Source organism: Diadema setosum, chromosome 18 (assembly GCF_964275005.1).
Source record: "Diadema setosum chromosome 18, eeDiaSeto1, whole genome shotgun sequence".
In the NCBI taxonomy this organism is placed as follows: Eukaryota; Metazoa; Echinodermata; class Echinoidea; order Diadematoida; family Diadematidae; genus Diadema; species Diadema setosum.
In genome coordinates this window covers 16,021,392-16,093,480 of record NC_092702.1, presented here as the reverse complement: position 1 = coordinate 16,093,480, position 72,089 = coordinate 16,021,392, and the positions used below count along the sequence as shown (strand labels likewise).

At 39.1% G+C, this 72,089-nt stretch overlaps 3 protein-coding genes and 1 long non-coding RNA gene across 5 annotated transcripts in view; 3 read left to right on the top strand and 1 right to left on the bottom strand.

Annotated features, from left to right (window-relative positions):
- The window catches only part of LOC140241765 (uncharacterized), a 2,232-nt gene extending 1,790 nt beyond the window's left edge, over positions 1-442 (top strand). The window contains exon 3 of the long non-coding RNA XR_011902104.1: positions 380-442. This is a non-coding gene — a long non-coding RNA (uncharacterized lncRNA). The remainder of the gene's footprint in view (positions 1-379) is intronic.
- Positions 443-22,771: 22,329 nt separating this feature from the next.
- On the top strand, positions 22,772-27,727 carry LOC140241358 (pancreatic lipase-related protein 2-like). Its single transcript, XM_072321092.1, has 4 exons — positions 22,772-23,068; positions 24,498-24,726; positions 25,675-25,826; positions 27,422-27,727. Exons 1-4 carry the CDS (start codon positions 22,772-22,774, stop codon positions 27,725-27,727), a joined length of 984 nt encoding a protein of 327 aa, XP_072177193.1.
- A 5,064-nt stretch (positions 27,728-32,791) lies between these two features.
- Positions 32,792-38,150, top strand: LOC140241357 (pancreatic lipase-related protein 2-like). Its single transcript, XM_072321091.1, has 6 exons — positions 32,792-32,837; positions 33,241-33,527; positions 34,303-34,531; positions 35,000-35,124; positions 36,532-36,695; positions 37,972-38,150. The coding sequence occupies exons 1-6, from the start codon at positions 32,792-32,794 to the stop codon at positions 38,102-38,104; spliced, it is 984 nt and encodes a 327-aa protein (XP_072177192.1). The 3' UTR covers positions 38,105-38,150.
- Positions 38,151-45,583: 7,433 nt separating this feature from the next.
- LOC140242043 (sideroflexin-1-like) lies at positions 45,584-67,506 on the bottom strand. Of its 2 annotated transcripts, none has more exons than XM_072321794.1 (9): positions 67,408-67,506; positions 64,944-65,184; positions 64,041-64,211; positions 54,998-55,096; positions 53,357-53,432; positions 52,270-52,483; positions 48,288-48,387; positions 46,659-46,706; positions 45,584-46,240 (listed from the first exon to the last, which is right to left on the bottom strand). In XM_072321794.1, exons 2-9 carry the CDS (start codon positions 65,153-65,155, stop codon positions 46,144-46,146), a joined length of 1,017 nt encoding a protein of 338 aa, XP_072177895.1. In that variant the 5' UTR covers positions 65,156-65,184; positions 67,408-67,506; the 3' UTR covers positions 45,584-46,143. The 2 variants fall into 2 exon arrangements, with proteins under 2 accessions (XP_072177895.1, XP_072177896.1); XM_072321795.1 differs by lacking the exon at positions 67,408-67,506 and adding an exon at positions 67,113-67,162.
- Positions 67,507-72,089: the final 4,583 nt, after the last annotated feature.

Below are 72,089 nucleotides of genomic sequence, written 5' to 3'. Positions count from 1 at the left end.
GAATCAACGAGAGAACATTTTTGTTGACTTCGAGTACGAGGCTCAAAGAATTACCTTTGACGCTTTGATAGCAGTTGATTGCTCAAGAGTTACCATACTTGGGACCTGAAGAGCTAAAATTTCGTCAGTAAACTATATCCAGTGTTAATATATGATGAGTTAACACTCTCTCATTGTAGCTATGACTTAAAGCGCACATCTGTTGACAATATTGTTACTATTTCACACTGTTATGCATGTAATACGTCAATGAAGCAGAAATGCCAGTCTAAGGCCCGTATAACAAATTTTTCTCCCTTTTCCTCTCATTCATTCATTCATTCATTCTTTCTTTCTTCTTTTTTGTTCGGCTCCTGGTTGGCTGCTGCTTTACCACCAGAAATTAAGCAAGGAACAAGCCCAAAGTGACGACCTAACCTACATCGTTTATCTCGACTCTCGGACTTGGGAGACCAATCAAACTGAAATTCGCATCACAGGTACTGTAGCTGCATTCAGAGGGCGGATGCATTTGTGGCAAGATGGGGCGGGGGGGGGGAGGGGGCGTTGTATAGGTTATGTTGGGAGTGTGGGTGAGAAGAGGTGTGAAACTCGTAGAAAGATGAGACATTTCAAAGGAATTCCACTGGAGTAAAGTGAAATCCAATCATACTGATCAGGGAAATCGTTAATCAAGTGAACTTTACATGTTGCTTCTTTCTCTCCGTCTCTCTCTCTCTATCTCTCTCTCTCTCTGTGTGCTGCAGGACTCTCGCGTACTGCCGAGTATGAGGGAAAAATTACCTGTCGGAATGAACAAGGACCGAGTGGTAGAAACTCAAGCTTTTACATACCGCAGGCTAAAATGTGTAAGTTTTCTTCCTACTTTGATTAGAGATGTTGATAATGATGGCGATGCTATTGATAATAATACTATGATGATAATTATGATGAAAAATCGTCATCATAATGATGACAAGAATAAATGTATTGATTTACACAGCGTAGAGAAAAATCAAAATAATGTGACCACTGGCAAGGATTCAAACCAAGGACTGCCACTGAAAGGGGGAAATCCAGCCTGAACATTAGTTCGTGTTAATGGAAGTAGGAAAATGAGAGGAAAAAGACGGTAAAAGTTTGAGCAAATTCATGTATATATATATATATATATATATATATATATATATATATATATATATAATACAAACACACATCAAAATGTATTCCACAGTAAAAAGGTACATTTCAGGGATGTCGCTTTGTTTTCTGTTTCCAGTGTGCAATACCCTCAATACAATAATATCATTTTTTTTTCTGTAAGAAAAGCTTAATTACAGATAACCTTGCCCCAAAATTGCGTCCCAGAAGCAAGTTATTAGAATTTTGGCCCAGATAAACAATTTTGGGGTAACTTAGAAAATGTATTAAACGCTGCACAAATCTATGTAGGCCTACGTGTACTAACATAATGATTATGAAGGTCAAATAATGAATGCTCACTGAAAATTTGTTGTTTTTCAACTGAATAGCCTCATATGGATTAGGAAAGGTTAATAACAGCCCTAAAATTCTGTTGAACATTGTGTTTTATACCATTTCTAGACTTAGTGGGGAACGTACGTAACATACCACTAAGTGGAAAAATGGTATAAAACACAGTGTCTGACAGACTTTTAGGGCTGTTAATATCTTTCCTAAGCAATATTAGGCTATACATTTGAAAAACAACACAACAACCTTCATTTACCAACAAAAAGCTTGCCACTATAGTATGAAGTCTTTATACTGGTCCCTTTGCTCTCTCCGTCCTTCGCCAGTCATGCCAGTGATCGTTCTTGCACTGGGTCAAGATTATGATATAATAGGGCTGACCATCTTCCACCACCTACGTCATATTGATCAAAGAATAGAGATTATCCTCTTATGACGCATTTGAACAACATCCACTTCATGCGCGTCATGGTTAATTCATGACCATTCGATGCCTTTAGAACGTGTGAACAGGGGGAAGGTATGAACATTTTTAGAAGATCTTTTTAAAATCAAGACGTCTGTTTATATTTTCTTTTCATCTTCAATCCCTCCAATACTCTCTCTCTCTCTCTCCCTCCCTTCCTCCATCCATCTATCAATCAAAATGATGATAGCGATCGGAAGCTACAACTTAAGGTTCTCCATGCAGAACTCTACGGCGATTAATGTTTTCATCCAAAAGCCCACTCGAAATATTGATTGCATTCGACAGTGGATTATAAAATGGCGTAAATCTGGCTTTGACAAATGGTGAGTAGAAACGTTTCCATAATTGACTTGTGGTTTATAACCCCCTGACTTGCAGTGCCGGTCATGTGCTTTAAGGTTATTGTGATAAAGTAGTTCCAGAATTTGCGATATGTGGAAGACGTCAGGCATAGGCGCCGGAAGTGGGGGGGCAGGGGGGGGGGGGGCGGCCGCCCCCCCAATCCAAAAAGTTGGGGGGCAAAACGCATTTTAGCCCCCCCAAAAAGCCCCCCCCCCCCAAAAAAAAAAAAATAATAATAATAATAATATAATAATAATAATAATAATGATAATAAAAATAAATGAATAAACAAAGAAAATGAAATAATAAAATAATAAAAGGGACAAAATATGGCTACAAACGGCAGCTTTTGGACTGTAAAATGTCAAAATTTTCAAGCTCGCTCGCTTCGCTCGCTCGCATCCAGCAGTTGAGCCCGGTGCGCCTCCCCCTTAATTTCTAAAGCGAAAAACATAGCTACAACGGCAGTTGTTGGACTCTAGAATGTCAAAATTTTAGCTCGCTCGCTTCGCTCCCTCGCATTGAATCGTTATGCCATTTTCCTAATGTTGCTGACAGTAATTGCCAGTAGTTGCGCCCGATGCCCCCACCCCTTAATTTCCAAAGCGAAAGATAAATACAGCTACAAACGGGAGTTTGGGGACTGTAAAATGTCAAAATTTTCAAGCTCGCTCGCTTCGCTCGCTCGCATTTTATCGTTATGCCACTCTCCTAATGTTGCTGCCAGTAATTGCCAGCATGCAGTTGCGTCCGATGCCCCCCCCCCCTTAATTTCCAAAGCGAAAGATATAGCTACAAACGGGAGTTTGGAGACTGTAGAATGTCAAAATTCTCAAGCTCGCTCGCTTTGCTCGCTCGCATTGAATCGTTATGCCATTCTCCTAATGTTGCTGCCAGTAATTGCCAGCAGTTGCGCCCGATGCGCCGCCCCATTAATTTCCAAAGTGAAAGATAAAGCTACAAACCCCAGTTTTGGGACTGTAGAATGTCAAAATTTTCAAGCTTGCTCGCTTCGCTTGCTCGCATTGAATCGTTATGCCATTCTCCTAATGTAGCTGCCAATAATTGCCAGCAGTTGTGCCCGATGCGCCCCCATTTATTTCAAAGCGAAATATGTAGCTACAATTAAAAGTCCTGTTTTGGAACTGTAGAATATCAAAATTTTCAAGCTCGCTCGCTTCGCTCGCTCGCATTTTATTGTTATGCCATTCACCTTATGTGGCTGACAGTATATAATTTGTCGATCGTTTCACACCGTCATTCCATAAATCCATGTAAGGAAAACTTACAATGTTCCTCAATGACTGCGTTGTTGAATGTATCACATTCCGTAATGTATTGTAGTCCCATTATTGCTCACGCACACACGCACAAGCATACAGACCGTCAAATATGGTTCCCCCCATGTTTCGACCCACTGTACGCCACTTTACACACACACACACACACACACACATATATATATATATATATATATATATATATATATATATATATAGATGTGTGTGCGTGTGTGTGTGTGTGTGTGTGTGTGTGTATTGTGTAACATATGCATGGTCTAATCTTGAGCCCCCTCCAATGTTTGCCCCCCCCCCCCCCCCAATCCAAAACTGCTTCCGGCGCGCCTGACGTCAGGTGATTATCGTTATTCCGAAACACACATTCCGTATACCTGGATGTCCATAAATTCGAAAAGGAAATAGGATTAGTTAATTCCTATTTCTTTCCCTTTTTTCCGGATTAGCAAACACTCTCTCATTTTCGGACTGCTATTTTTTTTTTCGTTTCTTTTTGCACGTTTGGATAAATGAATCATTTTCAGTTTCGGATTGACGAACCTTTTTTCAGAATAATTTTTTCGGATAATGAACTCGTATATTTTGGAATTAAGGGACCCTTTTTCATTGTCGGACGAATGGATCCTTGTAAAGAATGATCGGTATAACGCAAGTTCGGAATAACGAACCTTCGGATTAACGAACCATCGGAATAACGAACGGTAACCCAGAATTCGAGAGGTATTGTATTCCTCTTAGCATGTGTCATAAACAACTTCAGAGGATTCATATAAAAAAAAAACACAAATATTTGCTATCTTGACACGAAATAAATCCACATGGCCTGTACACCCACATGGATTTCACCAAAATGTTTACAGTTCATCATTTTAAGCCCGTTTCCGATTTTCTTCAAATTTCACTGATGTGTTCTTCTAAATCCCAGCTTCTAAACCGGTAGGCCGCAAGGCTCTCTTAGGTTGCCACAATGTCGGCAAAAAAAAAAAAAAAATAGATAAAAAGAATATTTGCATTCCATATATCTGGGCCTCGAAAAAAAAAAAGGCTTATTCGAGCCAAAGTGAGCTTCAGGATAAAAAAAGGAAAAAAAAAGGAAAGAAAGGTTATGAAGCCATGTTCTATACCATTGCTTCACTGGTCCACATAGGGTAAATTATTCCTTGACGCGCGCATTAACTCTCAGTCTGTTGCCGCGTCGCTTCAGGAACAGTCAGCTGGAGCTCACAGCAACGGACCGGGTAATTATCCAGCCACTCACTCCGGGTATTCTATACGAGGTCAGACTGAACGCGGAGTACTGCAACAATTTGACTGAGAGACTTGCCAAAGGAGAGACCTTCACGGTGCAATTACGTGAGTGTCGACTTCTACAGCGTTGGACCATTTTCAACTTCGTTAGTTACACTAAGAATGGATTATGACGAGTTCTAAAAATTGTGCTAGGGAGGATTGAAGCGAATGAGTCCCTTACGCGATAATTATGGACAAAATCTGCGAAACACTCGGTTGTACGTTATGAAAAATTAAAACATTGTGTGGAAAAGTTAAATTTTGGACGCCTTGTGTCGACGCCTTGTGTCTTTAATTTCTTTTAGTGTTCTATTCATGATGTCAGAATATAAGAAAATAATTTGTACAATGCATATACTCTATAAAGTGTTTTTTTTTTTTATTACTGAGGTATGATGTAATGGCTAATGATTGCATCGTTGTAATGGCTAATGATTGCATCGTTGTAATATTTCGATTTACTCTATTCATCTTGGAACTTCTGCCCTTTCTACTTCTGTTACGTTAATATTGGTAACATTTGCCTCCGGAAACAATCATTAGTGAGGTATTCAGAACCCTACAGCGAGCCGGTTCGAGGACAGCTATGTATGTATACTAGCTATGCTTCATAATCATTATCCGCCCCCACCCCACTCCCCCCCCCCCCCCCCCCCATTTTTCTTTTTATTCCGCCACTGGAAATAGATCGAGCCGTATGCCTTTGTTGTAATTCTGACATCTATGTAATGACAAAAAAAAAATGTTTGCTAACGTAGAATCATGTTTAACAGAATGAGGTATATAGTGATAATAAAAAAGTACATCTATAATGCGCCATATCTATCATTACTGATACTCTCGGCGCATGATAGCCTGTAAGATTCAACACAAAACAAGTCACTTTTTTCGTTCGTTTAATTTGTGTCTCCTCGAATTCAGAACGGTCATCAACGCCAGAGAGCACAAGCATGGATTCAACATCGCCCGGTTGGTAAAATTAACGTTTTATTAATTGATTTCTCATCTAAGTTTTCCTATGTTTTTACAATCATTTGCATGTATTTCGTAAGCATGCAGTATACCACGTATACTGTATTTCATGACTATATTGTTTATCTTTGCATAGTTCTTTGGAATTCGTAGCAACCATTTTTTTTTCTGCTAACGACCGGAGAACAGTGATTTTCCAAATCAGTATAGCAAAAATACAATCCTCCAAAATCTCATGGTCGTCAAGACGAGTGCCTCTCACTTGGATACTTGACTTGGTACTAGGTATTTTAACAGGAAATTAATTTCGACATACTTGCATTTTCTTGAATCAAACTGACATACAGTGTAAATAATGTTATCTTTTACTTTTCCGTCATTGCGTATAGCCTCGACTGAACAAGCACATCTCTCGACTGCGCAAACAGAACTCCGCTGTACAGAACAGAGTGAGTGTGTATTACTTTAGTCTATATTTTCTAGGTCCTTCCATTTCAGTGTGTGTTCTATCGTAATGTGGCGTTCACAAGCCATTTATCTGCAGTTGTTCATGAGGCTAGTATCAATGAAAGACAATCAAACTTCCCAAAAAGAAGGTCCTGACTCTCATGATCAAAACTGCCCTGATTGTAGTGTAACATTGTTCGTTTATGCGTTCACGTTCGGTGTGTCAAACACACAAAAAGAAATAATTGTACAATAACCAAAAGAGATGACACAATGTCATGGGTGAGGTGTACATTTCTGGGAAATAGCAAATTTCTAAACTTCTACTGATTACTTGCGAAATAAGTTCGTGAGGATGATTGATGAATGTGGAATTAAGATAAAGAGTTTTCTAAACACATCGCAGGGCCGGCGCTACGTTTTTAAAAGTGAGGGGGTCCAGTTTATGGGAACATAAATGCCTCATTTTGAGGATGGGGGAGAGATTTTAGATGACAGTTAAATTGTGTCCCTAAATCGGATGACAAGAAAAATAATAATCAGTATCATCATCATCATCGTAAAAATAGGGGGGGGGGGTATCATTTTTTGGTACAACTTTCGGAGTTAATCGGCTGACTATAGCTGGTTGTCAAACAAACAAACAAACAGACCAAAACAACAACAACAACAACAACAGCAACAACAACACTAAAAAAGGCTTAGTGTACAGGAGTCAGCTGACAAGCTTTACGGTTTTTGATGCCACTGCTTCAAAAAAAAAAAAAAAAAAAGAACATCCCCTGCTGACAAGCAACATTTTTTTTTTTTTTTTGCAAAAGAGTGGGGAGGGGGAGATGGGCAACTTTCAGATGATACCCTACTTGCTAATACGTTAGCTTACATTGGAGGTGCAGTGCTATGAAAATTAATGTGGAGTAAGGTCAAAGTTGAAAAGTTGCGAAATGGCCCAATTATGCTAAGTTGCTTCAAGTTCGACTTCCTTCTTTTGCATCCTAGCTGAGAGTCAACCCCATCTCAAACCAGTCGATCGGTCAAAGCAACCGCCTGCGCAACTGCCGGTGTCTCTGGCGCTCGTTATAAGTGGCATGGTATTTGTGATTGCTTGCATCATCGCTTGCGTTGCCTACAAGACCTTTTTGAGACCCTCGATGAAACTCGATTCTGTCGTTTCAGGCGCCTTGGCCAAGGTCAATGTAAGTCGACAGTTCTTTTATTCTCGGTCGTGTTGGAGTGGAGGCGTTTTTAGATGGCTCCCGAAAATTCTGAAAATTCCAAAAGTCCTACAATCAATCACTGATTTTGTAACCTAACCCTGAAAATGACTTTAGTTCGTCTCTATATAGGAGCAGAACACAAGACAAACAAAAAGTGACAGTCGGGGAAATAAAACAAAAAACTGAGAAATGAGAAAGTTATAATTTCTTGAAGTTGTAATCAGTCAAACACAAACAAGGAATATTCGGTGATGTTTCACGCGAGCTCGTCCCCCTATTTGCCTTGTACCTGAGACTACATGTAGAAGTTGTGCTTCTCTTCGTTACTATCAATTCTGATCTATATACAAGTGTACGATTTCTCATTTCATGAGATGGCCGTGAGATCAGGACTGAGTTCAAATTTTTGTAGTTCATATTTATCCACCGTTCTGCATTGTAACAGGGAAGCTGTCAGGGTCAACACTCCTGGAGAAAAATGTTGAAACAAGAACCAGAACACTTCGACCTTATCCGGACGAAGCCCCCTCCCCCAGAATCTGCGAACTTGAGACCGCCAGACACCAAATCCAGCGGGTATATATCCATGTACAGCGTCATAAACACCCGCCCTTGTTGATTGTCACCTCAGTTGACAATACAAGTCCACGAGACCATCAGTTTTATTCCATTATATCAATATTTCGTTGTTACCGCACAAATAAGCAGTTAGAAAGTATGGAGCGGATAATGTTGCGGCCTGAATTTTTACTTCGTTGGAACCGGAATTTGTTATAACCATATTCGTTAGAGCGAGAGTTCAATGGTACCTTCACAATCAGGGTTAAGAGCTGAAATTTGTAAGAACACGGTCATAACTGCGTTTATGTCAGCAAATTGTCATGATTTTGATGTATGAAATTTAATAGAAATGCGAGCGAACGGCATGAGAAGAAATATAGGCCTTTGCAGAGACTCCTGGTAAAGGCATTCTACATGTATTAATGTCAGAAGGTTTTCATTTGGTGGCAGCTGTTTTTCATAGCATTCTGGACAAAATTCATGAGCGAGATTTAAAGTGTTGCTTGTAGGGCTTACGAAATGTTGATTTTTAGGGAGCCCTGAAAAAAACTGTCGCTCCAACATCTCATTGACCAAAGTGGCCAGTTTCTACCCTCTTTCTGTTTTGAATTTAAGAAAGTAAGAAAAGGAATCTGCGGATTACAAAGGCGGTCACTTATTATATGAAGTTGAAATCGATGTGCATAATCTTCAAATTCTGATTGTGCCTTCAATCTGTAAGTATATAGACTTCTTGTGTACTTGTGTTTTATCTGTGGAAAATGGTTGCTTTTTGTTATCTCTCGATAGTTCAAAAGTTGAGCAAATCTAAACGGAGACCAACGCAATAAAAATTTGAAGTGGATCTTTCAAAGGCATGCCAGACCATGTTGTGCCCAGTATCATGTTAGTACAAAGACTTGATACATTTCCATGCTTACACATTCCCTCTGTCATGTAAAACTTGTTTTCAGCGAAAATAAATTGTAAATATTGATGTCATATTATGTAATATGTATGTATATATACCTTAATAAAGATGTTAGCCAAACATGCATGACAAAGTCATGTACATTGAACTGATAGGGACCCCGTTCCCAAGAAATAGGGCGTAGATATGCCAAAAGAGTGAGAGGGAGAGAGAGCAAGGAAAAAACCCACTTCAATAAGAAAGAACAGAGGAAATAGAGAAAGATAGTATAAAGAATGAGATTGAGAGAGAGAGAGAGAGAGAGAGAGAGAATGAGAATCCTCAGCTCATTGAAGGAGGCAGACTTAACCAGAAGAAGAGGAAGAGATATGGAGAGAGAGAGAGAGAGAGAGAGAGATGCTATAGGAGGGATTTCCATTGGCATTGGTCTGTCAAAAGCAAAAAGAATCTAGAGTTTCGATTCAGTTCAGTTCGATTTTATTTCTGCATTTTTTCAAGGAAATCAAATATTGAAAAAAAATGACAACACGTGTATCTGACAACAGAATAGGAAAAAAAAAAGAACATTACATTCATAGTGTCATAATCACAATCTTTAAGGTATAAACATAACAATGAGATCAAAGGAATTGAGGATACACTTGTTTCAGAATAAAGAGAAAGAAAAAAACATGCAGGAGCCTGCCGTCTTTAAGCACATGCTTGATAGTGATGGCAGCCTCAAAATCTAAAAAAAAAAAGGAAATAAACACACAAATATATATACAAAATGGGCAATTTCCCATTGAAATGTCTATGTGCTAATTTTGTAGTTAGTGGGATACAGAAAAAAAGAGAAAGAAAAAAAAACAACATGTGCGGAGTCATGGTTGGAGAGTAATGAATAAATAAGTGCAGTGAAATGTGCTTTTATTTTCACTATAAGTTAATTAAGACAAATTTTATGGATGTGAGTGTGTATTACATGATTGTGGAGATGCATATATTTACGTTAAATGTATTTGTGTGAGTGTGCGTTTGTGTGAGCTTGAATTGTTATAATGAATAACAAATTATAAGCGTGCAAGTCGTTTTGAATTTGATATCATTAGATGTATTGTTTCTTTGTTAGTCACCATGATTATACAGGTATGAAGTGCATTACGGTACTGTACACGTCATAATGTCGATAAGAGAATGCTTACGATTGGACAGTGAAGTACAATGTGATTATAATTTGTTTTGTTTGTTTTTCACAGGAGAGAAAAGGTATTCAGAATGAGTTGTAGGGTCCTTTCTGTCGATACAATTAAAAAAAAAAAGTCATTTTTGTTTGTTTCTAGCTCACCTTATCCAAAGGTTCAAGTGAGCCATTGCGATCTTTAGTGTCCGTCGTGCGTCGTTCGTCGTTCGTCGTTCGTCGTTTCGTCGTGCTTCGTCCACAATATCGTCAGTCGTGCGTCGTTCATCGTGCGTAAACTTTTTACACTGTCATCTTTTTCTTGAGAACCCCATGACGGATTTTCTCCAAACTTAGCCCGCTAATTTGTGGACGTGTGAATCCCCGTATTGTCGTGCTAATGTTGGGCAACGTCGGGTTACTTACCTGAGCTGGCTAGGGTAGAATTGGCAAAAGTTACCGCGGCAACTTTCGAGCAACATTTTTCGGGAACCGTTTTAACAGGCAGGGCAATGAAATATTACTCGGACGCTACCCGAACGTCGTGGCGGTAACTCCGGGTTGACAGACTATTAAAACGGGGCTTGAGGCTTGCCCCGATGTGCCCATAAATGATGCTTGCTGTAAGTGCATGAATTAAGCATTGAAATTTGTGAGGGTGTGCAGGTGGATTTAAGACAATGTCAAGTCAAAATGAGGTTGATTCAGCTGTGACGATTACGTGATATTCATGAACAATGAACATAGTACTTTCGTTTGTTTCCGATCGTAACAGTAACGACTCAATGCAGATTTATTATGACTACTTGTAATTTCTACAACTGAACTTCGAGAATTGTGTTGTTGTCTCTGCTTTTTTACGAATGTTTCTGCGGCAAAAAAAAACAAACAAACAAAAAGCAAAACAAAACTGCATGACAAGCGAAACATAAGTGTATGCACATGTTTTGAAAAGAGAATAGGTGACACCTTACTGTCATGTCAGTCTATGAGTCACTATTCGGTGGTACTTGTGTACAAGACCGTGGCAGACTACTGGAAAGGGATTTCATGTTCATGTATTATACAAACGCTATTTCACACCGTCTATACAATGCGAAGAAAAACGTTGATATAGCCAACACTGTTTGTTTGAAACTTTCAGTCTTGTCTGAACATATAGTAGCATGCTATAAAGTGATGTGTTTACAAATCCGATAAACTGATTTGTGCAAATGAGGCCTTGTATTAAAGCAATGTACCATGTGGCAACCTCTGTGTAAATAATTGATGCTCGAAGTCTCTCATGTACATTCAAAATGGTGCAAGTTAGTAAAATTTGGGGAGGCATTATCGTAGAAACACACAAAAGGGCCGAGCAATAATGTCAAGTGTCCGAGGAAGTTAACAAAATAATCATGCTTTTTCTTTGGCGGATTCCTCTGATTTCTTATCTTTTAGCCTCTTAGTTTCTTTAAAATAAAAGGTATGACCTATGTTTGACCTCAGATATACTACACCGACCCGCACCTATACATTCCAGATGGTTGTTCTTGTCGATCAAATAGGACTGAAAGCATAGAACCAAAGATCGTATTGATCTTTGATAGAACTCTCTTTTATTTTATTTTTTTTTTCAATATGGTTTCAATACATGCAATTAAACAAATGAATTTAAGCATATTTCACGAGTAACATGTCAGGGATTATTTCAGTCATCATAACAAGGTGGTAACATGTCAGATGAAAAAAAAAGACAAGAATTGTAGCGAACTGAAAAAAGGGTCACCCGTAAAAGCTTCGAGGGTTTGCATGCAGTGATGGAAGAAGTTGATTTATACAGGAATGGAACAAAATGCAGCCCTGGGATGTTTAATCACATCAGGCGTTGGATCAAGTGTGAAACAAACTGCGAATTTTATAGGGGGAGGGAGTAGTTCTTACATACGTTCGACGGATTCTTAATTGCCTGGTTCATTTTCTCACGGGTGATACTGACTGTATATCTAACTGAGCAAAAGTACTTCATGCAATGTACATGAGTCATGTGGATTTATTGTGTGGTCCTGCCAGGAGCAAGTCGATGTTCGGATACATGTTTAATGCTTGCAATCCACGCCCTTGTCCGTATCAGTTCCAAGTCGATGTTCGTATCACTCTAAATGCAATTATGTGTATACATGAGTTCATCTCGAAGGGGGATATTATTAAATATGTACACATATTGAACGATTAATTTATCTCTACGAGAAATACACCAAATGAATCTTTTAGCGGTGGGGAAAAAGCAACAAATCAATGTCTAGACTCTTTCGTGTATCTTGACCACAATTTCATTAATACCTCGAACACTTCCATGAATAGTCGTGTTTTGTTTTTTGTTTTTTGTTTTTTTAAGATGGCGCAACAGGATTGTAAATAACTTTGGCACGAAATTTTCCTGCACAATAATAAACAGCGTCGTTCGGTTTAAAACCAGTATTTCACTAAAAAGTCAAGATTGTTGCTTATTGTGTGTATAAGATGCTTTTATGTCTACACTTTTCACTAATTTCCTCTGCGCGATCACGCAAAGCGACGTTCATACCAGTAACCCTACAAGAGCATAATATGGTACCAAAATTGTGTACCTGGCTGGTTCCCTGCAAAATTGTATTCACCTTAAAGTATATTTTTATGGTATCATTTTGGTTGAGATGGGGTTTCAGGTTTTCAACTTCTTTTGTGAGATAATGAAAAACCTCGTATGAAATATTAAAGAGCATACAATTCTAAGAGAAATTGAAAGTTTATTTGATTAAAATTGTTTTTGAAATGGCTGAGATATCCAAAATCATTGAGGTCCTAATGATATAGGTGGGACCTACCTTTTTTTCTACGCTATTTCACACCGTCTATACAATGCGAAGAAAAACGTTGATATAGCCAACACTGTTTGTTTGAAACTTTCAGTCTTGTCTGAACATATAGTAGCATGCTATAAAGTGATGTGTTTACAAATCCGATAAACTGATTTGTGCAAATGAGGCCTTGTATTAAAGCAATGTACCATGTGGCAACCTCTGTGTGAATAATTGATGCTCGAAGTCTCTCATGTACATTCAAAATGGTGCAAGTTAGTAAAATTTGGGGAGGCATTATCGTAGAAACACACAAAAGGGCCGAGCAATAATGTCAAGTGTCCGAGGAAGTTAACAAAATAATCATGCTTTTTCTTTGGCGGATTCCTCTGATTTCTTATCTTTTAGCCTCTTAGTTTCTTTAAAATAAAAGGTATGACCTATGTTTGACCTCAGATATACTACACCGACCCGCACCTATACATTCCAGATGGTTGTTCTTGTCGATCAAATAGGACTGAAAGCATAGAACCAAAGATCGTATTGATCTTTGATAGAACTCTCTTTTATTTTATTTTTTTTCAATATGGTTTCAATACATGCAATTAAACAAATGAATTTAAGCATATTTCACGAGTAACATGTCAGGGATTATTTCAGTCATCATAACAAGGTGGTAACATGTCAGATGAAAAAAAAGACAAGAATTGTAGCGAACTGAAAAAAGGGTCACCCGTAAAAGCTTCGAGGGTTTGCATGCAGTGATGGAAGAAGTTGATTTATACAGGAATGGAACAAAATGCAGCCCTGGGATGTTTAATCACATCAGGCGTTGGATCAAGTGTGAAACAAACTGCGAATTTTATAGGGGGAGGGAGTAGTTCTTACATACGTTCGACGGATTCTTAATTGCCTGGTTCATTTTCTCACGGGTGATACTGACTGTATATCTAACTGAGCAAAAGTACTTCATGCAATGTACATGAGTCATGTGGATTTATTGTGTGGTCCTGCCAGGAGCAAGTCGATGTTCGGATACATGTTTAATGCTTGCAATCCACGCCCTTGTCCGTATCAGTTCCAAGTCGATGTTCGTATCACTCTAAATGCAATTATGTGTATACATGAGTTCATCTCGAAGGGGGATATTATTAAATATGTACACATATTGAACGATTAATTTATCTCTACGAGAAATACACCAAATGAATCTTTTAGCGGTGGGGAAAAAGCAACAAATCAATGTCTAGACTCTTTCGTGTATCTTGACCACAATTTCATTAATACCTCGAACACTTCCATGAATAGTCGTGTTTTGTTTTTTGTTTTTTGTTTTTTTAAGATGGCGCAACAGGATTGTAAATAACTTTGGCACGAATTTTTCCTGCACAATAATAAACAGCGTCGTTCGGTTTAAAACCAGTATTTCACTAAAAAGTCAAGATTGTTGCTTATTGTGTGTATAAGATGCTTTTATGTCTACACTTTTCACTAATTTCCTCTGCGCGATCACGCAAAGCGACGTTCATACCAGTAACCCTACAAGAGCATAATATGGTACCAAAATTGTGTACCTGGCTGGTTCCCTGCAAAATTGTATTCACCTTAAAGTATATTTTTATGGTATCATTTTGGTTGAGATGGGGTTTCAGGTTTTCAACTTCTTTTGTGAGATAATGAAAAACCTCGTATGAAATATTAAAGAGCATACAATTCTAAGAGAAATTGAAAGTTTATTTGATTAAAATTGTTTTTGAAATGGCTGAGATATCCAAAATCATTGAGGTCCTAATGATATAGGTGGGACCTACCTTTTATTAGGACGACTTTGTTTTGCTGGGTTTTTTTATATCTCAGCCATAGAAAAACTGATTCTCATCTAATAAGCTTTGAATTCCTCTTAAAATTGTGTGGTCTAAGTGGTTGCTAATCATCTCACAAAAATTTAAAATTTAAATCCCCATCTCAACCGAAACTGTTCATCTCTTTAAAAGAAGACGTCGAACTATAAATCAATAACGTTGTTCAGTTGACTTTGTGGTATATTTTGTATAAATAAAGAATGTAGGAATCAAATCAAATCTAATCTAATCAATGACAGGACGTTAGCGATGATGTTCTATTAAACTTTTATGCAATCTTTCAGAGTAAAACAAAGGTTGGTTTGACTATAATTATATGTATTGAAATGTATCGTATAGGAAGGGAGTAATGACTAACCCTCTCCACATGCTCGGGGAATACTGTTAAAGGGGAATTCCAGGCCAATCAAATGTTACATAGTCTAAATAGAACGTCAAATATGACAAGCACACCTCTCCAGTGAAAAATTGGTCAAAATCGGATTAAAAGTAAGGATGTTATGAAATTTCGAATATTTGCTAATTCTTGGAAAGCAGTTATTGGACACTTGATATGGATAATCATTATGTAAATGACTGAGCTGACGATATCATCGAACCACACTTCCATCGATAGTGAACAAAAGAAAATGGCGAATAATTCAATTTGCTACAAAAGTGTAAAACATAATGTTATTCCTATTTGCAGAACTTCAAAACGGTGACAAGACATATCAGGATTTGGGACTGGGGCATATATGCTTTTGAACGAAATGCTCGAAATTTAAAGATATTATATACAAATTTTAATGTATGTTGTGAGGGAATGACATCATCAATTCAGTATTTGCATAGTCATAACATTGACTTTTCAAGAACTGCTTCGTGAAAATTAGGGAAACTTCAAAATTTCATAACTTCCTTAATTGTCATCCGATTTTGATCGAATTTTCAATTGTTGTGCTTAGAATCTTTTACTAATTTTAGACTAACTTACAGGTGATCTTGAATTTCCCTTTAGTAAATTTGAATACGCTAGTAAAGCACATTTTGGTGTGGCACTATATGAAGTTGAGATTTTGCACTTCTATGCTTTTTCATGTTGTTTCGTATGAGATGTACTAGTAACCATAATTGAGGGCTTTTCTTTGCAAGTGAAAAATCTACCGACCTCGGCGTTTCATTCTTTTGAATTACCAATAAAATCAACAAAAACAGTTCTGTTTTGAGTTGGACTCGTTTTTATTTGGTATAAAATATGACAATTACTGCAGAGGAGACCTTCAGTTTCCCATTCCTCGTGTCGGCTAAGCGAACCAAGAAAGCATTACGTTACTGGCGTCCGGATCCTATTGTGCATGCATTGACAACGCGCATATATCTGGTACATTGTAAATAGTACCACAAAAGAGTTGATATTTGTGTAATGGCATAACTAGACATGCATACACAGGATACTGCACACAGCTGAAAAGAATGCCTTTGTGACCCCCCCCCCAAAAAAAAAAAAAAAAAAAAAAAACCAACAAAAAAAAAAAAAACAGAAACACATGAAACACACTCACCAAAAAAAAAAAAAAAAAAAAAGATATTTGAGTACATGTGACAGGAAGTTTATGAATGTGAATATGAATATAATAAAATTTGTACGATTAGAAAGTAACAATCGCTGAATGAATCAGGAAAAAACACCAACAAAATTATTCCGTTGCAGGTTAAGAAACTGAGTGGAAAACAAAAGAAAAGAACGCTTATCATTATCGTAGGTAGATGTGAACTAACATTTTTTTTTTTTTATTTGATGGTTGTTTTCAGAAGATGGCTACTTTGCCACAACATGACAAGATTCACAAATCGGCAGAAACTTTTACACACGTTTCGTCTTGTGGGTTTCATGATCATGGATATGCTTGATTTACTACATACATTACATTACATTACATTACGTTACATTACATTACATTACATTACATTACATTACATTACATTACATTACATTACATTACATTACTACATTTTGACTTACATATAGCGCGCATGCGCACACAGGCAGACAAAAACTGTGAGTAAAAATATTGCTATTAATCTGTGTTACCTATAAGACAAAAGATTATTGAACACGAGGACTGTTGTTGTATAGCCCTCGTCGATTCTTGGTGAATGGTTTTCTTTGGTGTACTGTGTTTGGTTGGTGAAAGAAATTACGTACATGCAAGAGCTGTCTACTCCCTTAGATTATTTTTTTGAACTGGCATAAATCAGTATCTTCCTCTTCGATGAAAATGCAACATAAGAATAGTTACCTCCATTTCCGGCATATGTTCTCTTTGTTTTGATCTTTAAAAGCCGTTTACACTCGATAACAGTGATGTGTTTACCCTCACATCAGTACGCTCATAATTATGCACACTTACATAGACACGCGAACAAAGTAGTGTTCATATTTTACATATTATAATAGAAATGTAGTCCATTAATATATACAGCGTATACATATCTTACCAATTAGCGTACCTGCGAACATACTTGATCTGAGTCCACAATCTGCACTGAAATACGGAGAAAAACGTTTTGATATTTATCGGCTGCAAACGGTCGGTATCCTGGGTGGTTAAATGGAACCCTAAACTGAGTGTATTAATTTTGATGAAATCCATGGAGAAACATGTTCAGCCTATAGTGTGATATCCGCCATCCTCGTGTCATGACGATTGTTTTCCCTGTTTGTTTTCATTTTGTCATGTGCACATAGAAATGATATGCCCAAAGACATTTAATAATTTTATTGACGGACAGCACAAACCTGCCACAATTTTCAAACCTAGAAGTTCAGTTCATTTAATTTTCTCAATCGCAACATAGTCAATAACATAGATGCACAGTGTACGTGAAAGTAGATAATTCCAACATAAGTAATCAATAAAAAGGGAGGCGCGTTATACTTTAGGAGATCATACAAACAAGCATTATAACAATAAATCGATCAGAAGATGGAGATGGGGGGGGGGGACCCACTTAAAAAAATTAGCTTGTAGATTGTGGGCCCCCAGATGCAATTTACAATCAGTGACAATGTTCAAACGAAAAAAGGAGATATTCGTAGTCATCAAACCCAAGTCATTATTCTTGAACGATTGGCCAGATCAAACATTAACACATACATGTACATAAGTTTGTATTTGTTCGTAGAGCTGATACACTAAACATGCTAAATGGAACGTAAAAATCCAGCAGAGACTAGACTAACAGTACAAACAAGCAAAATACAAGACAAATACGTGAACTAAGATACACCGACGTACGAACAATAACACTACAAAAGTAACAACTTTATAAACAACGAAAATCGGGACCGGTGTTGAGAAAGGAGAAAAGAAAGAAGAAAGTGGAGCAGGTAGAGAAGAATATACATGTGGTCGGGAATTTCAAATGCACGGGACATTATTTTCATTGAGCATTAAACTATGGCTCAATGACAATTACTGATTATATGAAATTACACATTCGTTTGATTTATGTGATTGCAACAATATCTACTTCAGTTTCCTTTTAAATACAGCTAATGATGGCTCATTTTAGAGTTAATGCATTTCAGAATCTTGGCCCGTCATAAGAAACGTATTTTGTGCTAACATGGACCTTAACTACGGTAAGTGTTTTCCAATATAAGTTTGGTGCTATATAAAAACAAGAAGCACAAACACGTGGCAGATTATTATCGGGTTAATGGCGCGGTTATCTCCTTAAATGTGAGAATTGCGACAGACTGCTCCGATTGTCCGGGGCTGCTTGGTGAACGTCTCGTAGAATTTCCGCCAGTTCTCTTCGTCTGGTAGTCAGTAGTCTCCAGATCTCGCCTTCTTACACCATGGGACTCTTGTTCGCAATCGTTCTTCTTGCAGCCATCTCCTTGCACGGTGAGTTTTGTCATGAATTTTGCTCACCCGACTGTAATTGATTTGTTTTGAATTGTTCTTGCATGTTAAAGCTAATTTTATTTGACATTTATATGGCAACTCTACAAGCATCATCGTTTGTTTAGTTCCGCTTATCTATTCATTGATTCAAAGAGGGAATGCATCTTAATCATTTATAAAAGAATAGTAAAGACATGAGAGAGGTTAGGTGAGGAACTCTTTGTCTTTGGGGCCAAAATGTAGGGGCATACTCAAGTTTTGGCTGGTTACATATTCAACTTTATCTGGACAGAGCTAATGGATGAGGAAAGATGGCACACTAAGCATGAGGCTGCATTCATTTTATATGTCATCTTTGTCATTGGGAACGTGTGCTGCTCATGGACTTCTAAAATTTACAATATTGTGTGTGTTAGAATAACGAGTGGGATTGTACAAACATTGCGCGAGTGACATTAGAGTAACATGCATTATTCTATGTGCGCCATATTATAAAGCCATGGATGCTGTCAAGGAAAAATCATTGAGTGAGTGCAGACATAGTAGTGGAACTCATTACTAAAATTTACCAAAGCGAACGTCGGCTTTTATTGCCCCGCTCTCTAGCAATGGCCGCACCCAAGTTTTGAAAATCCAAAACTTCTGTATGTACGGATTGTCCGATTCACCTTAAATTTGATTCACTATTGTATTCTACCAATATTTTGCATTTATTCAATTCATTAAATCTTCGGTTTAGTTTCCCTTCAAGTGAGATACTGTTAAAATACCGATAGCAATGGCAATAAAAATGATTAAAAACAAGAAATGTAGAAGAAAAAGAGCTTCAATGATGATACTGATACTTCTACTGCTTCCGATGAAGGCGAGAATGATAAGAATAGAAATAATGATGATCATTATCGTTATCATTGTTATTTTCTATTATTGTCATAAATGATGATACAAGCAATGTTATAACGAACACATATTTCCCATAGTGATGGTAATCCCGATATATAGGCCTAGGACCTAGGCCTTCTAATCATGGCTGAGAAAACTGCGCCAGAACAGAGAAAAGTTTGAGTATAATGGTATGGGCTGCAGAACTTCGCGCTGAAACCGTTAGCAGGCGATGTGGTTATTACCCACTTAGGGATGGCGCAAACGACCCAAAGGGTTTAATGCCATACATTGCAAATAATTAAAGGGTCCCTGAAATCCAAATGCATGTTGATTTGTGCTGATTTAAGATACCCTCATCATCACTTTTGCGGTGAAACGAATATCTAGAAACATTCCATTAATTTTAACTATTTTTTTCTTCTATTTTTCTTCAGATTACTTGGGAATGCCCACAAAAAAAAATCCTTCCAAGCCAATATTCCTCAGATGACCTCATCTGTCAATCATTGCTAAAGTACTGAAATGTTTAACAAAAGACATTGGAATGAACCTTCCCCTCGACTCAGCATAACTTACATGTTTCTGTGATATCAATGTGACTAACAAAAGATATGGCGAGGGAACATGCACGTTATGCTGAGTCGAGGGGAAGGTTCATTCCAATGACTTTTGTTAAACATTTCAGTACCTTAGCAATGATTGACAGATGAGGTCACAAGGGGAATATTGATTTGGAAGGATTTTTTTGTGGGCATTCCCAAGTAATCTGAAGAAATATAGAAGAAAAAATCGTTAAAAATATATGGAATGTTTCTAGATATTCATTTCCCCGCAAAAGTGATGTTGAGGGTATCATAAATCAACACAAATCAACATGCATTTGGATTTCAGGGCCCCTTTAAGTGACAATGCAGACGACAAGAATATTATGTTGGTTGCTTTACCTACGTTGCTCAACGAGTTCATGATTGATAGCAGCCCTATGTGAAGCATGGTATAAAAACATTTTTATACCCCCGCCACACATAGTGTGAAGGGGGTATATAGGAATCACCGCGATGTTGGTCGGGCGGGCGGTCGGTCGGTCGGTCTGTTGCAAAATCTTGCGTCGCGAACTCCTCCTACAGTTTTGAAGCAATTTAAATGAAACTTAGGGTAAATGATGATATTGAGGTATAGATGTGCAAGACATGTTTTTCGTGTTTGTCGGACAATGCGTTGCCATGGTAAGCATAATTCTACCAAAACCTTGTGGCCACTTCCATAGTATTTAAGCAATCAATTTCAAAATTGGTATCTATGATGATCTATATGTGTAGTTATGCAAGACACTCTTTGTGTTTGTACTTGACAAAGCGTTGCCATGGTAACCGCATGTTTTCTTCGAAATTTTGTGGAGTGAACAACTTCCACAGTTTTGAAGCAATTGAAATCAAATTTGGTAGGCATTATGGCCTTGAGACATAGATGTGGAACAGATAATGTTTGTGTTTGTCGGACAAAGCGTTGCGATGGTAACCATAATTTTACCAAAACCTTGTGGATTGAAAAACTTCCACATCAGTCAAGCAGTTAAGGTCAAATTTAATATGTATGATGATCGGGAGGTGTAGTTATGCAAGACATCAATGTGTTAATATAAGAAAAATGTGTTGCCATGGTAACCACTCAGTTTTGTATCAAATTGAACCATTTAATCTATGAAGGTGAAATTTGGTGTGTATGATGCTCTTTAAGTGTAGTTTTGCAAAATGTCCTTTGTATTTGTATCGGACAATGCGTTGCCATGGTAACCGCATTTGTTTTTAATCCTGTGGAGTGAACTTCTTCCACAGTTTTCAAGCAATTGAAACCAAATTTGGTAGGCATTATGGCCCTGAGGTATTTATCTATTTATTTATTCAAGATTTCATGCGTGTTCACAAAATAGGAATGCATACAATTAATGTATGCAAGTACATCTCATATAGCCAAGACAGAATATATACAATAAGTATACATTGATAAGAAGTAGTTACAGGATAGTATACAACTCCACTAAGAGAGCTACATTATTCAAGGTAACGAACACGCAAAGGAATTGCAACATAAGCTTAAAGCTTGAAAATCGTTGCAACCCCCGTGAACACAATCTACATGCTTGCAAATAGTTTAAATGATACTTGATAGGAGTGGGGGGGGGGGGGTATTTACAAAGAGAGCATGGGAACACAGAAATTTTGTGTTTGTCACACAAACCGTTGCCATGGTAACCACAATTCTACCAAAACCTTGCAGATCGAATAACTTTTCCACCATTCAAGCAATTAAAGTCAAATTTAGTATGTATCATGATCTAGAAGTGTAGTTTTGCAAGACACCAATGTGTTAGTTTAGGGAAAATGTGTTGCCATGGTAACCACTCATTTTTGTATCAAAATAAACCATTGAAGCTATGAAGGTCAAATTTGGTGTGTATGATGGTCTTTAAGTGTAGTGATGCTGGGGGAAAGCATGTTTCCATTTGCTGTAAGTTTTATACTCAGTGTCAACTCTGTAATTGTACAGTAAACTAAAATTATTCTGTTTCGAATTCGACAAATGCACAAACTTGGTATTAACGTCATTGCCCTCATGACATCACATACTTGTACTATAAAGCAACACTAGGGGCGGGGTATTAATCACCTTCAGTGATAATTCTAGTTTTCTTTGACCTCCTAACCTTCCTACACCCACTGCTTTAAAATGTCATTGACATTGTATATAGCAGGTTGCCATGGTATTGACAGAGTAAACTCATCCAATCAGCTTGCAATCCTTTCTGTACCAGCGGACTTTGTACTGTAATGTGTACAATGCTACTAGGGTTTTCTGTGCCAATGAGCATTCAAAGCACACAACACGAAGTTAAAGAAGTGCTGTTGTGTCAGAAAAATCAGCCCTTCCAAAACCTCGATTGTAAAACTTTACTCAGGATTATCAATCCGCCTTTGAACTATTTACAGGACTGCTTTTTATTTAAATCATCGATATTCCATTACACACAAACAAAATAAACTCTTACAAGGACACGCACGAACACACACACACACACTCGGCACACACACACACACACACACATCAGACAACCGGTGCTTCTAACGGAGACATATGCGTCCGTTCGATCCTCGCTTTTAAGTTTGTATCTTTATGTATTTACTAGTCCGGTGTGCTGAAATTTGCTACGATGATGTCGGCTGTTTCAACAACGACACGTGTTACCCCTTCGGCTTCCCGCCAAAAACCCCTGAGGAGATCGGAACGAGGTTCTATCTCTACACAAGGAGCAACAAGAACGACCCGCAGGAAATAAGCCGCAAGGACGTGGCGGGTCTGCGCGCCTCCCTTTTCGACGCCCGACGTCGGACAAAGTTCGTCGTCCATGGCTACACGTCCGATTCGTTCTCCTCATGGGAAAAAGCCAAGAGGGATGCACTCCTTCAAGTGGTAATTTAAGATTTTTGTTAAATTCATGTTATCTTTTGCCTTTTTGATTTACTTATGTTTATATACATCTGTTATCTACATCTATATCTATCTCTCTCTGTATGTGTGTGTGTGTGTGTGTGTGTGTGTGTGTTTTGATGTGTAAAGAGAAAGAGAGAGAGAAAAAAAATAGAAATAAATCTGTTCGTTTTGAATGTCAAAACTGTCTGTTTGCAGTGGCTCTGGGAACGTGTTTCTTAATTGCCAGTTTGTATTAATCACATTTCGAAGACTTAAATAAAGGTGGTGGACTCTAGTTGAGTCAATGGGTATTATGACCGAACAGTCGTCAATGCAACATTTTTACTATGACTGTTTGTTTTTGGACATCATTCACACGATTTGTAATATTACGCCATTCTGCTCATTTGACAGAATGAAGATAATATAAGTCTTAATTGTTTGGTCTTTATGTTTCATTGCGTCAAACTTTAAGGAGAAAACATCTGATAGATGACCAGGACTACCGAATCTCAGTCGAGCTTGGTAAACAAACAGATTGTCGGAGAATTATTGCCTCTGCTGCGCTAGCAACTCACACTATAAGTTTTAAAACACTTCGTAAGATATGAAATGCAGAATTCCTGTTTGGGTGCCGCAATATAGTTTTCTTAGTGAAGTTGCTATCTATGACTACTCACCACGCAAAAACAGTCATGCAATACTGCTCGACTTGTGGTACATTCAGATATTATTAGCACGCAGAGACCAAAGTAAATAATCATACAATGGATATGCAAATAAACAGATAGAGAAACATCGGGCTTGGAACTAACGTTGGAGATCTCTCTAACATGAATTTGCCAGTTCTTCCGGATCAGTTGCAATTAGCAATTTACAACTATATGTTAAGTCATCTCTCTCTCTCTTTCTCTCTCTCTCTCTGTGTCTCTCTGTCTCTCCCTTCCCCGTACAGCAATTCATTAACCTCGTCGTGTATTATGTAACTAACATAAATGTTTATTTCTAAGATTTACTTGTTTGATCGAGCCCGGTACACAGCTGCGTAGGTTCTCGCACCTTATTTTGCCACAAACTGTCTGTCATTAATCAAAGCCATGACAGTAGTCTAAAACGACCACCAATACCACATTTATAATCAAGACTTTATAGCATATCAATTATGATTATTCTATCATGAATATTTTAACCAAATGTCATTTCCTAGCACAACAAACAAAAAACATGCGAAATATAATTTCAGTGCATGCGCTTATGATATAAATTCTAACTGTGCAAACTTAAAAAAAAATGAGAAACATATGGAAAAGGTGTATTCCCTCACATTTTCTTCTGTAAGGAGTTGTGATTTTCTATGAAAATTGTGATAATGAACATTACGTTTTGTTGGTAACTGACAACGCGGGATTTATTCGTATCAATGTAACAGGAGGATGTGAATGTTATCTCCGTCGACTGGGGCACCGGTGCCTTGGGCCTCTACAGCAAGTGTCACTGGAACGCCCGGGTGGTAGGGCGAGAGATTGGTCTCTTGGCGAGGTTCCTCAACCTCGAGGCTGGCATGTATTACAAGGACGTCCACCTGATCGGCATGAGTCTTGGCGCACACGTGGTCGGGTTTGCCGGCGAGTTCCAGCCGGGCTTCGCTCGTATCACAGGTGAGAAGCAGCAGCACGAAGCCAGATACGCCAAAATCTTGATAATAATCATCCTACTAGAATCCGACACTCACAGAGATGCCGTAAATCAAGAAAAGAAATTGGAACTGGTGTTGAATCGATATCGCCATGATATTTTGGGAAAGGGTAGTGCTAGACGTGAGCTCAGTGAGATGTTAATGCAGACCGTCATCATGAAAGACTTACATGATTATTGAACACTGCTACTCTAAATTTCGGCATATTTGAATTTTAAAAGACTTTACATTTTCGCGAATAAGTTTCATTTACCTTCATCCTCAATTTCATTCGCGAGTTCCTACAACGAAAACATTAAGAAAGCTAGCTATTATGTGGACGCATTTCGTGATAAAACCTGCTTTAAACAAAAAAGTTAAAGTTCATCATGCAATCAAATGCTCGAGTAACTAGTCAAATGAAATAAGAAACTTAGAGCAAAATGAACATACCAAGAAGAAAAAAAAAATCTTAAAATATTTACCCAAAGTAAATTGCATTACTCTTAAAAATACCCAGCATAAAGTATTTATATCGGGAAGTTAACCAACGTCAAGTAAACTCTTCAACAGGTTTGTATGATGAACGACCGCACGTATTCTAAGTTTGTGTCATTTCGCAACAAGTGTTCCAGGGTTTGTTTCAAGGAAATCGACGATAAAGCTGTGATTACGTGTAGAAAGATTTTTTGTTTTCACAGGAGGAAAACCTCGTGATTTCTCAAACTGTTTCTAGAAAGGTCGTCTTGTTAATCATCCGGGCTTATCACCTCAAGTTGCGTTTAGTTTTTCGTAAATGGATTGACTGGCTTGAGCTGGACGAAATGTAATAGACCTACAGACCGAGAACTCGTACTCGTGCAATATCCATCACTTTGTTATTATGTGTTCTTATTATTTTTGTAAATACATTTTCATATCTATACTGCAGGTCTTGATCCGGCTGGACCGTATTTCCGTGATAACAGATACGATTTTCGAGACCAGGGACCCGAGTGCCGTCTAGATCCAACCGACGCTCTCTTTGTCGATGTCATACACACGGACGGCAATGACATCCTGGGTGCCGGCCAAATTTGGCAGGTATAGGGATGAGTGAAGGCTGGGTCATTAGCAATACAACATGTTTCACTTTCAGTGTGGTTTGTTTCTGCGTTTTCCATGAAAATCACATGATATACGGTATATTATGTACGAAATGTATTTGAACAAAATGTTTCAGTATATCATGATCAAAATAATCTTTAAAGGAGACCTCCGGATGATTTTCAGATTTTTACATTTGAACAACTATAAATTAGTTATACTGAGGACAGAGTTTCAGAATTTGTGATAATTAGGATGAAGAATAAGAATATTTTTAAAGTCTAGAACAAATTGCAATGAACAAGGATGATGACATGGCAGAGTCACCATAAGAATGCATGAGTTGGGGCTCAAGGAAGCAGAACAAAAGAAGAAGGCATGCATAGATTATACACAGGTGAACTCGCAAGCAAGCGGTATTATCAATGGAATTACACTGCTACATTTCTAAATTATGTGAACCTCCTATGTCATCATCCTTGTTCAGTGTAATTTGTTTTAGATTTTTCAAAGTATGTTTCTCTGCTCAAGAACCATAATAAATTCCACAAATCTATACATGGAATTGTCGATTTATGTACTACATTATGTGAAATTATGAAAATCGTCTGGAATATCCCTTTAAAGTATCTGAACAAATGAAACAGACAGAAATGAAAAAAAAATACAGGAATCTGCCACCTTTAATAAGCAGGTTGCTTGTGTTTGAAGCTCCTTGTTGATAGTGATGGCAACCTCAGAAAAGAAGAGAAACAAGAAAACATGCACGTACAGAAATGGGCAATGGGTAGAATGAGTCAGTCGATCATCAAAAATCCACCAGATCGATATCTACTCGTAATAGGAAAGCATTATTATCAACAATAGGTCAGCCATCACTGGTACGAGGTTTTACTAATAGCGAAACTAATTAACACGCATGTTATTCATGGGTGTACTATGAATCATGTTTTGCTTCCTTTCTTTTTGTTTGTGTCAATTTCCTTAGATATGATTCCATCCATTTTGGAGTAGACTTGGATGCCGTCAACATCCACTGCTCTTGAATGCTTTGCTATACAGTGATTATGTTCAATGCATCTACATTGTATGTGTGATGACAATCTTAACTGCTAAAAAAATGTAAATAATTTTATTTTCTGCGCCTTTTTGAAATTCAATTTATCCCAACGTAATCTGCAGGCTTCGTCAAAGCAATCGAAACGGCAGTCTTTTAAATTCTTGTGCCATAGGGTCCTATGCGTAACAGCGAATTTCGTCATAGCTATTTTGACTCCTTGTGTCACGATATATACCGACAGGATGGCTGTATCTCACTGAAACATTCTTGTCTCGAATCTATCTATCTCCTTCCATTTAGTTTTCTGCCATTCTGCAAACACAAATATGTAAGCATATGTGTTTGGTGCATATAGCATTTAATTTGTCTTGCTGTCGAGCTATGTATCTTTCTCCTGCCTTTCCATTCTAAATCCATTCTATCTATTTAGCGATGTATCTTCCGACTTATATTAATACCTATACATATCTTTCTCTATCTTACAACGTATGTAATTTTGTTAATTTGTGTACCTCCAATGCATAAACTTTAGCTTGGCCATCAAGATTTCTATCCCAACGGCGGGCGGCATCAGGCCGGCTGCGAAGGCCCCGATATCGTCTCCGGCTGCAGTCACATGCGAGCCGAGTATCTGTTTACCGACACAATTTTGGAGACGTCCTGCAGTTTTACCGCCTACCCGTGCTTCAACTGGCTGCAGTTCGTGCGGGGAAAGTGCCAGGAGTGCGGACCGTTTGGCTGCCCCACCATGGGATATTACGCCGATCAGAACACGATGGTTAGCGGGAAGTTCTACCTGCGAACCAATGGACAGTCGCCATTCTGCATAGATGAATGAAAACATATACCTCCCGTAGAACCAACCTTATACCAACAAACCAACCAAACAAACACACACGAATTTAATTAAGTTGTGGCAATTGCAGTTTTTCCTTTCTAGTATGATTTGTCTCGTGATATTCATAGTGTTATCTTCCATCATAACTATACTTTTAGCTAGTTTCTTCACGTATCAGTAATTTATTCTACCACCATGTCTATACAGGACACTTTTATTTTCCTTCTCCAAGTATCAGTACATAAAAATTCTACAGGAGTAAAAAGTGGCCTTAAATCGAAACGTTAATGGACAAAAATAAGATGGCCTATGCTTACCAAACAAGAGTTTGCTTCCCGTGCAATGCATTCGGAAATGACACGATACCCTATGCATGATGTTTCTGTAAAGCTGAATTTTAACATACTTTGAGTTTTTTTCTTGATTTTTTTTCCTCTAACTTATACGCCTCTCATTTTCAAATCTATTTTCAACTTTTTGATGGCAATATTAATGTTGGTAAAGAATAAATTTGTACATGGTACTAGACGAGGACGTACGATGGGACAAATTTGATGGTAAATGTTTCAACTCGCGAGTAAACTCTCATGCTAATGAAATCGGTGATTGCAATGATATCGCCGATGAATGCACCGTATCCAATGACAGTGAACTCGAGCAAGAATAATGGAAACATGTCGATAGCAGTTTAGCAGCAGATCTCTATAAAAAAAAAGAAGAAAGAGTCAAGACTTGTTTTTCTGACTATCAAAAAGACCCAATTCACCCTACGCTGGCATATACATTATTATGCAAATAAATTATGTTGGCCCTGAACAACACTGAAAACTCAGAGGACATACATGAACAATAAGAAAATGACATCTGCGAAGTGTTTACTATAAATGCATGAATAAGTATTCAAGGCCGTGTAAGCCACATCAACAGCAAATATATCTGACTGCTACTTTGTCAAAGCTTTCGGAAAGGGATGCCGCTTCACGTGGCGAACTTGGGTACTGTTGTGGGCAAGAGGAAAAGATGGTGTCAAATCAACACGTCAAACATATCATCAGTGACACCAAACAGATCACCACCAGAGTTTTTTTTTTTTAGTAACAGCAACTGAATTTTATCCCTGCCCTCGAGCGCCAAGTCCGTCCGAAAACCCTCGAAACTTTCTGCCCCACGTGGCTGTACATGTTACACAATTTACATAAATTCATATTCATGACAGTATAAATACTGACAAAGTCTGAAAGATTTAACATTTATCTGTTGGCGTAAACTAAGTTGCAAAATCAGTTTCAAAACTGATGCAATCGCATTTGAGAACGTACAATCCATAACATTTATTCCACCAACGTTTCTCAGACATTGTATCAGTTTCCATTTCCTTTTCCACATACATAATCAGGGATGGGCAGCATAAAACCAGTTGACACTACTTATTCTTATAATTGAATGGTTCAACTTTTGTCATTTATAACTGCTATCATAGAGTGATACTCACGATTATCACGATTATGTATAATTGATTTTTCCAGAAGCTGTTGAAATACATTTGGTCCAAGTAAAAAGTGAACCAAGTTAGCATTGGTGAAGCTGGGCATTACATAATTAAAGTAGACGATCCTTATAAAAATAATTTTATGTACGACAAATTCAGAAAGATACGTACAACTTGTCAGATATAATGTATATTATGTTAATAAATCAAAATATGAAATTCACCTTAAAATGACTGACATTACAATGGCGATGCTCAATATGATTAAAATGACTACCATGCAAAATTCAAGATTCCAATTTGTTTCCTTTCCTTTTTTGACTTTACCATGAGAGCGGAGTTATAGTCTGACTGATAAGAATGCAAATAAAAACCCATATGCATCATTATATCACATACAATTATACATACTCAAATATGCATTATAGACATGACATGTATGTGAGTGTATATTTGTGTATGTTATTCTTTCCCTCTATGAAAAGCAAGATTTGTCGTCAATTCGTACAGATAGGGTCGTGCCATGATGTCGCGAAAAAAAAATACATATATTCGTAATCTCATACAGATTTGGCATGATTTTAATGAGATTTTGTGTACACCGCCATTCAAAAAAACCACAATAAAACATTTCAATGTGAAATGGTAACGACAATAGTGAATATTCGGGGGTCATCCCGAGACAGACACGAGACATACAGCCCACGAGTTCGACATTGAAAAAAAAAGGTCAATGAGCCATACAGCTCACGAGTCATACAGCCCGCGAGTTCGACACTAGGTAAATAAGGCCATGAGTTCGACACATATAGGTAAAAACAGCTTACGAGTTCAAAATTACAACACTGGGCTCGATGTGTCAGTCTTGTGGGCCTTGTTTGATTTGTGTCGGACTCATGGGCCGTATGACTCGTGGGCTGTATGATACGTTGGTGTCGAACTTGTGACGTGCATCCAATATTCGTGGTGTTAACAAACGGGACAAACTGTTTTATACAATCCAAAGACAATGTTTCATTGATAATAATATTTCCTTGCGAAATTGAGAGAATTAAAATGGGCCAAGTATAATTGAAATAATTTCCTTATCTTTATGAAACAATGCTTCCAGTGTCTGGTGAGATGAGAAAAAGTCCCAGGAACACCAAGAAAAAGGAGCAATGAAGAGGAGAAGGACTAGAGGTAAATGAAGGAAAAGAAGAATAAGAAGAGGGGGAGAAGGAGAGAAGAAGGAGGAGAAGAAGAAGAAGAAGAAGAAGAAGGACAACAACCAGAACAAGAACGAGAATAAAAGAAAAGAGAAAGAAGAAGACGACGATTAACAATAAGGAGGGGAAGAAAGAGAAAATGGACTCGTAGTGCGTAGAACCCCCCCCCCCCAAAAAAAAAAATAAATAAATAAATAAATAAAAATTGTTGGCTAGATGATTCATAAATATAAAAGACAGTAGAATAATAGGCGCTGGTTTTATGAGCTGAATTTCTGCCTTGGATATCATATGCTAGTAATATTATGACAGTTTTGACATCACCACGGCACTATTAGTGACAATGACATGATATACTAACAGTGTGTGCACGTGCGATGCATGTGTCTCACCGGAGGTGTCTACCCATGGGCCCGAATTCACGGAGGTGATACAAATGAAACCATGGACAAAAACCATGGAGCGCCAAGTGTCGCACGGAATATTTCGTTAAGAAATTGGTCATTTCTTCGACAAAATGACCGTTCGTTAGCGAAATTATCATTTCGTGGACGAAATGTTCATTTAATTACAAAATGTCATTTCGTTACAAAATAATCATTTCATCGACGAAATGACTGAATTCGTAACGAAATATTCCATGCGACACTTGGCGCTCCATGGTTTTTGTCCATAGTTTCAACCATGGTTTCATTTTTGTACCACCTTCGTGAATCCGGGCCATGGGGTCTAACGCAGAGCAGGTCCCCATCACCTTTGCCCGTGGGGGAAGGTTGTACCAGCTCTTACTGCGACAGGTGTAGAGATCCCATCGTGTATATCGTCTGAAATTTATTTCACGTGTTTACGATGTGTGCTTGTTATCACGATACATCGTAATTATAACAATGAAAGCAGTTTAATTACCCCTCCCTTTTCTAATCCTTCTCCCCACCCCCAGCTTTGTCCCTCCTACCCTCGTTAGTAGATCCAATACATGACGGTTACTGAATTCCAGCGGGAATGATTCAATAACAAAATAGATGACTTATTACATAAAGCTACACCTGGATGAATTTATATTCATTTTCAAACAAGCTCAAAAGTATACATAATCTATAACTGCAAGTAATTAGCAATTAATGCGTGTACCTCTTTAGTATGTTGTGTGTTTAAATGTGTGAAGAAATAATACAACATTCAACCATATATCAGTCGATGGAAGCGTAGGCCTACTTGTCCTAGAAAAAAAAAATAAATATTGTTAATTTTCCCTCTTTTTCCTGTGTTAGAACAGTATAATGTTCGGTGTGTTGATAACGTAAGTTATAGAAGGTACAGTGACAAGCAAGCCTTCTCATAACATTTCTTCTTTTTTTCGTGCCTTATATCTTCAACGAAGGAATTGCCAATTATCACTTTGTTCAATAAATAAGTTTCATCGATTTCTTTTAGGGTCAAAGTGTGCAGAAAAGATTGTCTTTAAAATAGGATTAAGTATCGAGATTATAGAAAGGTTAGCGGATTGCAGTGATAGGAAGAGCATTTCTCGTCCGTACTGGCGAAAAAAAAAAAAAAACTGTAAGTGCATTGCTTGTGTTTCTCACAATTTTTCTTTGTTCTTATTTCGTGCTTATACATTCACTGAATATTAGTCTAAATGTAAACAATGGATGTAATTATTGTCATTGTCATCTTTATCCTGATTCTTCTATTAACTTTTTGAGACTAAAGTTGTTGTAAATACATTGAACAATAGTTCGCTTGTGACCCATTGAACTATGATAATGACAATGTCTTATTTACCCAGGGTAGCCTCTTTAGCGCTGCCACTGTTCTACCAGAGAGCCGTGCGATTATCATTACTAGCGTTACCAGTACCCATTGAACATCTGGGTCGAGAGGGACATCGTGGGTAAAAGCATCTTGTCAAAGGACGTAAGCACTGGGCGGGATTCGAACTCGTGTCCTCCGATCGGGAGTCGGGAGTCTTATCCACTACACCACAGCGCCCCCACAACCATCACCAAAAAACAAGGGAACACCGGACATCAATCTGTTTATATGTGACGTGTTGTTATCTGTAAAGTATTTGCTATCTGGATTATGGATTATATATTACACAACGATAACGGAATCTATCTAAGGTATGGCCAAGTATGAAATGGACATGATGGGTGTGACGGATATGAGGATATACTGTAAATACTCGGATGAGTGAACAGGTGTCAGAAAATATCTTCACACCCGTATTTGCATTCATTACGGGAATACCATCGAAGACAAGCGGTCAGGAAAACTGTAGGCCCTATAGTACAGCTCTGTTCTTAGTTGCCGCCCTGTTGTACTCTAAAGATCTTCAGCAGCCAAAATTACACATCATCTACCATGGTTCTCTTCCTCCTTGTATTGGTCTTCACACTCGGGCATCTTGGTAAGCATGGAGTTATGTATAGCAATACATGTGTCTATAGTAAAGAGATGGAAACTTTATCATTGTTGTTCATATCACATTTTATCATTATCATCATTATTGAATCAAATTTTTAGTTCTTTGCTTGTTGGTAAAATAGTATGAACATGTCTAAATCAGATGCAAAATGAGGTGTTCCTCAAGAAATACTTCCTTTCACCCTCCTTATTTTTAACCGACAGTCGATCTATCATTCTTTCCGTGATATAACGTTTTGCTTTTACTTTGCTAGTCATTATTGACGGTATTCATGAATTTACTTCTGTATTTATCATGTTTACTGTTGCCTTTAGAAAGCATTTGCCCAACATCAGCTTTCTTATGCAAACTATTAATGGCACATGTCATACATGGAATATTTTAGCCCACGCCGCTGAAATCTGCTACGATGGTCTCGGCTGTTTTACCGATGAGCTGGAGTGCCATCGGCCCGCCTTCCCGCCGCAATCTCTGGAAGAAATCGATCTCCACTTCTACCTGTACACTCGCCGAAACCGCTATACGCCCTACGAGCTCTTCCGAACTGATGTCGACAACATCCGAAACTCGAATTTTGATCCGCAGAAGAGAACGAAGATCTTAACCCATGGTTACCTTGGCAATTACGAAGAACAGATGTACGAGGACCTCAAAAATGCCTTCCTCGACAGGGTAAGCGTGTCTTATTTTCTCTTTCATCCTCCTTTTTACTTTGACACACCATTACGAATTGCGAACTGTCATGAAAGGATTTTGAAAGGGCATGTTGCTTCTCAGTCCATTGACACATTGCATAATACTCAAAGTCAATATTTGATTCTCCCAAACTCAGACAAAAAATTTGGATGAAATACCGTCCCCGAAATACCATCCCCCTTTTTTCGTTTCACACCACGAAACCGTCTTCTTGTTCTGCACATACTGTGTTATGAAGATAAAGCAAAGATCCCGAAACTTTACTGTACTCCGCGTATCAATCAACTAAACTGCTTCTCCTCCTTTTCATGCAGCGCTTGCCAGTCATAATGAATCTGGGTATGAAGTGTATTCCGTGATATGACAGCAATTAAAAGATGGAAGCAAAGTTAGATTGCCATTCCGTCATATTAAGAACTTTTGTTCTACAAGCCTAATTACAGTAAAACATTTCTCTCCTTAAGCATCACAGTCCTCTAAGAAAATCATTTCTCTTCATTATTTACTATATATTACTAATCACGTTTGTTTTTCAATACTTGCTTTCACCCTGCTTTTAATGTTTTCTATTCTTCTTCCTAACCGCTTCCTCCCTCTCATCATAGTTCTCATTCCTCTCTTAATACATGTTGGTTTTCTTCGCCGTTCCCATTTTGTCCATTTTTCTTCTGTGTATCCTTTTCTTCTCTTTCCATCTTCTTCTGCTCTTCCTTTACTCACTGTGCATATTCATTTCTCTCCTACATTCCAGGAAGATGTTAACTTCATTTTGCTTGACTGGCGCGATGGTGCAGTCGGTCGCTACTCCGTGAGCATGCAGAACGCCCGCGTGGTCGGCCGCCAGACCGCTTCCCTCATCGAGACCTTCAACGTCGAGCTCGGGGCTTACTACAAGGACTTCCACGTGATTGGCTACAGCCTGGGCGGTCACGTCGCGGGCTATGTCGGCGAGATCATCCCCGGACTTGGCCGGATAACCGGTGAGAGTTTAAAAAATGAGTTTTGCAACAGTGTGCGGCAATGAGTTTTATTGTTCAAAAAACATGCTTGTTCCTGCCGAGCGCATATTATTACGCACCTCGAACATTCTGTCATCTATCGTGTCCACCTTTAATCACCGTGATTAATGTTACAGTGTGAGAGATTGCATTAACGCAGGGGGAAAAAAATAAGGGGAAAAAAAAACGAGTAAAAGACTGCGATCATGGAAACATAAAGGCTTAAATTCCTGGAAAAGTCGCACCAAATTTCACAATTACATTGATTGTCTTTTTTTCAAGGAACCTATCCAACATTAAAAGACCTTTGATCGCACACAGCCTGTCAATATAGTGGTTCCATCAATTTCTAAATATTCATCAGTATATTACTAAAATAGTGGCTGAATTATATGAATTGCATTACGAGACTCTTACTGGAGTTTTAACTTCATCATGTTTCTTCACAAGGCCTCGACCCTGCTGGACCAGGCTTTCAGTACACTGACGTGAAGGAATGCCGGTTGGATGAGAGCGACGCGATGCTGGTTGACGTGATCCACTCTGGTGCGAAACTCACCGGAACGACTATTAGGGTAAGACGAGGTCCTGAGAAGAACAGGGGCTTATATAGGCTTGCCATGTGCGAGGTGTTATTGTTTGTGGCTGTCTAAACGTGATGCAGTGGCCGTGAGGATTCGTGCCGTTTGTGACCAAGAACAGCTTGAAATTCACTCAGAAAATGAAGCGAAATATGAGTAGAGACTGAAGCAGAGAAAACAGGTTCTTTACGACTGTGTGCAAGACCATCCACCTTCATGGGCTTTCAGATTTGGGGTTAGCACAGTCATTGTTGGCCTCAAGCCTGGTTGGCCTATGTGATTCTCCCAATTCTATCCATACAACTGTTGATAATTTGGTTCGTTATTCCGAAGGTTCGTTAATCCGAAAATAATAATAATAACAGTAATAATAATAATAATAATAATAATAATAATAATAAAAGGACATTTATATTGCGCAGCTACTATAATGATATACTCTACTGCGCATTGCAAAATGACATGCATACAAGAAATTCAAACAGAAAATACATTACTTCAAGAGATGACTTTTTAACCTGGCCTTAAACTCATTAATTGTAACTGCTTGTCTTACAAACCAAGGGAGATTACTCCATAATTTTGGTGCAGCGTACAAAAATGCCCTGTCACCAAGAGTAACTTTTGATTTCCCCGATGGATATTTCAATAATGTTTGATCCCGTGAACTTCGAAGATGATCAAATGTTTGAAATGATGTTTTTAACTCTACAAGTTCCTATATGTACACTGGTGTTATACCATGAATAAAAAGGTTCGTTATTACGAAGGTCCGTTAGTAAGAAAACGAAATAAATAAAACCTTTGGAATAACGAAGATCGTAAGATAATTCTCCCCCTCATCAGTTGTCGTTATTGGTGAGGCAAGTCTTTTGAGATTCCTGCGACTAATTTGGAAGTGTGGGTTTGGCCTATAGTAGCTATGCATTGTGCCAAACTGTAATGCTGTTTTCTGTAACTTGGTCAACACACTTTGCCCAGGATATCAATGAATCAAACATTGTCAAAGAATCATGATGACGATGGCAACGACGATGTTAACCAAAATGACGATCATGACGATCATTACGATGCATGGCCACAGTCATCATCGTTATTATTTAATATAACTATATTAATCTACGTCTCCATTAATCATTGTTATCACAGCAACTACCTCGATGACAATGATAACAACGAGAATATTTGATAGCACGTGATAAGCTAAAGCATCGTCCAGTTTCTATCCCCATTTCGTTCCAACTCTCTGGTGTTAATTCTATTCTTTTAAGTAAGTTGAGCCCATCGGTAAATTATTCGTACACTATAGGCCCTACTGTGATATTCTGAGGTGACAATCCCTACAGGGCTTAGGCAACATCTTCAGATACCTCAAATATATATATATATATATTTTTGTAGCTGGGACACATGGATTTCTATCCCAACGGAGGTGAGCAGCAGCCGGGATGCGGTGTGGACGTGTCGTCTAACTGCAGTCACGAGCGATCTCGCCAGTTCCTCCTCGAGAGTCTTACCTCAACGGACTGCCAGTTCACCTCCTACCCGTGTGACAGCTGGAACAGGTACGAGAACGAACTCCAAAGGTTATTTTTGCCTCGTTCCTTTTTTTTTTTCTGATACGAATTCACAGACAATTCCATGTCCTATTTTCCATTTATGTCTCTATCTCATAGTACTTTGACACCACCATTAGGATTAGGGAATACCAAGTTTTCATGAACACACAAACGAAACGCATAAGTTAAGTTTCTAACTTTTTTGGTGAGATAATGAGAAATCTCTAATAAAATGTGACAGTGCATATAATCTTAATAGGAATACGTTTATTTGAGGAACATGTGTTTTGAAATCGCTCAAATATCCAAAACAAAATGATGCTAATTAGGATCGCTTTTGTTTTACTTTGTTTTCTGGCTATCTCAGGGATTTCAAAACCGATTTTTCATCAAATAAACTTTGAATTCCTCTTGGAATAGTATGCTCTGTAACATTTCATAAGTGGTTTCTCAGTATCTCGCAAAAAAGTTAAAAGCTCAATCCTCATCGCCACCAATTCTACACCATCCCTTTAAGAAACATTGCAAACACATCTTAACCTCACCACAAGGAAGGGCAATATTGGCTCTCCCTGCATCTTGTTCGTGCTTGAAGATTAAGAATAATAACGCAAACCATTCAATTTTACGGCGAGCAGGGGTCCTATATATCATATCAAAAATGAAAATAGATACATGTACAACGAAACGCTGTTCTTCTTCAGGCAAAATTGATCGAACCGAAGCAATAATGTGGCCTTCACAATGAGCTCTCGTATGGAGACAATTATTATTACGAGCTTCCTCGTGGAGACATCTTACGTAGAATACGTATTGTTAAGATCTGTAATATCGCTTGATTTATCAGTACTGGCTGGAGTAAATTATTTCTGACAGGGCCCCATTTTTATTTTTACATGAAACAACAACCAAATGAATGCAATGAATTTCATTTAACGCAGACTTTGTTCAGATAAAACTATCCGCTTTTCGGCAAACACTTTCAAAATTAGTGAAAAGCCGAACCTACAATACAATACACTCACAAGCATCTGCCTTTAAGTAGGTTCCCACCGTACACAATTTTATTTACCTATCATAAATGTAATGTACTTGAGATTGATTTCAATTGATTTTGTGTCATGTAAGTGTTATCAGTCTTTATACAGTGATCTTATAATTTATGCGTTACTTTACATTGTCATGGATGGATGTTGTAAATACAACACCGTTTGATTTGTGTGGAAACTCAATAAATGAAATACTGTTCATTCTCAACATAATTGATGTCATTGCATTCCAGGTACCGTCTCGGCGCGTGCACGTCGTGCGGCGAGGACGGGTGTCCAGTCATGGGGATTGACGCCGAGTTGACTCCGATGGATGGAACCTTCTACCTGGCGACTAACGCCCAATCTCCCTACTGCATCAACTAATGTCCTACAATGAGCAATTGTCCATCAATAATCTTTTGAACGGTTGCAGGAGACTCATGACCATATTAGGTATCTCTCATACAGGCAGTGCACCCAGAGCTGCAGAGTCTTTGGGATATAAGACATTATTGTATACGTACTGTATCACAAAATCATACCTCAGGGAAACTTCAGTCTTTAAAGACAAGTTTTATGCTCAAATGCTCTGTGTTTGATGTCAGCCAAAATCGCAGAAAGGGTCTCGCAGGATTATCTTTCGAAAGTCATCGGATAAAATAAGATATCAAGAATCATGTTACCTATTTACCTCTCCGTCTTTGTCCATTTTGATATTCATTTTGATGATGATGATACACTATAATGCTGGCAATCACTTCTACTGTATTCTACAACTGTAACGACACAATGATAACCATAACAATACAACAGGAATTACCCTGAATAACACGTACAGTGTTTTATGCTAGAGTCACACATGACCGGATTTCGTACCGGGTCCATAAGGAATTAAAACCGTAACGACCCGGTTCAAGCCGTAGAGACCCGCATCGTAACCCGAGTCAATTCCTGATGGATTCCAGGGGAATCGACCCGCTCCACCCGCAGCGTAAAACCGTATGGACCCTTGCCGTATATGCCGCATTGCCTTCGATGCAACGGATGACGACCAGGGGGGCATTTCATGAAGGAACTTGTCGGATAAAATATCTGACAAGTCAATTATATCCGACAAGTTTTGAGAAATTCTTTAGTCTGATTGGCTGATTTCTCTGAACTTGTCGGATATAATTGACTTGTCGGACATTTTATCCGACAAGCTCCTTCATGAAATGCCCCCCAGGTTTACATCCGGGTCGGTACGAATCGAAGCGGGTTGACACGGGTCGATAGGGGTCGGAAAGGATTCAGTTAAGGATTTAAAAAGCGGATTTTTATACGGTTCGATACGGGTCTCTACGGCTCGAACCGGGTCGATACGGTTATAATTCCTTATGGACCCGGTTCGAAATCCGGCCGTGTGTGACTGTAACATAAATTACTATTCCGGCTCATTTTTACCCGGATCAAATCCGTTTTGTGACCCGGCCGTGTGTGACTCTAGCACTACTGTTGTTGCAAAGAGGATTACACACTATTAGCGGAGGTTATCATTATACACTGCAGTGGCGGATCCGGGGGGAGGGGGGGGGGGGGAAGCACCGGGCGCGCGCCCCCATTTTATTTTTTGTTAAAACAAAAGAAATAAAAAGAAAAAATGGGGGATGCGTGCTCCCCGTTTAATCTTGCAAAGGCGTTCTTTTACGGAATTCCTGTATCTGCCCCTGCACTGAGCAATTTTTAAGCACAACTGATACAGGTATTGATAATGCAAATATTTATGCAACAACAATGAACCCTGGATCGTTGTTTTCTTGTTTGTTTGTTTGGTTTTTTTTTTCTTTTTTATTCAATTTGCTGTCAAGAACTGCTGTTTATAGGCACAGTCAGCTTCAAACATGAACATAAGTTGCATTGACTTTCTGTTGTTGTTGGGGTTTTTTTGGGGGGTGTGTTTTTGTGTTGTTTGTTTGTTTGTTTTTTCCTAGTGAGAAATGCATTGAATTCGCTGCTCACAAGATTTTGAAATCGCTGTCAGCTTTTTACACGCCCCAGTGCGTTCACGCAGACAGTGGACCAAGTTTGGCACAGCATTCGTCATGTAGGCCTACAGGGTCGCGAAGTTCAGAGTTACAATAAGCGCTTGCGCTATCAAATTACGCTACCAGCTTTCAGTTAAAATTTGGCAGGATTTAAAGGGGATGGCTCGTAACTGATCAGTGGGACTCAGTGGGAATGCTGGGGGATGATTGTTCCAATCCTTGTGGGATTCATTTAAGAGTACATTATATATCTATTGTTGTGTGAAAATCATTTGCTTCAGAATGGTCTCATATTCAAGTATTAATGTGCAGTTCAATGTTTCCAGGTTAGCATCCCTGTTAACGATCGCCCCGTCACTGCACAGGCATGCTAACCTGGAAACAGTACACTGCACATCACTTGAATATGAGACCATTCTGAAGCAAATAATTTTCACACAACTAAAGATATATAATGTACTCTTAAACGAATCCCACAAGGATTGGAACGATCATCCCCCAGCATCCCCTTTAAGAAGCCATGATTTACGATGCGTTGTCTTTTACCTTTTTTTTTTTTTTTGACGAGGATGGACCATCTACTCCATCTGAAAGAGCAAAGTTCATGGCGAACACCCGTGACCCTGGCCTATTTTAACTGGGGCAACTACAGTTGCAGTGTTTTATCTTTAACGTGCCAGGCACTGCGATAGAAACACAGATCACGTTTCTTCACCGGAATTTAAACTTTAAACTTGACCTTATTGTCCCTCCGCCAGCTGAGGCGTAACAATAGCGAGCTTTAGATCTGCCATACGAACGGTAAGTGACATCGCTATCAGGTGTTTCAATTGTTCAACCCGGGAGGCTGCGTCGTCTTAGCGTCCGCGTCGCAGATCTAAAGCCCGCTGATATTTCAATCAATCACAAACTCCTTTGGGATACAAAGGAGTAAGTTCATTGTATCAAAGCTCAGAGTATAAAACTCATTGGCAGTTAATTTCGAGACACTCGTGCAAATCGGCGAAGAAAGAACATGAAGGGTTGAGGACCTTGTCAGACATGAGAATGACTATCGAGCGATGTTCAAACTCTATCCCACTCATCAAGAATGCTCATACAGACAAAAAAAGAAAAGAGAAAAAAGAAGAAATTATATATATGTGCAACAGGGAACGAGACCCCAAATATACGAATGGCACAACTGGATATATTGAATGCAACACTACAATGTATTAGTAGAACACATCGGGCACATGAGAATATCCGTTCAAAATTATTCATGAATGTTTCGGTGCACGCATCTCTGGATGAGAAGACTGATACAATTTTCAAAATATATTATACGGAAAATAACAGAAAGAGAATTCCACAAAAATTCATTTTCTTTTTAAAGTGAAAAGTACTCCTTCCCCGACTTGTTACTGACATACTGCTATGGGTAATATTTTCCCCCTGTTTCTAAAATGGACAAATCAAGCACTTTTTTTTTTTATTGTGCTAGAAAAGTGAAATATATCGATTTCTTTATATCACTTTGCAAACATGACGTCACAAAGTAATGTAGTCTTCCCATCCAGTGGCACCGAAATTGTAAATTTTCAACAGATTGTCCGTTTTCCCTAAAACTGTTACTGATGCGTTCTACTAATATTGCTGCATTCCCTCAATTTGCATTATTTGGATATCTATACATTTTGTCATAAATGCGTACATACGAATAACATTCACTCTACCACACGAAGTTTACCATTAGCTTTCGGCGAATTTATTGCCAGAAATTTACCATTCCACTGAAATTCGAGATAACAACACCACTTAACTAGAGGCCAGTGATTTAAAAGTTACATATATCTCATAGCATCTTATACTCGTTATAATTATTTATCTCTTTATCCTCCACAGCATTCTTTACAATGCATTGATAAAAAAAAAAAAAACCAACAACAACAAAGCACCACTCATTAACACAAAACAGCCGTAAACGCATAATGACATTTAGTGCTGGCAGTCAGACTGCAATAAAATTCGGGACTTTTCTCTCAAGGAAGAGTACTATTTGACGAAATACACCGAGTAAACATATTATGCTAAATAGATTACTAGAATTCAAATGGTTTACAGAATTGGGTTTAAAAAAATGATTATTTAATAAGTGTTAACAACTGAAGCAGATGATCATCCAACCCATCTATATAATCATGAATTCAGTCTCGCACACGTCATCAGTCTCATTTTCTGCCCATCAACCGAGCCAAATGTGTGATTTCTGCTGCAGAGGAATGTTCACTGGGTCATGATACCGGGGCCCTGTTTCATAAAGCTGTTCGTAAAAATGAGGCATGACCTTACGAACGACTGGAATATGAAGTGCCAATATATGTGCCTATATATTTTTTTCCTTTAACGTGTTAACAAAGTATGACTGTGTGTCAATACATGTAATTCATTTCATCTTCACTGGGGCAAAAATACACTTTCCACTAAAAGCGTGTGTTAACAAGTATCATCTGTAAATTTCAGCTTTAGCTATTGAAATTAACAATGATTAGGAAACCCACTTGGCTGGCCATATTTAAATCGTTCATAAAGTCAAGTTGTGCGTAACTTTACGAACAGCTTTATGAAAAAGGGCCCAGTACGGTATTGCATTTTTCTGTTCATTTATTAGCAAAAATACAACTACTGTAATACCAATACAATATAGCTTTCCATGAGCAGAATACATCATAACCCAAAGTTGCTGTAAATGAGATGATTACACAAGCGTTAATTAATTAGTTACTTCAATGATTATTTTTGGACACTATCCCTTCCCGCTCCGCCAAGGATTTAAGATGCCAACACAAAGCACTGACATTGTCACAAGAATGTAGCCCCTATCATCAGATTACAGGCAACAAACAAATCTGAGTTTATCATATTCGACAGTCGTTTTGTAACGAGTGATAGGAACCATCTCACAGTCCAACCTTTTGGGGGTGATAAGATGGGGAACCGATGTTCCGATATGCATCAGTTTGGTCTAAAGTGAAACTTTATGATGAACATCTTCTATACCATTGAGTGAATCTGCTTTCATACACGTTATAAACATACGATTTCCCCCTTTACTTGCTCCCCTTACCCTGTGGACATACTCAGATTTATTCATATTTTGTAAATTGTGTTTTATTGGTATAATTAGGTGAGCTGTGCTCTTAAGTGGATAAATCACAAATAAATGGGGGGTGTCTGTGTTAATACATGTGGTGTGCACAATAAAGACAAACAAGGTGGAAGTTTCTATCATTTCACACACAAGTCACAAGTTCAGGATGGAGATATAATGGTAGATGTACAACATTACTGCACCAGCTCTTCATGAGGTGTGGGCACATTGATTCACACTGAAAAGATAATAGTATGTGAATACCCCATTCCACACTCACGGAGTGTACATACACTGTATACATGTACATGTATCTATTCTCACAATGGTGGCAAGGACATTCTGTATTAATAAGCCATTATAATGGGTGTGTGTACATGTATATATTCATTATAATGGTTAATAATTACTCTGGTTGTGCTTTTGAATGGCTGGTATGATATACATGCAATGCAGCATTTTAGCATGGATAACATCACTGGCAAATACATGTATTCAAATATGCACACTTTAATTTACTTGATACATAGTACATCAGAAATCATTTGAATTCCCTGAAGCAATAGCCTTTTGCAAAGGCAGCTCGTAACGGACTCGCACGCTCACAGCGATCGGATCGGAGCGAGCTCGCCACTCTCGCAGCTCGCCGGTCGCGCGCTGTGTGTACAAGTCCGTTGCTCTCTGTGTGCGCGTGCTGAAATTATAGTGAGCTGCCTTTTGCAAACGGCTACTGAAGCAATGAATGTGCACACGTAGCAATATAACTCAACACCCAGTAGAACAGTACACATTTCGTCATGATTGTACAAAATACATTTACGACGCTTTGAAATTCAGATTCCCTCAGACAAATCAACTCACACATCGCAATATTGGCACAATTCTGACCTCAAGATTAACAGTGTCAAATCTGCATATGAACACGGTGATCTAAATTTGTGTGGTCTCTTAGTTTGTTTGGGGCAGTGCAAATTTACGAAAGTGACGGCATCAACAAAACCTACGGCAATCACACAAATCAGCCTAACAACAAAATGCAACGCCAGGAAAAAAAAGAAAAGAATGCACACCCAATAACTGATTCATCATACGAGCATTACATATCAGTACCTAAGCAACATACACAAAACAAATTGAGAAGTAATGGGAGGAAGAGCTAAAATAAGCAATTTGTTTATAATTACCATTTTCTGCCTTTTCTCAAATGTAACTGCAAATTTCACGAAGCACCCATAGTTCACAGCAATCATGATTTTGGAGTCATGGTGAAACACATTTGTATATTGTCCACGACAAGTTACACCCCTCCCCCCCTCAACCTGGCAGCACCATACAAATGATTTTCCCAAGGTGCTGCAAGTTGTGAAATACTCAATGCTTCAGCCATTAGTACATTAACCAATAGAGTACTAAAGTGTGATATCCTAGCCATTCATCACCATGGAAACGGGTTCTAAACAACCTCATCTGTCCCAAGTGTTTATGCATGCACCTAGTTCCAACCCATGTTACAGCGGACTCGTGTCATAACGAAGTCCTCAGGACTAGCGGTGTTCTTTCTTTATTTTGAAATTTTGTTATATCCGAACAGTAAAGTATATAAAGATATATACATGTATATGATAATTTTGGGAACTGATTTTTAACTTCGTTGTAATGAGAATTTCATCATAACCATGCTTGTTATAACAGGAGTGCACTGTATAACAATAGACTGTGACATCAACATTTCTGCACTCTACATGTATAAAGCCTGAATTGGAATCATCATGCCCAGCATGCACAGAGTAAAGCAACTGGAAGACCAAAAAATAAAGCTAGGGTTCATCAACCTCCTGATAGGACTTTTAAGGGCTAACGAAATGGAGGTGTGGGTACATGACAGGCTTGAGCAGTCTTAGGCATACACAGAGAGGTGTTGTCCCCCCCCCCCCCCCACCTCCCCTCAAAATCACTGCGCATTACAAGCTCAATTAGCAGTTTACGACAGTTGTCTTTTAACATACACTGTATTACATGTTTACAAACGAATTCTGCTCCTCAAACATGTCATATATATTTCCAAGATTTTCAATTTAATAAAAAAAAAAAAAGCATTGTACATTATGAGCTAACTTCCGGACACGAAATTCCACAAACCCATTAGAACCCATTCATTACCCATCTGCATAATAACTCTAGGGAAATAAAAGAAGGAATAACGTTGGCCAACATAAGTAACAACATATTTATATTTATACGCTTACCTCCACTTCCACTGGAGACTTATGCACTCTATAATTCACACTGATGTTGAGCAAAAATCCCTGAATATATTCACAATAATTATGTCTTGACAGATTTACCAGCTTCACAATCTTTAATTTGAGGCAAGAATCAATATCTTACTAGGACTCACTATTCATGCTTGGCAGGATAAAAATAGTGTTCTTGTGACTCACCACACTACAGAACATTTTTACCTATAATTCCACAATTCATTCAAAAGAGAGACGCCACTCTGTAGAGAGCAATCCACAAGCAATATAAGTGAGACCGATGATAAAAAAAATTGACTCCATCATCATATGCTAGCTGCTTTTTTTCATAGTGTTGATGGCTCAAGGGGGCTTTGGTAGCTTCTACTTCGAAAGCACATTTTAGTTCCAGGCCATATCAACAAATAGTGACTTTACCGAAGTATGAACAACCCCCCCCCCCCCCCCCCCCCCCCCGCAGCACACATACACAAACACAGTAATGTATACATGATCTTCAAACCTCTATGCAATGTTTCACCATGTATGATATCTTTGAGAAAATCAGCTATAGATCTGGCAGACACATGGCGAGTTCATAGGTGCAACAATAAGCCCATAAAAATCTGTTCCCATCAGATACATGCCTCTTCCACTGAAATGTAACAACATAGACACAGCACTATCGGGCCCTCCTGGATGTTCCCACATGCAACATAATTGGAACATTGCACCTGATCTCTTCACAATGAATACCAACCAGCGAGGACACAATGTTAGCCTTGCCCATTCTGTGTGGCAAAGAAGGGTTACGAACTCTGTCCCCCTGGAAGCATGCAGAGGTAGCCTTTAAAATAGGGATCCCAGTACAGTCCCAGCACACACTCCCCTCAAAACTAACCCATTGCACACCATCAAATTCGGCTATTACACACACTTTCCATAGACACCAGTCCCCAGTACAGGTGGGGCTAGCCCTTAAGGGGTTAAGAGAGAGAGAGATAGACATGGGAGGTTGTCTGTGAGGAGACATCATAGACCCTTGTTGAAGTAGACGTACTCGATTCCCCCACCTCGCTTGGCGATCTCTTCTTGTAGGTTTGTCTCCAAACTGCTCACAGCGAGGGAGCTAGAAAATGGTAGCAAGATGAGAACATTAAAAACACATCACAAAATCTGTCACCTTCTTTTTGCTGGTTCTCAAAACAACTTCAATTCAAATTCAAGAACAATATTTGATAGGTAAAAGCAAATAAGCATATAAGCAAATCCAGGTAAAATAGAGCAGAACTATAGTCTAAAATTGGCCAACAAGACCTACATATCAACATTATTTCATATCAACTGAGTTACAAATTTTCTTTTGCATGTCTTTGCACTCATCTTTAAATGATGATCAATCACATTAAAAAAAAGAGAAAAGATGCCAGCTGCTTAGTACTAGCATGAATAATACACAATGTTCAAAGAATCGATTTCACTCTGGACATTACCAACATACATTTGTTTGAAATGAAAGCCATCATACAAACATCTTGAATACTGACCTCTTCTGTGGAAACAAAGCACAGCACATGGGTGTTGCAAAAGCCAACCTGTCGACAGGAAGTAAAGGAATGTCTGTAAACAATAACATGTTCAAACTTTCATTCTTCAAAGATCTTACTCTGCTACAAGAAGCCAGCTTGGAATATAATTGGAAAAGGACTTTTGGAGAACCACAAGTATAAATTATCATGAACATTATTGGGTATCCATCCACTAGACTGACAAGATGTTCTGAAACAGCATACGATGGTCATCACCACTAGACTCAATCCATTTTCATCTATTGGCGCAAGTGATTTTTCAACTGAGCTCAATTTCAGTGAATTTCAATTGTCTGTAAATTTGTTTTGAAGAACATTGATATGTAAATATCACAATACATTTGTACCTCCCTAAAGTATTTCCATGCCTCTACTGCTGCACCTGTTCAAAAGAGCACTCTGTAAAAATTTCATGTTTACAGTAAACGACAAGACTGACTGACATTTTCATGTCTTTATGGCATGGATGCATGCATGTTAAGCTCACGGCTAGCCTCTGTCAAAGACCTTTTTGCTGTACTAATTGGAGGAGGAGTAAACCAAAGGGACATTATATAAGACTAGTCAAGCCACCAGCTCAATTCAAGACCTAGCGAGGGGACTTTTTGAGATCAGTTAGAATTTTAATTTTGTTACCAGAGCTTCACGGCAAAAGCCACCTTTGAAATTGAAAAATCGAGCAATTTCACTGGTTAAAATGACTAAGTGAATAACTTCATAACTGATGACTTAGAGACACAATACAGCTTTGTTGCCAGCTTTGGCTCTCTATTACTCTATTGCTCTTCACAAACAGCTGTCAGTGTGTGACGGCAGCATGAGGTCCTTTAAAAAACAATACCTCACGGCTGGCTCTAACCCTCTCTGTTGGCATTGTTTGAAGTATGCCTCGCCTTATCTATTTGCCAGTCAATAATGTTTTATAGCAATGGTGGTTGCTGTCAAAGGCACCTTCAGTAAGTCTTCTATTTAGTCACACTGACCTACCCATTGTACGGTATGATCTCTTAAACTATGGAAACGTAGTGATCGTCATGCCTAGTGCTCATGGTAAACATTTAGAGAGTATGGTAGCTTGTCATTGATATCGCACAGGTGGCTTACCAACCTGTCAGTTCTCTGTCGACCTGCAAAAAGAATCTCGTTTGGGGGCATTACTGAAGGCCCTTGGAGAATTGTAGGAGGAACGAGTTACAGGGTGTGTACAGTTCTGGTCGAGGTGAGGATTTTGCATTTAACGTTTTGCAAGATATTCAGAAACCACTCTATGAGATGTCAAAGAGCATGTAATTCTAAGGGGTATCAAAAGTTTATTTGATGAAAATCGGTTTTGGAATGGCTGAGATATCCAAAAACAAGGTGAAATAAAGAGATCCTAATAAAAGGCGTGACCTGTCGCCTTTTACTATTATCACTTTTTTTTGATATCTCAGCCATTTGAAAACAAATTTTCATCAAATAAACGTTGAATCCTTCTTAAAATTACATGCTCTTTCATATTTCATAAGAGGTTTCTCATTATCTCACTTAGGAAAGTTCAAAACATGAATCCCTCAGCCAGTACTGTACAGTCCCTTTAATACTTACAAGAGTCCGACCAGCGACACTTGGATGGGTGCATTGAGGAAGGGGTAGCGCTTAAGGAGAGTTCCCTTGTCAAGGCGATTCATGATTATGGCTGGTATAACTGCAAGGAGAATATAAATATGGCTAGTCACCTCATGATTATCTACATTATCAATGTTAGAAAAATCAATAAGGATGGCAAATTTCTTTTTTTTTCCCCTCATTCTTTCATGAAATTGTCAAGAATGTTAACCAAGTGCACTTTACCAAGGCTGCTGAACATCAACATATCAAAATCAGGATGACTACTATATTAAGCTGTCAGGGAGGTAAACGCTTGCTACATGTGTCTCACTACATCATAACAATGTCTAAACTATAAAAGTACTCTGAGAGCGCAAACCTCCGCCGAGCAGCTAATTTCCACCACTCGATCTTGTTCTTCCATAAGACGAGTGATTTCCACTCCTTTTTATGCATGCTGAAAATCACACAATTTCCCAATATAGATTTCTGTTACACCATCAGCTTCCAGCTATGTGGCACCTCGCCCAAGCAGAGACTGCGCTTTAGTGCAAGCATGCACATTTAAAATATACGCAGCTTGAACTCAAAAGTTCATTGACCCTATCTGTCAAAAGATAAACAAGAGACCCCGGGGTCATGCGCTCACCTGAGTGTAGCAAGTTCACCTTCCATGCATTCTTGCAGACTCTTACCCGAGAACATTGGAAACTTATGGTGGGGGTAGCTTTGAGAGTGGGGGCATGGTGTCCATTTACATATTCCATCACACTGGTAAAAAATACCTACCAAGTACACTGTACTTCATAGAATGTTGGATTATGCAGCTTGGGAAAAAAAAGACTTAAATTAAAGCCCTATCACTTTTGATTAGAACTAGAGAAAAATATTATTGAATATTCATTAATTTAGGAGGTTTGGACCCCCTGGGGCCCCCAGGGAAAGCATGGTGCCCATTCAAACACTTTGAGATCTTATCCCCATGGGAATGCTACTTGCCAAGTTTGGTGAAAATCCATTATGTTGTTTTCAGCAAGATAAAAATTTATGCCCAAATTTGGACCCCCCCCCCCCCCCCCCCATCCTATCAAGCTTCCTTGGGTCCCAAGGGGTGGGGGGGGGGGGGCAGGGCACCCCTGATTTTTCCATGAACAAACTTGAAACAACAGTCATCAATATACTGACTCATTGTATCAACTTAGCTCAATCACTTCTGGTTCCAGAGAAAATCTGTAAAGATTCCTTACAGGGGGGGGGGGGGGACCCCTGGGACCCCCAGGTGGGGCATGGTGCCCATTTGATGGAATTGAGATTCTATCCCCCTAGGGATGCTACCTGCCAAGTTTGGTGAAAATTTGTGATAGGGTTTTCAAGGAAGATGAAAATTTACAATTTCGGTCCAAATTTAGGCCCCCTGGGGCCCCCCAAGTGGGGCATGGTGCCCATTTGATGGGAATGAGATTCTTTCCCCCTAGGGATAGTACCTGCCAACTTTGGTGAAAATTCATAATGGCATTTTCAAGAAAAAGATAAAGATGTACAATTTGGGCCCCATTAGGACCCATCCCCACCCCCTCCCCTGGGTCCCAAGGGGGGGGGGGGGGCACCCCTGATTCTGCCATGAACAAACTTGAAACTACAGTCATCAATGTACTAATTCATAGTATTAACTTAGCTCTATCACTTGTGGTTCTAGAGAAGAAGATTTTTAAAGATTTCTTAATTTTGGGGGGTTTGGGCCCCTCTGGGGGCCCCCCCCCCCAGGTGGGGTATGGTGCCCACTTGAACAAATTGAGATCCTATCCCCCTAGGGATGCTACCTGCCAAGTTTGGTGAAAATCAGTCAAGGGGTTCTCAAGAAGAAGATGAAAATGTAAAAAGTGTACGCACGACGGACGACGCACAACGCACAACGCACGACGCACAACGCACGGCGGACGCCGGATGAGCGATCGCAATAGCTCATTTGAGCCTTCGGCTCAGGTGAGCTAAAAATCCATTAAAAAATCCATAAGAATTCCTGGGTCAGTACCAAAATTTAATTATTTGTTCCTTGTGTCAACATCAGCTTTTCCTGGAAGTTTCATTCAAATCCATTCACAATTTTTTGAGTTATTTTGCACACAGACAGACAAACAACAAAATAGCAAACATACAATGTACAAACGCCGATGAAAATATAATCTCCTTCCTTGGCAGAGGTAATGAGGAAGGCTTTCACATCCTCTTGTGGGGACTCAATGAAATAGTTCATTTTTTCCAGAAAGCCTCCTGCACAATCAGAGAGACTTGGCAGGTCTGCTTTATGGGTAATCTTAGTCAGTCTAAACACTGCAAGAGCAAATTTAGATTCCTAACCCTGTAGTTCTTATCACTTATCAGTGAACATCTGTCAAGTTCTCAGGCTTATTTGTGTTTATATACACTGTATTGTGAATGGCAGTGCCTTAAGTTCCCTGAAGTACCTACAAATGTATATTCCTTTAGATAAAAAAAGAGAAGAAAAAAAGGAAGCAGCTTTAACATAGAACCTGATTACTTAAATAAAATGCACTGTTTCTGGATACCCCCCCCCCCACAATCTTGGAGACAAAATGAAAGAGCAGTTTACTGTCATGTTAAAAGATGTGCAGAGAACTGTGACATATTCCTAGCAGTATACAGTGCACTCCCGTTACAACGAACACGGTTATAACGAAATTTCGTTATAACGAAGTAGATCTTCTGGTCCCAAAATTATCACCATTAAAGTCTATGGTACGCAATTCGCTTATAACGAACACGGTTATAGCGAAATTTCCGTTATAACGAAGTCTTATCCGAGCGCCACAGACAAAGAAAAACAAAGGAAATGTGCTCCGTTATAACGAAACGCGAATTGCTTTCAAAAATACGTAGCGAAACAAGCATTTATAGCGTCTCTTCATGGGTGAACGCTTCACACCACTGTGTTCGCTCCTTGTGTCACGCACAGTTTCTGAGGGGAACTTGCGTTTGTTATTGTAATACAGTTATTCCATTTCACATAGCTAATTTCCAGTGTATGATGAGTATTCAGCAAACATTATGATGTATATACGTGGTTCCTTGTTTTCGTTATATATTGTATTTGTTCGGTTATAACGAAATTTCGTTATAACGAAAGAAAACTGCCGGTCCCGATCATTTCGTTATAACGGGAGCGCACTGTAATGATATTCATGAATACATATTCACACATATTACCCAATGACACAGAATTTAGATGTGATATAGACAGAACTGCCTTTTGGCTACTGAGGAATGGAATGAGTAACTTATCAAGGACGGAAAATGTATGTAGCATTTATCCTTTGTGAATACCACACACCAAAAATTAAATCTGTGTGCGATTTACCATTGGTACACAGTACATATAACAAGTTACATACTCTCCCTCTACTAGTCAGAAATAAAGGGGTTCACGTAGCACACTGTTCTTAGAAAACCCACATAAACATTGACATGATAGCACACACAGCCTGCAATGCACTAACGATAGCAACATCAGCCATAGAATTTGTTAACCTCAAAAAACACTGACTCTGTGCATCCACGGATTAACCCCCCCCCCCCCCCAGAAAGAAAAGAGAAAACCATAGCAACAAACGACCAGAGCAGGAACATGGAATGTCTTATTCCAAACTCCTAGCTATCTACATTCATTTCATTCACCATTAAACTTTTCACTGTCATCTCTTTTCTCACAACGTTTGCTTATTTCTTTGTTTGTTTGGTTATTTGGTCATTTATTTTAGTTATACATTTTTTTTTGAGCAGTGGGGAGATACAAAACTCTATATATATTGATAGAAATATACAGGAGAGTCAGCATGTGTCACCTTTGCAACAAAGAAAGATAGATGAGATCTCACAATTCTGTACATTGATGAAACATTATTACCTTTAAAAAAGAGAGAGAGATTAAAAAAAAAGTCAATTGAGTGTTGAGGGCACTCACCCATTCCCGGCATCGCCATGAAAATTCTCGAAATGACCACCTGGGGGATGGCACTCTTGGCTGCATTCCTGGAGTTGCCGATGCGGTTGCCGTTCTCGTCGAAGACGGGGATACCATTGACGAGCTCCTCACTCCTCATCATGGGTATGTTGATGCAGTTTGCAGCAGCCACCGCCGCAAAGGGTACAAACCGTCCCACCAGAGGTGGGGCAGACTGGCCCACAAAAGGTCAAAAGGACATGGGAAAGGGATATCATTGAGGCACCTATATACCTCAGGCAACGTTTTTATCCCCTCCTTTTAAGGAATCTACATGAAGGAATCTATGACTGGGGAAGCAGAATTCCATTTTTGGCATCATTTTATTCTAAAAGAGTAAAAAGCAACCATAACAAAAGCAAATCATTTTGTGCTTGTGTCAGATGTTTACGACTTTTTATCTTGGTTATCAACCCGTTGAGGATGGACTGATTTTGCTACACTAAGTGTATAACACACATTTCCCATAGACATCTCCTGAGTATTCTCAGTACTCGTCTTCAACGGATTAATGATGATATTCACAGAATTCACATGGACACTTGATGTTTGTAAGTTTAATGCATGAGCAGCAAATATGAAATAAAAGAACTCTTCAATGGTTCCTATCAAATTTCATTACTAGTAGTCTACAATCATGCACAGAACAAATATCCTTAGGTGTAGATAACACAGAGATGTTCAAAAAACATGACTGCACATAACTGTCTTGAGCCAGAGCTCATGAGGTCCAAAAACACTGCAAAATTTCAGTCATCATCTTCTCCCTATCCAGGGGATCATAAAGCTACCCCCCCCCCCCATTAGGGAATCTTTACATATCTTCTTCTGTACAGCCAAAGGTGATAGACCCAAGTTTATTCCTATGGGTACGAACACAAAAATATTGGAATAAGAAATGTATTGTGCTTAGATACTTAAAATATGTACAAAAATGGCTACAAATTATAAGTGCAGTGTAGCAACAAACCCTGTGCAGGGTAGCACCAAACTTCATACAGACTGAGCTTCATGATGTAAACATAGGCCAAAGACCATCACATCTCACCTTGACAATACTGTTGAGCCCTACTGCTGTTACTACGGCTCCTGTTGTGGCAAGCACATAGGACTTTCCAAGCTGGCTACATGAGAATGAAACAACGGTTAAGTTTCATTCTCTATAGTGATACACTGAAATAAAGTTCTTTAAAATGCACAGACCATTTTATGGTCAAGCAATATGAGTAAACATGTCTTTACTTAATTCCATATTATTATTCAATTTACTACTCTTGTTGGTGTCATTACAACATGTACCCTGTGGCATTTATTTGATTGCTGCTTTCATTAGAATATTTCTACCATGGTGATGAAACTAAATCTTAATAGAAAATAAATCCAGCAAATTCTATCTTGAAATCTGTCCATAATGTAGAGGCAAGGGCTCAAGTCTCAGCATTAGGAAGTGACCATGGAGAACGAATTGTGAACTGCAACAAAAACCAAAATACTGTTATAGGGTTTTGATAATTTCTTGGCAAGCATACACATCTCTGATAAGCATTTCGCTTCAACAGTGTAAATTTCTGGTTCTTGAATATCTCAGCAAGGAATGATCCTTCTTCTATCTAAATCTAAGTTTGAAAGCTTAACCTAAACCAACACCAATTTTTTTTTTTTTTTCTTCTTGTAGACCTATTTCTTCCATTTGACATCATCTCTTCTCCATTTACCACTCATATGGCTTATGGAAGTGTAAAATGATAACCTGACAAGAACTTTTCCAAACAATGCTGACCAATAACTGAAAAAGCCATCCCAAAGTTGTTTTGAACAGTCAGCATTGGTTTCGCATTTGCATGCCACAGATAGAGAAAATCATGTTGGCAGTCACATCCATCAGTACCTGCACTGCAAACATTGACAGAGTCTACAGTCTACTTTGATCAGATCAAAGTCACTACAACATCCACTATTTTGTGCTTCTTTGCTCCCAACCCACAATGCACAACTGTTCAAATATTTGATATGTTTTAGTTATATCACATTTCACATCACATAACATCCCCTGTTGTCCCAGAGCCCTAATCATCCTCCTCCCACCCCCCCCCCCCCCAACCATCACCCTTTTTATCAATATGCTGAGATGCCGGTAGCATGCACATGGGTTTTGCAGTGCACTCAAATCTGCACAGTGCTTGCATTTCACAAGACTCCTGAAATGCTCAAGGCTTGTCTGAGGTACTCCTGAGGTATAACAAACAAAACAGTCAGTGATATGCCCTACAACCTGTATTCTTCCAACTTAATGGTGCTGTTTGAGAAAGAGCAAACAAACACACATATGGTGGACTGATTATTGCCATTTTAATAGAAGAGTCAGTACTTGCCAAACTCAAAACATAGTTGCATATTTCATAAACATAGGGGTTTGGTTGAATTGAAAAAAAAAAAAAACACAGAAGCTGGTTTTAACTATAAAAAAACAAACAAACAAACAAACAAACAAAACATATGTTTCAGCAACAGTCAAGATTGTTTACATTACCCAACTCACCCTACTTTCCAGTTTTCTTGGCTGCTTTAATGTCTACAACATTATAAGGGTGAAGAAGTGATAGGTGATTCTTTTTTCTCTATAATCTATGCAAACATTCATGCTGTTGCCTTGACATTGAGACACTTAGCTAGCATGCTTTCCACTCACGAGACAGGGATGGGTTTGTCTCCACTGCGATTTGTGTAGTTGACAGTTGCATTGAAGGACTGGTTTATCCACTGCCAGAATAACACTGCTGGTGTTGTCCTAATGACCACAAGAAAGAAAGACACATGGAAGGAACAAACTAAATAAAGAATGTATGTACATAACACTCGTCAGTTCTATACAAACAATGTTCAATACATGTGTTTCCTTTTTTAATCAATGGTTTACAATAACACAAAACAAATCATCTTGACATGACACAGGGAAAGAAAAAAAAATTGATAAAGCAACACTAATCAGTTCCATAATAATTCTTTCCATTTTAAATCAATGATTTACAGCGATGCAAAATCATTGATATGAATCTTACTTTGCAAAAACACTACTCTCTTCTGTCAGAATCCCATTTCCTTTGCTCATTTTTCCACTAATAGAATTTTCTTTAAATGAAAAAAAAAAACACATAACTGTAATGAACTGTTCAGTGATAACTTGTTACACCTTTATCATGTCAAGAAGAAGTCTAGGAAGAATGTCCTGCAAAGTATGTAAATACATGTACTTATATATACACATAATTTTTTTTTTTTCACTATGAAGACACAAACAGCTAGATTAAAGGACAAGTCCACCTTCATATACATAAGGATTGAGAGAATGCAGCAATATTAGTAGAACACATCAGTGAAAGTTTGAGGAAAATCAGACAATCCTTTCAAAAGTTATGAATTTTTGAAGTATCTGCACAGTCACTGCTGGATGAGAAGACTACTACAGTGTATGATGTCACATGCGTACAACGATATAAGGAAAACTAGAAATGTCGCTATGGCGACTGATGCCTCTGCCATAATGCATGATTCTCCCAATAGGCGTATAGTACAATGTCTTCACAATGTGTGATCCATGATAGTTTCACATAACTGGCAAAATATTGAAATGACAGGTTTGTCAGAAATGTTTTGAACTGGGCTTGCTATAATTTTCTAAAAGTGCAGGTACACATATTTGGGGAATTTTGGGGAAGTTTATGCATTGAGTAATTTCCAAGGTACGAAGAAAGAGTGTGATGACGGAACAAAATAGATTTTTTTTTTTTTGGGGGGGGGGGCCATTGAAACCTGGCCTTTGACCCTTAACCTTTGACCTTTGACCTTCTGGCTGGAAATTTCCCGCAGAATCTCCATTAGGTAATGCATGTATTAAGTTTTGAAACTAATAATGCAAGCATTGCATGTACTAGTATATGAGGGAAATAGTAAAATTTTGAGGAGTTGACCTTGACCTTTGACCCCTGACTATTGACCCATGACCCCTAAATTCCCTAGATAATCCCTGCCAGACAGTACATGCATATGTACTAAGTTCCACGAAGATACATCGAACCATTTGTGAGAAAAGTAATATTGCAACATTTTCACCTAACCTTTGACCTTTTGACCTTTGACCTTTGACATGAAACTCTCTCTGGAGTATCTTTACGCAGTAGTACATGTTCACAACAAGTTTCAAGAAAATACCTTCGGGCATTGCATAGATATGGGGGAAATTGCAACATTTGTAGCATTTGACCTTGACCTTTTGACCTTTGACCTCTTGCCAATGTCACTAAAATCTACTCAACTAATTGTTCCATCATACATCATCCTTGGACCAAGTTTGGCGAAAGCTGCTTCATCCAGTTTTGAGTTATCACGTAAACAGATAAATTTTAGGATTTGACCTTGATCTTTGACCTTTGACCTCTGTCCGATTTCACTGAAAAACTAATCAAGTAATTGTCCCATCATACATCATCCTTCAACAAAGTTTGGTGAAATTTGCTCTACCCAGTCTTGAGTTATCGCGTAAACGGATACAATTTCATGATTTGACCTTGACCTTTGACCTTTGACCTTTAGCCGATTTCACCCAAAATCTAATCAAATAATTGCCCCATCATACTTCATACTTGGACCAAGTTTGGTAAAATTCCAGTAAATATTACTCAAGTTATCGCGTAAACGAAAGCGGACGGACGGACGTACGTACGGACGTACGGACAACCCGAAAACATAATGCCTCCGGCACCACTTCGTGGCGGAGGCATAATAAAAAGAGAAGTTCGCAAAACTTTATTTTCTGAATAAAGTGCACATTTCTTCGACTTGTTACTGACGTATATTAAGGGTAATATTATTCCCCCTGCCTTCTGAAAGAGAGAAGTTGAGTGTTCTTTCGTTATGCGAGAAAAATGGAAATATGTTGAATTTTCTTTATTCTTTCTTTATATCGTTGTACTCATGTGACATCACAAGCCATAGTAGTCTTCTCATCCAGTCGTGACTGAGCAGAAACTTCAAAAATTCATAACTTTTGAACGAATTGTCCGATTTTCCTCAAACTTTCAACGATGTGTTCTACTAATATTGCTGCATTCACCAAACCCACATGTCTATGAAGGCGAACTTGTCCTTTAAGGTTTTTGCAAGCAGTAAGTCTTGAAGAGATTCATGTACTCATCTGACATCTCTTCATGCTGCCCACTCAATTTGTCAATATTTCAACACAAGCAGTTTGAATTATTCCCAGCCCAAATAATGGAATATTTGTCTTTGATATTAAAAAATCTAGTAGGGATTTCATAGTACAAGAGAACTAAAAAAGATTATTGTGCACATGTATATTCATCAGTAAAAGCACAAGAGCAGATTTGCTTAAAGGGATCGTACAGTTTTGGTTAAGACCTAATTTCAGGTCTCTAACATTTTTTGGTGAGATAATGAGAAATCACTTATGAAATATGAAAGAGCATGTAATTCTATGAGGAATTCAACGTTTATTTGATGAAAATTGGTTTTGAAATGGCTGAGATAGCCAAAAAAGAGCGATTCTAATAAAGTGTGGGACCCACACTTTATTACGATCGCTTTGTTTTACTTTGTTTTTGGATGTTTCAGTCATTCCAAACCCAATTTTCATCAAATAAACTTTGAATTCCTCTTAAAATGGTATGCGCTGTACTATATCATAATTCCTAAATTATACAAGTAATAAGAAGTATAATTAGAATTCTATTAGTAATAATGAAGTATAAGTCGAAGAGGTTAGCATTTCCCAGGTGTTTAAGGCAGTGAAGTCACATAATGAAATTCAAAGTAGGTAAAAATTCCAGGCAGTCCCAGTTGGCTATAAATACCCGTGTCAGTAAGCAGTAAGCATCTTTTCAAAGAGAATACGGCTTTAAATAGACAGACCAGCAACACCATGCAGTATTGGGTGCAATGCAGACAATTAGCTCACTGGTCCTTCTCATCATACAGACAAGCAATAAACAAAGCACAATCATTGCTGTTCCAAAGGCACGGAGCATTCTTATACGTATGGACATCTCAAGTCAAGCAATTAAGCAGAACATCAGCATACAGTATAAGGGCCCACCAGTTTTGACTTCTGTACAGTGTTGTAAAGGGAGGGTTCAGAACTGAAGAGTATCGATCAAATGAGATGCTGGGTGGGAACCTCTTCGACTTATACTTCATTATTACTAATAGAATTCTAATTATACTTCTTATTACTTGTATAATTTAGGAATTCTATTACGTAATACTCGTATAAGTCTTCAGAGGTTAGCATGTTCAAAGTTCCGTACAGAAGTCAGTCTAGTGGCATGAGTGAGGGCAAGAGGACAAGAAGGATGATGGACAGTTTTCACAAAAAGGTTGAAACTTTGGTCATGACTCCTCATGCATAGAGAATGTCTATCGATGGTGACACACATTGTCGCAAACAAGAGAAGAACTCGAGCAAAGTTTGCTTGAGAACCTACTAGTATAAGGTACAAGGCATAGGTTTTGAGTATGATATCATTTTGATACCTTGCGTGCTTTAACTGGAGCAGGATTAAGCATGATAGCGCACAGACAAATTAATCAAATACAATGGACCTCTTGTACCGATTTTCCAATCAAGACATAATCCTAATCATGTTCCTTAATATTCATGTACATTTGAAGGAAGAATTAGACATTAACCAGTTCATACTCGGCATAGTAATATTGCAGCAATAATTAGAGGCAAGTCCATTGCATTTTGGGTTGATATTAGAGTTTAAATTCATCAGTTTGGTGGACCGAATCTCCTAAACGAGTGGCCGAATAATGTGTCGCCATTTTCAAATGCACAACGTAACGTGATTTATGGTCTTGTGTCTTATCTGACTCGTATTATGACATTGTTCTTAACTGAGATACCAATATACAGGTATACACATACTATCACAATTTACATGTATCGTTCTAACTCAGCAGAACTGAGAATTGTTGAACTAATGTGGAATCAATTGTTAGAAGGTAGAAGGTTCAAAATGTACCAGTGTTCGTCCAGTCAGTTGTGGACAAGATTTCATTATGACCTTTATACTTCATGCGCGAAAGTTTAGAAGTTGCGGCGCTTCTGTAGCTATGAGCTGAGAATGTGATACCACTTTCATATTAGCATCCGTGGGTGTCTTGCCAGACCAGAGTCTGGGATGAACGCGGGATGAGTGTGCTTTCAAATCCTTATGTATATGAACACGAGGTACGTCCTGCGGTACCCTTTCATACTGATCTCGAAGACAGAACAAACTCGGTACATGTTCCCATAGCAACAATACATTCATACCTAATTGTATGCAGCAGTCAGTACAGTGTACAGGGATGTATACGTACAGCTATTGACAGTATATTAGTTATATTTTAAGTGTTTATACAAGCAGCTGCGAGGGACTGGCTTTCAGCCTCCGCTCCAAGATGCTTGTCGTCACCGATTTGTTGGGATGTTTCGGAGAAATTATGAGTTTGCTTTCTGAACTTGCTCGTTGGAGATGTTCTGTGCATTTAATATGCTCATGAAGAGTTGATCGGAACACAGAGTTTAGGGTTGGAGGTAAAAGAAGGCACTTTAATTACCTGGTTAGAGATATACCTTCCATATCTCTAATGTGCAAACGTGGCATCATCTTCCGGTAATGTCATAAGAACTAGATGTCTCAGCATTTGTGTACGTTTTGCCGAAACGAGCAAGAAAAATGGTTTTTGGCTCAAGGCACCGAAAGAATCTATAGTTCATAGGTATCTTGAAACGATAAAAAGTGATTCAAAGCAATTGAAACATCCCAAGTGTTGTTGTATTTAGGCTTGCGAGGGTCGGAGTTAGATACGCCCTTCATAAGTCTGACTATAGGGGCTGTTTGCCTATGTCATAGCTCTCGGTTTCAGGTAGTATGGAAGACCGAGCAGGTCTATGAGTTAATCGTGGAGTGGGCTTTGTTGAAAAGCTATGCTATAGGCTTAGATGTTGACAACGTGTTCTGTAGACGGGTTAAAAAGGATCACAAGATTGTTCAGAATACAGACATTGCTACTGTCTTCAAGCACCCTCATTTGTTTTGTTTATTGGTATTGTCTCGCCATGATGATGAAAGGAGCTTTGCAATGTGATGCGATGCGTCTGCCACTTGTCATCGCTAGCAGAGAGCACCCATGCAGGCGGCTAGTGTGAGCTGGAGGCTCGTCGGTGGGTGAGGGTGTGGGGCAAGAATTTTCTCTTGGAGTAATAGAGTTGGGGCTATACTCGCATTTTGAGCGATAATGAGACCCATGGCTGCCGCCACCATTGGGGCAGTGAGGATTGCTCAGGTCACCTTGTTCAGTTGAAGCTTGTGGAGAACTGAAAACGTTCTAGGGTAAGGAAAAAGGCATCAAAATTCAGGGCAATAAAACTTGGCTTCCATTTGACATGAGGAGTGTTGCTAATCCTTATATGTAGAGTTTGTGGATTGTGTGGTGAAAAACATGTAAAATAGTAATTAGTTGTTCATGTCTCTGCGAGACAAGCAGAAAACTTCAGAATTATCTACATCTGTTGAATGTGAAGCTGATATCCAATTGCTAGACACCAATTCCAATGTTGACCGTGAATTCGTTCGGGTCAGGTATGCTACTAGCTGCAGAAATGTCTGACCGAATCATGAATAAGCACATTTTTTTGTACACGAGCCACACAGGGCTTCAAGACCGTTCTGAATTGCAAGAGGTTCACACACATTGCTATGCGGGGAATTCTGTTTGGCACTCCAGACTCTCTGAGCAAAGGAATTGTCATTGTTCAGAATTAATTACTCTCCATACTGAGATGCAAGCATCGCTTGAAATTATCATGCTAATGAAGGTGGAAAATAATTCTTTGTCTTGCGAGACAGCCACCACCAAAGAATGTTTTGTATCGCATGACTAGATAACGACACCAAACTTCGTGTCGATGTCATCTTCCGCTTTACGCAGAGCATTAGTTGATTTATTTTTTCTAGTCCCAAGTGACGAGAATGTAAATTTCTTTGTGGAAGGCATCAAAATCCCGAAATTTGGTTTTGTTGCCATACAAGATTGAATTTCCAAGGGCAGTAACCTTGTCAATCTTGTTCTGAGGAAAAAACTGAAAATCATTTGCTGGGAATTAATATGAGAACCAAGGAAGGTCTCGACGTGCTTTGGGTTGAAACTGGATTTGTCGAAATCCATGGTGACAAGTTGATCATTGGCTTTGTCAAGACACTCTTCTCTGGTGTGAGAAAGAATATGGATATCATCGAAATAGGTGATTGTTCTAATGCCACTACTCACCGAGGCAAAGACAGGTTTCATAACTTTTAAGGAAATTCTGTGGGTCGAATTAAGGCCAGATGGAAGGCACTGAAGGAATGCAGCGAAAATACTACTTAGTATTTCCATTCGAAAGACTATGCTTGATGAACAAGGTGAACGGATACGGATAAATATGCACCCTTTGGAGGGGCAAAATTAAGGCCGTAATCAAGCGAAACTGTTCCACTCTGAAGTGTTCGTATCTTACAAATTTGTTCAAGTTTTTCAAATTTATGATTGGACTTAGACCGCCAGTCTTTGGTAGCGCTAGAATAGAGTTGATACTCCATGTGAGGAATCTCTCTAATAGCTTGCTTTGCGAGAATGTTCGGAGACAATTCTTCATGGGTTGCCTTTTCCTCCTCGGTAGAATGTACACTTTGTAGAGGAAAACTTTATTGGTATGGGGTTAAAATGAAATTATTGGCTTCATAGCCAAATATTGTGGCCAATATCCAAGGCTCGGGAATTATTTTGACCAGTCAGCTTTGGAAACTTGAGCTTGAGATTTCCAGCACTGAACGGTTTTGGACAGTACTCATCCTTTTTTTTTTTTTTTTGCTGGCTTGCGTAGAGACATTCATGACACACGATGTATGCTTATGTGACACTTGTCAATTTTTCTCAGATGTCTTTCTGAACAACTTTCTACCAAGTGGAATCGACTTGCTGCGCAAGTGTTGTTGAGAAGGGTTGAGAAGGGGTTTCAAGATACCTCGATGGTGCATGCTCAGATCATATATACGATAAGCAAAGCCCGGGAGTGTCAGGCCATCGATGGTGACATGAGTTGTTAAAATTCTCGTTGTGTCAATTGCATGGATGATTATCCGTGCATGATCTGTGAATTTCAGAAAGGATTTATCTATGTGGTAGAAGTCCCTTCACTACATTTTGTTGTAGAAGTTGGGATCTCACAAGACCCAAGACCTCGTGAAGGAGGATCGCCCAAATTTTGCTCTCGATTTTTTGGTGTGAGAACTGCTTGGGCATTCGATGGCAATTGAGCATTTGCTTCGCGATTTTATAGAGCATCTATCTTCTGATATGGGCAGTGTGACTGCCTTCATTAGCAAATCAGCCAATTTTTAAATTTGGCCCAAATGAGATCAGAATTTAAGTTAAAATCAAATTTGGTACCAGGCTTTGAAAGAGTTTGGCTGTAAGGACATGGCATCCGGATCAATTCGGTTGTCAAAATGACCATAACCACAAGGGCAGAGTCAAGGCCACCCATACAGGGCAACGCAATCAGTTTTGCCAGGAAGGAGGCTGACATGAGAATATTATCGTCGTCTGTTGAGCTGCCGATGGGGATGGCTAGCTCGCTGAAGTCTTCGATGGGCGGGGCAGCGCCCCTGTCCCCGCGGACATGGCTCGCATGTCCGGACTAATCGCCGGGAGGAGAAGCTCTCCTGCACCAGCTGGCATGGCTCGCATGCCGTTTGTCATTACCACGGTGTGCCGCCGCCCTATCCATGAAGCGGGAGAGTATCTCGGTCTCTCTAGTTGAGCTTCAAGGCGGCCTTCCATGCCCTGATCTCCCCGCGGGGATGGGGGCTGAGAGGTAGCGTCGTCTTCCTGATCACTAGACATTGGAGTTTGAGATGTATAATCAGGGAGGTGTCTCACCTCCCTGGTATAATTCACTGCCGTCACACTTGAAAAAGATGCTTACTGCTTACTGACACGGGTATTTATAGCCAACTGGGACTGCCTGGAATTTTTACCTACTTTGAATTTCATTATGTGACTTCACTGCCTTAAACACCTGGGAAATGCTAACCTCTGAAGACTTATACGAGTATTACGTAATAGAATTGTTTTCTTGTTATCTCGCAAATAGTTAAAAGTCAAATTCTCATCTCCACCAATACTGTACTATCCCTAATAAAGGAACTGCACAGTGCTGGCTGAGGTGAGGATTTAGCTTGTAATGTTTTGTGAGATATTTAGAAACCACTCTATGAAATGTTAAAAGAGTATACAATTCTAATGGGAATCAAAAATTTATTTGATGAAAATCGGTTTTGAAATGACTGAGATATCTATCTAAACACAAGGTAAAACAAAGAGATCCTAATCAAAGTTGTGGCCTGTCAATTTTATTAGGATCGCTTTTTTGGATATCTCAGCCATTTCAAGGACAATTTTCATCAAATGAACGTTGAATCCTTCTTGATATTATACGCTCTTTCATATTTCATAAGAGGTTTCTCATTATCTCACCAAAATAAATGTTATAAACCTGGATCCCCACCTCAACCAGCGCTGTACAGGCCCTTTAATGGCGCACATAATCTACGTTGTATGTACACAAGTAAACAGAGCCACACAGCAAAGATGGAAATTCAGAGCATGCGCAGATGGATTCTTACTTGTAGAACGTCATCATGCAACCAGTGATCGTCATGTTCATGGGAACTTGGGCGGACATCCGGCCAATCAGAAGCATCTTCTCTCCTGTGTCCGGGTGGAACGCCGAGTCGTACCGGTACTTGGCCTCCCACACTTCCTCGTCGGTCACTCCTGGAGGCTCTTGTCCAGCCCTGGGTGATGCAGAATGGATTTGGTCATGTCATGTAAAACAACAACTCTAACAAACAAACAGAGAGACTGATGTGGTTAAGGTGAAATGACAGTGTTGTTGCCCTACTCAGAACCCCTTTTACAATTGATATGCAAAATTATCACAAAGTAGCCTGGTCTTTGCAAAATCATAATCTCAGCCTTTTTTATGAATTGTCACCATAAAATCAAATGTAACTTTTAAATCTAAAGAGAAAATATTTACAAATTGCTATTCTTCTGCATTGATCATCACTTTCAATTACAGTCATGGAATGTCCTTGACTGCATTTACCAAATATAAATGACTACAGATCACACTCATTAAGTCACAATCACACCTTTGAAAAAATGAAAAATATGATTCAAAGAATGACTCCCATATTATCCTTCAAGTATAATAATTCATGCACCATTCATTAAACAATGAGGTTTCTTCATATGTATGAAAACTCCACATTACAGTGCTACTTTATGTTTTGTGGTCAATAGAAATATGTGAAGGGGAAGAATTGAGTCAAACCAATCTCAGTAGATAGGATCCACTGATGTAACAAAACAAATTTTCTCATAAAATAGGCTGTTGTGCATTATCATTTGTATTTTTGTGTCATTGCCATTGATAACTTCTAAGTGCTATAACTAAAAACAATAGTGCCAGATGACATCTATTCACTTACATTCAAGTACACCCATATATTTCAGCCACTTACTTGTACAGATTGACCAGCTTCTTGGCTTGTTCAAGTTGTGAGTTGGTAAGCAGGAGGTTGAGTGGATTTGTGACAGTAAAGAAGTGGCTGGCTCTACCCATGTAGGTACTCTGATCCCATTTTGGAAGGTCGAGGTTCAACCTTGGTTTGGTTAGCTTGGTCACCTCATCTGCTGCTGCTGCTCCATCCATAAACTGCCCTGGGTCAGCCATGCTAGGTGTCTACACCCTAGATACAATTCCTGATTGAACAGTATGTAGAAGAAAAAATACATACCCGTACTGAAGCCATGAATATACGGCAAAGTTATGCTTGCTTAGAGTTTCAATATGTAATGATGGTAATGACTACAAAATTAAGTTCTCCGCTTCTGGAATGATAAAGGATCTCAAACTCCACCCACTTCCTGAATGTCATAAACTCATTAGACTATCAACATTAGATCAACACGGCTACATTGACAGCAACTAGTCCATTTGTGGTAAAGCTGGAGAATAATACCCAATCCAACTTAGCACCAAGACTGGCAAAACTATACTACACATGTACACGATGTACATTCAATGTCAGCCCAACTTGCCGAGGTAAAGATACCATCCTGATATTCTGTTCTAAACAGCATTTCAGCATACTGTAGAACAACAACAACAACAACAAAAGGGAATGCACTGCCGAGCAATTAAACAGATCTAAAATTCATAGGCCCTAGGCTTAAACAAAGGCCTTATTGACCGAAAGATCGGTCTGTATCTGGTCATCGGGGATATGTTCCGAGGAGACTGGATCCCCTCCTATCCTCCTCCAAAGGAGAGCGATAACATCAAAAAAATAAAAGACCCCTCCAGACGGATGGATCTTTCTGTCTATAAAGGCCCTTACAGTGCATGATTGCCTAAGTTAAGAGGTGTTTGCACATCATTCTACCGTTAGTGAAATTCTGGCAAGGTCAAAGGGTATCCTCCAGTCTAGACAGAAAAATTTGTCTGTCCGGTTTTTCAGCCTTATTATTTTCTGACATTTACAGCTCTTCTCTGTAGAACTATCTACATTGCACAAGTCAAGGGGATACCGTGAAGCCAGACAGTCTCCGCGGAACATATCCCTGATCCTGACAAGATACAAGATTAAGCTCCAGTCTATATAGGGCCTAAATAACATGGTGTCATTACTAGTCAGAAGTTCCTGTCAAGACTTCAGAAGTCTTGACAGGAACTTGAGTTGAAAGTTGAGGAAGATCAGTCTGTATATTGTTTGTCAGGGACATATTCCGTGGAGACTGCGTCTGGCTTCTCGGAATCCCGAGAGCCATAAATGTCCCCCCCCCCCCAAAAAAAAAAATAAATAATAATAATAATAATAATAAAAAGAAAAAATGAAGAATGATATAAAAAAAAAAACATCCTCCGGACAGACGGACTTTTCTGTCTAACGTTAGTCTACGTGTATGTACAGTAGTCTACCGTCACCCGTAACTATACACAGCCCTGTCGCTGTACACAAGTGTAAGTGGCTAGCGCACGGCGTGTGGTCGGGCTACCGTCACCCGGTGGTGATTTTTTTTTTTCCCAGGATGGGAAAGGCATTTATTTGTCTTGGTGACTTGGATAGAGAATAACTATCAAGTCTTTGACTTTATTATTCTATATAAGCCTGACGGAATAAACCGTTACAAACTTATTATACTTTACAAATTATGAGCAAAAATGGAAAAAAGATGTTGAGCAAAACCCAGTGTGGGGTTCGAACCACCGTCCATTTTTTAAACACTGATACAGTAGCTCCATGATCAGAGCACTAACACATCGTGCCACAGCGAGGAGCTGCCTAATGTGGTGGTCATTGGGCTTTTGAAGTATGCAAACACAATTTGTCTCCCTATAGTCTTAGTTTCAGACGTTTTTAGTCAGTAGACTGCCATAGACTTTACACACACTAGTGACTTTCCCATCCTGGGAAAAAAAAATATGCGACCCGAGTAGACTGCCGTAGACTTTACACACACTAGACTAGTGACTTTCCCATCCTGGGAAAAAAATATTGCGACCCGGTGCGTGCACTCCGTTAAATGCGTTGTGATTCTAAAGCTAAATAAATTATTGCACATCACACATTACATAAAAGTGCCGAGCGATACTCCAGTCTATCCAGAGTTCATAATAGTAAAGTTACTAGTACTCAGTCTTGATCCAGATACGAATAGCAGAGAATATGTGGTGTCAGTGTACAGGCCAGGCCATTCAACTGTGTTCAAAGTAGAGCTAGGTCTAGGCCGACAGTCTACTTGCGCAATTTCCAACGTGTGGGACTGACATGATTATCTTGCCCGTTTAGTGGGCCCAACCAATGCTGCTAGTGCGCAGAGACTCATACGCCTTCCCTTAGCATAACTTAGCTGGTACCGTCATTGGCATCCCCGTCATTTACGATTAGATTCTACCAGCATCAGTCAGTCTTCCCTGCTTACCGATGTCAATGGCAGCAGTTATGAGTGAATATGACGATGTCTATCCGTCTCGTCGACAGTCACTGCACACTGGAATGATGTTCACAATCGTGTCCGATACCGGCGCCACCGACCGGTACGTATCTGTACGTGTGTGTGGGGGTATACTGCGCTGCGTGCGGTACATGTACAAATTTATTTCAACTGTGACAGGTACCGGTACAGAGTGGTGCTAGAACCATGGCCAACATCGCACCACCTTCGACCGGTTTGCTGTCAAAATACTGTAAACGCAAAGCAAGGTTCGGAAGCAGGCCGCCGTGACCACCATACCTCTACTAGTATCTTCCTTTTCTTTTCTTTTCTTTTCTTTTTTTTTTTAAATGGGGGGGGGGGGGGAGGGCAACGACAGAACAGTGAGCACTGACAGGTGACAGGATAGCAGTCAGGAAATGTTTTGTTTTTCTCTTTTCTTTTCTGTTGCCAATGAGACCTCGTTGAACATGTGTGTCAGTGAAAATGGCGGTTGATTAGGACTAATAGGAGCTGATGGGCCGTATGGGAGAAGAGAAAGAGCAATCAAAGGGTCCATGTTATTTAGATGAAAAAGGAGAGGATGAAAGAGGGAGAGGGAAAGGAAGTAGCCGAAGAGGAGTGGGAGGAGGAAGAGGAGGAGGAAGGGTAGAGGAGGCCTAAACAGGGAGGAGAAGGAGGAAATGAGAGAAAGGAAAAGGAAAGAAGAATTCCTTGAGGAAGGAAACTGTGTTTCTGTTTATCTGTTCATCCTCAAGTGTTGTGGATGTATAGGTCAGCGAACCACTAGGATGTGAAATCAAACCATAGACATGTTTTTTTTTTTCCTTTTTAAATCTGTGTTTTCTATAGCTCTTCTGACTTAATGGTGTTGAGAAGGTTAGTAGGTATTAAGGTTCTATTTTTGGAGTACTTGTATAGTGAGTCGAATCTCATTAGTTTGTCAATGAAGTGACGGATACCTATATATTAATTAGATATTCTTTCAACATAATGAGAACTGTAGGAGAACGGAAACAAGTAACGTCTAACTGAGGGAATGTCAAAAGACTGGAATTTCTCATATCGGACAAACCGGACATAACTGAAAACTGGAGCGGAAAAATCCTCCGCATCAATGATTATTTTAGTCTTTTAGGCCTAGAAAACCTACAAAAGCAAAAATGAAAACAGGTTCTGAGTTGGTATACTAAATCACCCTTTAAAAAAGTCTCCGGATACCTTGTTTCAAACATCATCGACTCTCTCAATGTGCTTGTAATTATAGTTGCGACCAATATTGACAATACAAAAATGCGAACAATTTAGTAATTTCTTGTGCTCTGTCTGCATGAAAAATTACACAATTCTGTTTCTCTTTTTTTTTCTTCTTTTTACCGTTTAATACGGTCTATTTGAACGTAATGCAAAATTCTATTATCATACTATACATTAACTTTGTTTGTGAGAGAGAGAGGGGAAAAAAGAACATTCAGAGATCAATGAAAATTTGGGGAAAAACAGGCACACAAATAATTAAAATTTAGTTTGTCTGTTTCATTTTCCATCTGAGAAGATGGCTGGCTGGTCGTCCATATGGTATGGGGTCCATGGCGAAGAATAATTTTTGCTACCCGGAAAAAAGTTTTGGTCATGCTCAAAACTTGGCTGCGGGTAAATCGGACTTGCGTGCGCACCTCCGGGCAACTACGGGCGAGATACGTGCTAGGTACTGTCAGGTCAGTGCCGGCTAACTGGGGGAGCTCCGGGTAGGAAAAAAAAATCCCCGCAAGTCAACCCGCAAGGCTTCCCCAGACACGGTATGACAAGACCTTGAGCATGCGTATCTAGGGGGGGGGGGGCAAGGGGGGCACGTGCCCCGGGCGCCACTCCTTGGGGGCGCAAAAAACGAAAAAAAAGAAGAAAAAAAAACGAAGAAGAAGAAGAAAAGAAAAATGAAAAGAAGAAGAAGAAGAAGAAGAAAAAGAAAAACTCGTCCGGAAGGAGGGGGGGGGGGCAGAAAACCAAATCAACCAAGATAAAAACAAAACATGATGATGACGCGGACAAAATGACAATGTTTATTGTGTTCACACAAGAATTCCATGTTCTGTAAGCTGAAATACAAACATTTTCGGCTCGCTCGGTGCGCTCGCTCGCCAAAATTTATATAAAAAAAGAAAGTAAGAACAAAACGTGGTGATGACGCGGACAAAATGACAATGTCTATTGTGTTCACACATGTCATTAAAATCAAAAAAAGATAAGAACAAAACGTAATGATGACGCGGAAATATACAAATTTCGGCTCACTCGCTCAGTACTAATTTAAAGTATTTTGTCAAGTACTCAGTTGTAAGATTGTAAGATTTAACAAGCAAAAAATGACAAGATTTCCATGTTTTGTATAAGCTGAAATACAAAAAATTTTCGGCTCGCTCGCTGCGCTCGCTCGCCAAAATTTATCAAAAAAAAAAAGAGAGAGAGATAAGAACAAAACGTGATGATGACGCGGAAATATACAAATTTCGGCTCACTCGCGCGCACTAATTTAGAGTATTTTTTTAAAGTACTCAGTTTGTTGGTATAAATCGTTATCTATAAGGTCGTCACTGTATCTTGATTAGAATTGTAAGATTTAACAAGCAAAAAATGACAAGAATTCCATGTTTTGTATAAGCTGAAATACAAAAAAATTTCGGCTCGCTCACTGCGCTCGCTCGCCAAAATTTATCCAAAAAAGAAAAGAAAAGAGAGAGATAAGAACAAAACGTGATGATGACGCGGAAATATACAAATTTCGGCTCACTCGCGCGCACTAATTTAGAGTATTTTGTAAAGTCCTCAGTTTGTTGGTATAAATCGTTATCTATAAAGCCGTCACTATATCTTGATCAGAATTGTACGATTTGATAAGCAAAAAATGACAAGAATTCCATGTTTTGTAAGCTGAAATACAAAAATTTTCGGCTCGCTCGCTGCGCTCGCTCGCCAAAATATAAAAATTCATTACATTTAAATCACCCTCAAGAGACCCCTTTTAAGTGCTTGAAAAAGCATATCATGTGGACTTTGTTTAAAATGGGGTTGAACACTTTTTCAGAAATTAGGGGCACAATTTTCGTGCTTGCCCCGGGCGCCGTTTTCCCTAGATACGCCACTGCGTCCGGAGGCGCGCACGCAAATCCCTTTAACCCGCAGCCATGTTTAGGCCCTGTCACACCTTTCCGGGCAAGCTACGCGGGCTTGTTGCGTGTGGGGATTTTCCAGCATACCGGACAATTTCTGAGGGCGGACAAGGATTTGTTTTGCATGCGTCTTAATTGCTGGACGCGTGCTACTTAAGTTCTACTTGCGGATAATCCTGGCCGCAGCCGACACTCAACTAACCAGCAGAAAGGCAGTAACTGCATGACCCTCAACATGCACGCGGGTTAACTGCCTGTGACTTGCGGCAGCTACGGGTCTCGTACTGGTGTTCTGCGTGGACCTCTGCTGCCAATCCCCGCGAGTCACCCGGAAAAAGTTTTGAGCGTGCTCAAAACTTGGCTGCGGGTAAATCGGACTTGCGTGCGCAACTATGGGCGGCTATACGTGCTAGGTACTGTCACTGTGCAGGCCATTTGCGGGGACCTCCAGGTACCTGGTAGTAAAAATTGTTCCCCGCAAGTCACAAGTAAGGCTTATCCGGAAAGGTGTGATGGGCCCTTGAGCATGCTCAAACTTGTTCCGGGTGAGTCGCGGGGATTGCCCGCAGATGTCAACGCAGAACACCAGTAGAAGGGCCGTAGCGGTAGCACCTTGCAGACAACTCCCATTAGCCCGTAACTAGAACGTGAGTAGAACGTAAGTAGCACACGTCCAGCAGGTAAGACGCACGCGAAACTCGCCCAAATCCTTGTCCGCCCGCAGAAAATTCCTCCGTGTTGGAAAATCCATACACGCAACAAGCCCGCGTAGGTTGCCCGGAAAGGTGTGACAGGGCCTTTAGCGGCAACATCTCGCAAGCAACTCGAAGGTACTTAACAGTTGTAACGCAGGTACTTCGCAGTCCCCGTATGTCGCTCGTAACTGAAGACGGATCGGTTTCGAAGCTCTTACGCAGGTCACACGAAATACACGCAAGTAGCAGGTAAGTAGCACGCGTCTAGCAGGTAAGACGAAAGTGCGAAACTTACCAACGTCCTTGTCCGCCCGTAGAAAATTCTCCTGCGTGCTGGAAAATCTCTACTCGCAACAAGCCCGCGTGACAGGGCCTTTAGAGAGTTAAGGCAATACATTGGCGAATACATGTGATGTATAGGTGATGAGCAGCTTTCCATTTTTTTTTTTTTTTTTTTTTTTTGTTCGCAGAAGTTTCATTTTTGGGAACAGGCATTTGGGGACAGGACTCATCCGCTGTGGAGGACACGCAAAAAGAAGAAAAAAAAAAACCAAACACCGTATTACTTACTGCATTAACTATGCGCCGAGAACAATTAAGTCTCAAAGAAGAAGAATTTTCTCGAGAGAAGAAGATACATGTAATATGATATATATATATATATATAATATATATATATATATATATATATATATATATATATATATATATATATATATAACGTACCATAATTATCTCCAAAAATGGGCTCAAACGTCAGGGAAATAACCTATAGTTATCCATAAAAGAATACAATATTTCGCAAAAG

Coding starts and splice junctions, on each gene's coding strand:
- LOC140242043 (XM_072321794.1), bottom strand. CDS start 65,155: ATGGCTGACCCAGGGCAGTTTATGGATGGAGCAGCAGCAGCAGATGAG. Junction 55,097..64,040: donor TGCATGATGACGTTCTACAA/GTAAGAATCCAT, acceptor TGTGGTCATTAG/GACAACACCAGCAGTGTTAT. Junction 46,707..48,287: donor GTGTCGCTGGTCGGACTCTT/GTAAGTATTAAA, acceptor TCCTGTCGACAG/GTTGGCTTTTGCAACACCCA.
- LOC140241358 (XM_072321092.1), top strand. CDS start 22,772: ATGTATTTACTAGTCCGGTGTGCTGAAATTTGCTACGATGATGTCGGC. Junction 23,069..24,497: donor GGGATGCACTCCTTCAAGTG/GTAATTTAAGAT, acceptor TCAATGTAACAG/GAGGATGTGAATGTTATCTC. Junction 24,727..25,674: donor GGGCTTCGCTCGTATCACAG/GTGAGAAGCAGC, acceptor TCTATACTGCAG/GTCTTGATCCGGCTGGACCG.
- LOC140241357 (XM_072321091.1), top strand. CDS start 32,792: ATGGTTCTCTTCCTCCTTGTATTGGTCTTCACACTCGGGCATCTTG. Junction 33,528..34,302: donor AAAATGCCTTCCTCGACAGG/GTAAGCGTGTCT, acceptor CCTACATTCCAG/GAAGATGTTAACTTCATTTT. Junction 35,125..36,531: donor TCACCGGAACGACTATTAGG/GTAAGACGAGGT, acceptor ATATTTTTGTAG/CTGGGACACATGGATTTCTA.